The sequence below is a fragment of the Hydra vulgaris genome, chromosome 01, assembly GCF_038396675.1.
Source record: "Hydra vulgaris chromosome 01, alternate assembly HydraT2T_AEP".
Taxonomy (NCBI): Eukaryota; Metazoa; Cnidaria; class Hydrozoa; order Anthoathecata; family Hydridae; genus Hydra; species Hydra vulgaris.
This window is the reverse complement of record NC_088920.1, coordinates 14,910,001-14,980,000: the sequence shown is the minus strand read 5'-3', so window position 1 is coordinate 14,980,000 and position 70,000 is coordinate 14,910,001. Positions and strand designations below refer to the sequence as shown.

Below are 70,000 nucleotides of genomic sequence, written 5' to 3'. Positions count from 1 at the left end.
ATTGTGTGGTAGGCATGGTTTTTGACACAACAGCATCAAATACTGGGGCTAAAACTGCAGGCTGTGTTTCAATCCAAAATTTATTAAACAGGCCACTTCTATGGCTTGCTTGCCGACATCACATAGGAGAGATTATACTAACTCATGAATGGAACAGTTTAAAGATCGAGATTTCAAAAGGACCTAATATCAATCTATTTTTAAGGTAATCTAACATGTTTATTATAACTTTTTATTATTATTATTAAGTACTTAAAATTAAACTAACATCAGTGTTATAAGCAACAATATAATGAATGCATTGTTTGGTTTTTAGATTTAAGAAAATCTAAAAACCAAACAATGCAAGTTTGTTGTATTTTGTTATATTCCATGGTGGCTCAGTGTACCTATATCTTCAGCAGCTACTAGTAACAATTTAAATCTTATTAATTCATTATTAGAGTATAAAGTTATTGATTTTATTATTGCTAATGCTGCTTTGAAAGCTTTCAGCAATCACATGTGGTATCTCACTTAGGAGTTAGCTCCACTGTCTCTATTTAATAACAACTTAGAGGACAAGCAGAGGCAAAAGATTGTAAATAAAATACTATCACTAAATAATTATGTAACATTGAATGAAATAACTTCAAAAAGAAAAGGGTCAGGGTTTGGTAAACCTAAATTTCCAATGGTTCCTAAAATGGCTGTGAATGATTTGACTGATTTTATCGGTGAAGTATTTTTCACCATATTAAATATAAATAGTAGTTTTCTCAGGGAACCGGTTACAAAATGGCATAAAAATGAAGATTTTTTAGCTTCCAAAAATGTGGTTTCTAGTTTGTCTGTTGTAATCGATTCTGCTGAACCCAGAGTAAAGCTTTGTAGTGATTTTGTAGAAACTACTAAAAAAGAAAATAAGTTCCAGAATATTATAGAAGTTGTAGAAAACAACAGAAATATGTTGCCCAACCAAAGAAAATGGCACTTAGAACCAATCAGATGGTACATTAAATTCTGATTGGACTGTTTATTTTTTCAAATTTTCATTTAATAGAGTTACTCTTTTAGGTTGTTACACATTTAAATTTTAATATAACATTAAGTTTTTTGTTAACATTTGAGCTTTTTTTATTTTTAAAGTTTAATGTTAAAAATTTTTGACTTAATAAACATTTAAATATATTTTAATCTCAATTTGTCATAAATTTCAGAATGGGTTTTAACATATATCAGATTAGTCCACCATTTTGCTATTAGACAGCATTTCACCAAAAACAAAGAGACTAACTGAAAATATGTTTGTGCTCTTTTCATTTGTGTAAAATAAATAACCGCCCCTACTCTACTTTCCTTCCTAAATAGCACACCTAATTCTTAAACTCATTTATTCAACTCTCTTTATACCAAAAAGCTTCTGACTTAAACTTTAAATCAAAATAAAGTAAAAAAGATATATTAGGTTGTCCAAGAGATTTGTATGCTTTAAATTGTATAAAAATTGAAAATTTTCAATTTTTGTGCCTCAATAAAGTACTTTGATTGAAATCTGCTACCACTAAACATTGTCCAATTACTCTCAAACTTTTCCTAGCTCTTAGTTACAAGTAACCTCCTCACCAAAAAAAGTCAGGCTTGTTTACTCGAAAATTTAAAAATTGTCTGGCGGCAGGATCACCCTTATGTATGTATATATATATATATATATATATATATATATATAAATGAATTGAAGTTACTAGAAATGAAGAAGAGTGTTGGCTTTTGAGGATGACTTGATTACTGCAATTAGAAAGAGATGATTTGATAAAATCTCAAAATATTTTCCAAATACACCATATAAATCAAGCCTTTGGAAAAAAACCACCATGTCAAACTTTATCAAAAGCTTTAGATATGTCAAAAGCAATAGCCCTAGCATTGCTTAGAAAGATTATTTGAAAATTAAATTAATTAAACAATAATTAAATTTTATTTAAATTAGATAATTAAGATATATTAAGATAATTAGTTGAATGAAGACTCAACTAATTATAAAAAGACAACTGATTGAAGAATAGTTGAAGGGGACAAAATATTCTTTAGAGCCTAAAAATTGGAATTGCAGCTACCACTTTCCGGCAGTAAAGAAAACAAGATTTAGTTGAGCACTTATCAAATAGTTTAGAAGGAACTTAAGAGTGTCCTGGAGAACACTTTTGTAAGACTATGAAAGGAATGTTTTTGGGACTACAACCCGTAGAAGAGTTTAATTAAGAAATAACTTTAGAAATGGAAACCAGAATGATTTGGATGTCTAATCTGATAACAGGGTTAATCTGTTTAAATAATAAATGAGAGATGAAAATCATCAGCCCAAGGACCGTCATAAAGAAAATCACAAAAAGAATCCCATAGGATGATAGGGTGAGTCCGAAGAAGATGTACAAGATTTAGTCAGAACTGAGCACAAGATAGGGTCAGAGTCACAAGACACAAATCAAGAAGTGAAGATTAAGGTTGTCTGGAAAACAAATCACAAAGTTAACTATCTAAGTAAGAGATTGAGAAAATACAGTAGTTATGTGCTTTAGTGCCAGCGGGGTCAGTGGTACTAGAGCCAATTTAGTGTGATGAGCATTAAAGTCACCAATATTAACAATATTAGCAGAGGGGTTAAAAGAAAGGGCATAGTCAATTTGATCAGAAATTAAATCTAAAAGAGTGCAGTCTTGAGAAAAAGGAGAATGATAAAGAACAAAAAGAAAGGTGATAGAATGAAGTAGTGCTAAGTGGAGGCGCATAAAAAAATCGTCAGAGAATTTAAACCTCATTTCTTGACAAATAGGTGAATTTATGTCTATGTATATTCCCAAGCCAAGCATGTGACTATTAGAGTTTTTACAAATCAAAGGATTGATTTGTAAAAGATCTGAAGAAGGTACTGCCAAATTTAGACTAGTCTCACAGTAAGCAAGTCTGGTGATTTTTGCAAGATGTAAAATTCAAATGATGGAAAGTTACTTCAAAGACCACGAATGTTTGTGAAAAATATATTGAAAGCAGTTAATGGTGATGGCTTTTTATGTTTGATATTTTTGATTACATCGGGCATAGTTTAAGTTTTAAAGAAAACTTGACTCATTCATAGAGCACGACACCCCAAGCAATGAGCAACACAGTTGTCTCAGTTCTGCCAAACAACCTAAAATCAAAACTTAGGGCTCCTTATATGACCTCGACAATGCACACCAAAAGCACTAACAGAGTTACCATCCATGCACAACATGGCACTCTGATATTTTACAGCTGTTGATAGAATCAGCATCTCTGAGAGCTGTCACAGAGTTCCAGAAACCTTACTACCAGCTGGCCTTGGAATCATTAAACTGAGTTTTAGAGCTTTACCCTTATTAGGAGATAATAGGAAGAGTTGCATAGTTACTATCAAAGAGGCACAAGCAAAAATTTAAGAGTAGAGTCAAGAAAATCCAGCATTTATCATCCTAAGCAGGAAACAATATAACACAGGTGTACATCTATGCCAGTCTGATGGATAAACAAAGGGTGCAAGGCTGGTCAACAGAATTATTCTGCTTACTTCTAAAGACTTTCCCTAGGAGGCCTTCTACAAGACAATAGAGGTGGATGCAGCTAACATCTGCCCAAGATGAGTAGGTTTATTGAGACACATTTATCTCTTCCAGGGTGATCATGATGATCATGAACCTAAACTGATCTGGAGTAGTTAAAAGAAGTTACCTTCTGTAAGCAGTATTTTGAAATATTGAACAGGATATTTTAGAAATGCATTAAGAAAAACATTACATCTAAAAGAATCTTAGAAATTAAGGTGAGCATAAGTCATTAGTTGGTAACTGAACTCACACTACATCAGAGATTTAGGCAGAACACAAACATACATATAGTAACTTACGGGTGACTAAACACTGCACAAGAGATTTAGACATAACACAAATGTACATTTAGTAACTTACAGGTTAGTGAAAACCGCGCAAGAGGTTCAGACAGAACACAAACATACATATAGGAAGTAAATAAGTTATGATAATATGCGTGACATCATACTGAAATAGCTGCCGGAGGGTTTCAGTACATCCTATAGCCTCCTGCCACAAAAGAGTACTATTAGAGAGTTAGGACTGGGGCAGCAATTTCTGAAAAATTTTAAATTGATTAAATTATATAAAAATAAAATAGAAATCTTACTGATAATTTGTAATAACCCAAAGCAATAAAATAAAGAAAATCTCTGGAATCCATATTTGTAGCGCAAAGAGCTAAATGAAAAATAGACATATAGTTTGAAGAATTGTAAACTAAAGTTCAGATCAATTAAATGGAAACAAATACTATTCTTATCTGTGAACTTAAAATACTTAAAACTTAAATTCTAAAATCTAACTTAGTTTAAAAGTTTAAAAATTAACTTAGCAATTCAAGCTGTGAATTGCTGCCATCTTAATACTTATATTGCTACCATCTTTTTATTAAGTTTTACTACTTTACTACTTCGTATACCATAATAAAACGTTCATGTCTAAATGCCCATTTAAATTTTTTACTTCAGACTTTGATTGCTTTGTTAAAATTCTTTCTGCTTTAGTCAAGTGGGTATTAAAGTAAATATTTGGTATCTTTTCACTGTTTCAAAATTTTGCTTTTAAAACTTGATTTCTAACATAATAATTATCAAGTTCATACAGAACAAAAAAATTTGGTGACAAATTCTTTAATCATAATCTCGAAACTTTTATAACTTGCACATTCTCTAAATTTATAATTTTCATAAATCTTTAATTTATAATTATAATCTTTTATAACTTTTAGTTCCCTTTTTATTGTGTTCTTTTCTTTCATTTTCACTTTTCATGGACCAATTATAATAACATTGTTATACCTTCTAGTTCTCAGTTCTTTCTCTAGCCCTCTCAGTTGTTTCATTTGATACAGCATTAATAATATTAACTCTTTTAAATGGTCTTTTAACTGATTCTGATGACAACAACATTTCATGACCATTTATTAAACATAGAATGCTGTTATTAGCAGTGTTTTCTACTTCTAGTTTTATTATTCTTCCTTATTCTTCCTTCTAGATATTTAATTTTTTGTTCTTTATAATTTAACTTATTTCTAATAGGATTTAACTAATTATTATTCTAATAGAGTTTAACTAATTATTATAATATATTCCAATTGTAATTAATAATGTAAATAAATCTCTCTAATATATCATCTAGTTATTCTTATTTTCTTTATCTTTTGAGGCATGTTACTGTTTTGTTGACTTTTTACTTTTGGTTCAAAAAAATATATCTGTCATTCTTAAACAGTGTGCGTAAATTTCTTTAAACATTTGATATTATTAAATTTTCTCTTTTTTATGATTGCCTCATTTTTTTTATACAATTTTTTAGAATTATAAAGTAATAAGTAAAATAACTTGATTGTTTTTTGTAGATAAAAAACAATTATCTACCTAAAGTTGGTTATTGCTAATCATTGATTGTGGAACATGAAAATATCTCAAGCATTCAAATGGCAATTTTAAGACTGCAATTTATAAACCAATAGGCAATTTATAAAGAAAATTATAAACATTCAAGTTCAGGATCAACAGCAGGTTAAGTTCAGGATCACCATGATTGCCCTGCTACTTTTAAAAATTTAAACCATAACAACCTGCCCCATATCCTGCTGCTCTAAAGGATTCGCTTGTCTAAGCAAATGCTAGGAGAAGTTAAATCAGACTTAATATCCCTGCCTTGGGGTGCTTGGTTGAGTAAAGGCTAGAGATGATACCTTGATAAAAATACTCATCTGAGACAGATGCTAACTGCATCCAGCTGCTATCTTTTTAAACGCCTCCTAGGCAAAGTGTTTAAGGGTTGCAGAAAAATTCTGTTGACCAGCCTCGGACCCCTTCTTCATATATTATGCTTTTGTAGATGTAAACCTGTGTTATATTGTTTCCTGATTAGGAAGATGAACAATGGATTTTCTTGATTCTACTCAAGAACTGTTGCTTGTGTCTCTTGAGTAATAGCTCGGTAATCTAATAAAATTCTAAATTAATAAAATTCTTAGTTATACCTTTTTATACCTGTATAAAATTCTTATTTCATACAGGTATAAAATAGTATATGTTTATAAAATGGAAACCTTAGTTTAATTGTTCTGAGACTGGTTCGTAGTAAGGTTTCCATTAACCTTTTGTAGCAACTTTTTTCTTTATTCTTTTTTTTTCAACAAAACAGCCTAGTTTTTATCTTTGTTTTTAAAATGTTGCATTAAATTAACTTTTTACTAATAATTTAAACTATTATTTTATCAACAATTTAATATCATTAATTTTACTACTTTAATTGTATTAAAATATTTGTTTTTATTTTTAAAAAATTTAATAGTTATTCAATGCTAATATAACCTAATATAACTTTTTCGCTTTAACATTTTTTGCTTTAACAACCCCCTGAACCCTCCTATGATTGAATTAGTTCTTTAATAATTTAAAACTAGATTAAAACAAGATAAAAGTAAAGATTAAAACAAGATAAAAGTACATGAAAACAAGATAAAAAATAATAAACATAAAAAAATCACCACCACCTATTTCAATGTATTTTTTACAAGTATTTGTGGTCTTCATTACTTAAAAAAATAACTTTTTATAAGTTGAATTTTACCCCTTGCAAAATTCATCAGTCTTTTTGCTCTTTTTGAGGCTAATTTGAATTCAGTTCCTTCTTGTTCTCCTTTAGGCGATTCAAACCATGCTATTATCTTGCACTTCTTTTTCTGACATTATCTTCTTCAGACATCATTGCTCTAGTTATTGCAAGAAATTTTAAAAGACTATGACAGAAATGTTGCCTGGACAACAAGCAGTAGATGAATTTAAAAGTGAAATAACTTTAATGATGGAAGCCAGAATAATATCAACATCAAACAATAGATTAACCTGTTTAGTTAAAGAAAAATAGATTAACAAGGCAAATGTGGACATTTTATTCAAGAGATGAAGTTGAAGTTTTTTGCTGTAAATTTGGTGTAGAACATTTGGTTTAAGAACATTTTATGGCAATTATGTGGTTTCTTTTAATTATTAGTTCTTAATTATTTTAATTGTAATTATGTATTAAGAAGTTTTGTAATGTCGATTTTTGTGGGTAGTTTTTTTTTATAAATTTATGTAAAATGTTGTAAAATGTAATAATGAGTGGGATTTAGATTAATAAATATATTTTTTGAAAGAAAAAAAGTTTTGTTTGGAGTATTACTTTTGCAAAAAAATTAAAAAAGTGTTAACTGACTCTAAGCTCCAATATTCTCAATTTACCTTGCATTTTATGTCAGAAAAATATCTTTAATGGCGTCATTAACAAAGGTAATTCTAACCAAGCTGATCTTTTTGCCTCTCTAGGATAAGGCTGAACTATTTTTTACAATGCATGGTTACTGCTTAAACGAACTATCATTACAAGTTTTATTAACCAAAACATTTTGTCGCCTGACTCATTAAGCCCTTTTACTGTAAATACTCTTTCATGTTCAAAAAAAGTTTATTCATTTAGCTAGTTATTTCATCTAATGTATCCTTTTTTTAGCAAACACCTGTGTTTTGTAACTCTTCCATATCTTTTTACTGAATCAAAAAAAAAAGTTTTTGTTTTCTTCTTCTTTAGTTATTTTTTTTTACTTTTAGTTGAACTTGTGTTGAGTTGTTAAATGTGTTGAGTGTTATGTTGAGTAGCTTGCAGTCTTTTTGGGAGATTGAAATGAAAAAATAAAACTACTACTAGCAGAAATCTAATCAATTTTCTGAAAAAACTAGAAATCTAATTCAATTAGATTTTCTTAATTAGATTTGCTTAATTAGATTTCTGCTAGTCTTCATTCTCTGTATTTATTGCTTATATTTCAGAATGTTTTAAAATTTTTCTGATTTTTAGTATATGACAGCAAAAATTAGCTCAGAATTTTTTCTAGACAAAAAACAATTTCAAGCAAAAACTGGGGAAGTCTTCACCTTCAAAGACGTCATTTAAAAAAAGTGTGGTTGAATAAAAAAAGCCTAGATTACACACACAGATTCAGACAAAATGATACAAGATGAAAAAATTTAACTATTAAAAAATTTTGAAAAAAAAAACACCAGCTAAAAGGTTTAAATAAGCATTAAATTGCCATCATAACAAGAAGGCATAACATGCATTAAAATGCCCTCACAACATAAGAGCAATTCCATGTAAAAACATCTAGGGCACAATAAAAAAATAACAATAAGTTATGAATATTGCTTTCATTTTTTCAAAAATTTATGTGTGATTTACAGAAAAATTGAAAATCTTTTTTATCAATATGAAGGAAAATCCTTTTTTTTTTTTTTGCTAATAATAAATTACTTTCCATTATAGATACTACCTGATCAAATTTTTCCATACTTTTCAAAATAAGTTTTAATTTATACAAAATATTTTATATCTTTAAGTTCTGCTTTTTATTATTTTTAAAACCAAAATTTGAAATAAAAAAACCTTGTATATCCTAGTATATAGCAAGAAACATTTAAACATTAAAAAAAACAAAAACAATTTATTTTACTAAAAAAAGTATAAATAGTATATAAACACTGATAAGATAGTACAAACCTTCAAGTAGTTTGATTCCTTTCCAAATATCATCTTTATATTGACTTTTTATTAAACACCAACCATATTGAAATTGTGTTTCCGGACTAACTTTTCCTGAGCGTAATTCAGCATTATAACTATTTTGAAATCTCTTTAAAAATAAAGTTAAGTATGCAATGTAGATGTTCAAAAATAAAGCATAAAACAATAATATATATGAATGAAGTAAATTACCGAAAAATCTTCTTCCTTTATATAGTCGTGAGTGTGAAAGTCAGCCATAATATTTCTAAATACAAAACAAAAACCATAATACCAAATATAATCGTATATAAAAACTGTGTGCTACAGCAAAATTTTCTTATAAACCATTTTTTTGTTGCTATAACTAATTTATAACTAAATCTTAGCTTTTATAATAATTAAAGGGATATTTTTAGTTTATAATAATATTTTAACCCTTTCACGCTGAATTGAAATGCAATAAAATATCTCTCAAAAACTTATTGTGCTTAAAGACATTTATTATGATTTAGTTATTTAGGTATAGTTATTAAGAAATATTACCTTACAAATATTTTTCATTTAAGAAACACTAAAAATAGCTGAAAAAAATTTATGCTTTTGTTTAACATTTCTTACTGCAAAATGGCTTCAATAAAGTAGTAAAGCTCTTTAAACCATCGATGAAGAGGATGATGTTAGAGATTTGTCCTGTAAATCCTTGGAGCATGATGTTAACAAGTTTCAGGAGAATGAAACTGTTAATTCCTCAACAATAGCTCCATCATCAGCTAATTGAACATTATTATCAGAAATAATTTCATCATCACCTGAAGATTATGTCAGTTCAAAATATGACAAATGAATAATCAAGAAAAATAGATACAAATGTAAATAACTAATGACTACAATTTGCTGATAAAAGTGATACTGTTAGTAAAACTGTTTGAAACCATTAAATCCGTCTTTTTGATAAATATTTGTTACAAAAACATGTCACTGAAACAAATAGCTATCATTCTAGAAGTTTACAGTCTTCTTTTATTAAACGTAGAATGAAATTAATATTAGGGCAAACGATATCAAAGTATTTATAGCAATTTGTTTAGTGATATAGCATAATAAAACCTCTCCATACCAGTTACTGAAGAAAAATTGCTTTTTGCTGTTTCATCTTTTAGTAATGTAATATCCTGTAAATATTTTAACTAATTTCAGCTGCCTTTATTTTTGTGATGAGATTGTTGCAATACCAAGTGGTGAAAAAGGTTTCAACAAACTTTTTAAGGTACATGTTAAGCTAGCTGATTTTGCCTTAAATTTAGATACTTATATAAATCAAAAAGAGATTTATAATGGTGAGAGCATGATAACTTTTAGTGAAAAAATAATTGTTTTTTTTTATGCTCAAATTTTTTTATGAGCATATGAACAAGATTTGAAATAAGTTTAAGTAATGGCAGAGTTAACTAGTATATAGATATCTAAATTCTTGATTTAAACTGGGATAGATATTGATGAATTATTGCACTCTGTCAGTTAAACTAACATTTTCTGAATCAAGGAAACAAATTGTGGATTTATCAACTCAACATATCTAAATTGGGAAAGTAGCCCATCAAATTAATTAGTTTTTATTTAAGAAATTATTTAATTTTTACAAAATAACTTAAACTAAATTGTGTTTTTAAAAAAGTTTGAACGAAAAACATGGATTATTTATATCTGCTTATTTATGTAAGAAAAGTGACCCAGATGAAGATAAAATTTTTTTTGCACTTTGTAACAAGTTTATATTTACTTCTAAAACAATATAACTTTTTCTTTGAAAGGTTTTTAAGAATTTATTTAAAAATTACGAAGCTTAGATATGGTAGATGAGTTATCTACCAATATGAAATATTGCTGACGTCATCAGACTAATTTTTACTCTAATTTTTAGAAACCAAATTTTATCTGCTTCCAATTGATATATAATTTTCAAACATTATATAAAAATATATGAGTGTTAACATAATACAGTTTTGCTTTTTTAAAATCCATAAAATAAATTCCAATACGAAAGAGTTAATATAAAATTTTAAGTTCTTTCATTTCTGTCGAAAACGGTAAAATGCTTATTTACATTATTTATTTCATTTCCTCGAGAGAACATATTTACCAAAATATTTTTTTTCTACGATAATTTACAGAATAGTGACGTTAATTGAGCGCTAATTAAGATTTTTAACAAAAATTTGAAAAATTCAAAAGCACTTGAGCGTTTTTATATTTTTCAAATTTTTGTTAAAAACCTATTAAAATAGATAACTTTACAAATTCAAAAGAATTGTTTTGAATTCTTAAAACTATCTATTTTAATATGCGCAATGCGCATATTAAAATAGAAAGTTAAAAAAAGTAAAAAAAAGATTCATTTGCAAAAAGTTAAAAAATAATTTTCACAAAGTTTACATTTTTTTTTAAGTAGCAGTAGTATAGTTCTGGCGCCATAGCAACCACTTTATCTCAAATATCGAGGGATGAAAATTTCCCGGAATTTTCAACGCGGGAAATTTTCCGGAAATTAAAAAAAAAGATTAGTTATTTTATAATTAATGGGTAAAATTTTATGTCTTATTTAGGCAGTTGTTATAGAAAATTTTGTGGTAAAATATTGTGAAGTAAACTATAATATTATATAATAATAAAATATTTGGAAAGCCCCTTTGTAACAATTTTTTTGGTATTTTAATGAGTTTTTTTATTGTAACTATAAGTAGCAACTATAATAATTTGTTTTTCTAAAATTGTTTTATCTTGTTATTTGCTAAGCATATTGAAGTTTATTGCAATAGCAAGCTTTGTTTAAAGTTAAATATATTTTGCACCTCCATCCCTAAGGGGAAGGAGTAGTCGATAAAATGCGAAACACAAACTGTTAAAATGCGAACTTTTTTTCGAACCGTGGTTCTATTGGTTGCTAATGATGTAATGTTTTTTATTTTTCGTTTGCGGTTTTCTTGTCTATTTTTTTATATATTTCAAGCAGAAGCATAAACTATATTTAATTTAAAAGAAATACAACCTAATTTAAAAAAGTATATCAAGTTCCATTAGATTTAATTTAAATAAAAAAATTAATGAGCAAACATTTTTTTTAATATCGTAACTGTAGTAGTCATTAAAATGTTGCAAAAAAGTTCGCATTTTACTGGTTCACAGTTCGTGGTTCGCATTTTACTGACTACCTGGGAAAGGGGTATTTTTCAATGACTATTAAATTTGCCTACAAATTACTAAAAACTGTAAAGTTGTATTTAAAAAGACTTAATTGAATATTTACAATATTTTACAATTTTTTTTTAATTTTATGACGTTATTGATTAATGAAAGGCAAAAGGTATAGAAATATTTTGCTAAATTTGAACTATTTAAAAATAAACTTAGCAAAAAAAAATGAAGAACTAACAATTTCGAAGTCATAAATTCCAACGTTATGTTTAAATAAGTGTTTTTAAGACTTGAGTCTCACTTGCCACAACCTTGCTAAGGCACTTTTGACTTTATAAATCAATAAATTAAAAAACTATGGTGTAAAGGGAAAGCTTCAGGATTATGCGTATTTGCTTGCTTGCTTTTTAGTAATATAGTTTCTTTGTACAAATTCCTTTTTTTCTTTTTTTTTGATTTTTATTAACCAACACAAAAACAAAAAGTTAAAGTAGGACTTCAGGACCGCTGATTTTTATTCTATTAAGTCTTTAGAAAAACGTTTTATATTATATAGTGTTACGTTTTTTGATTTTTGTTGTCTTATATTTACGGTATAGACTAAGGGGCTTGGTGATAAGACCAATTATGTCTTTTTCTTGCCCCTGCTATTTGTATTTATATTATGCTTTACGACTTTAATAAATTTATATAGCAAAAAAATAAAAAAAAAAATAAAAAAAAAAAATGCTATACTTTAAAATGGTTTAAATGTCTACCGAATTTTTTACTGCTAAGTGGGCAATTTTTGTCTATCTCTCTCTTGTCTGTGTGTGTGGGGGGAGAAAGGGGGGGAGGGGGTGTTTTTATATGTGGTGTGTGTGTGGTGTGTGTGTGGTGTGTGTGTGGTGTGTGTATGTATGTATTTATGTGTTTGTATGTGTGTTAAAATAATAATAACTTAATTTGCTCAAAATGATTTTTGTATTTTGTGAATATTTTACATTCTAGTTGAGAGAAGTAAAAGCTAGAAATATGTCTATCACAAGCTCAAAAGACACACTAACACGATAAACATCTACTTTTCGTTGCTCTACAAAAGTAATGACGTAACAATAATTGACGTAAAAGAATCCTTTAAAAACTTGAGAGATTTATTACTTTAAAAAAAAAATGCTTTTTTAAAACAATTTTCAAATTTATAAACTTGATTATAAAAATTTCACTAAAAAACGTGTATTTTTTTGTAATTTTATTGGTGTATTAGTTGAATATTTTTTAGCTAAATTTTCTAATTGAATTCTTTACTATATTTTACTATTATTTTTAAGATCTGTAGAGGCTCTGTGAAAAGATTAGTATTTTGCCATATATCTCTTTTTTGAGCTCCAGTCTGTTTTTTATTTATGTATTTGTAATTAAATTTTATTTTTTCTGAAAGGGAATTGTAACTTATATAAACAGCAAAATAAAATAAGTTATTTTAAAAAATTTTACACAGCATCCGATTTACTCGAATTTCAAATATTATTATCGAATATTTAACTTTAAAAAAATGGACCTGCACACTTTTCCAAAATTTCTTGTAGTGAATGTATTTAAAACTTGAATTTTCGTTCCTGAAAAAGTGTGTAGTAGTTAGTTAGTTGTTACAAGAACGACGCAAATAATCTAGAAAAGTGGAAGAAGAAGAATTATCCCAGAAGACAACTGTTTCTTCTAAAAAAAATTATTAGCCAGCTGCCCATGAACAGCTCTCTAGAATCGGAAATGTGCATACTGTTTGCATAATCAACTAATCTTAAAGTTTTAAAGTTTAAATCTATTTATTCTACTTAGTCTGTTGTTCTCAAAGATGAAGACGAAGATCATATTTGCAATGGCGGATTGTGTAAAGCTCTTAACCATAGATGCGCTTCTCTTTTTTTTTCTCTTTGTGTGTGGTTACAAAGGTGCTCTTTGAAGTCCTTACGCTCTAATCACAGAGCACTGCAGAAGAGCATTTAACAAGGAAGTTCACGCCTCCTTCCTTACCATTTTCGTTTATTGGGCCAGAGCCGGCGTCAAACTTCAGATCTTTAGGTTCTAAAGTTAGAGTCAGAACTCTAACCACAGCACCACGGCTGTATTTAGCATTCTTTAGTGATAGACTGTTCTATACTGTGTAAAAGTTGACTTCAAAGGACTATGCTGCCCTTAAATCACTTTTTGATATAAGGAACCGCTACCCAAAACAAAGACAGACCCTTTTTGTCACCATACAACGCCATGTTTTTTTTTAGCAAAATGATTTGTTATGTGATGGTCCTTGCCAATAATGATGAAAGGAGTGGTAAAAATATTGGTGAAAATAGTGGAGAAAATAATGGTGAAAAAGAAGTGAAGAGAATGTTAGAGAAGTCGGTCAAGTGTAAATTCTTCTAACAGTTTTATATGGGAAACCAAGTCTACCGGTTATTAACAGGTCAACAGAGCTTAATGAACTTTTAGATTCTCAGAACTATGTCCTGTTTCAGGTAGCTGAGGTTTCTGTTGCAGAGGTAAAAACTTTTCTAATTGAATTCAAAATATCAGTCAGACATTTGATATTTTTACAAAACTTTTGAAGCTGCTTGAATGTGTCAATGACTGCACTGAACGGAATATTCGAATGGTTAAGGTTTTTTTTTGAGTCTACAGATCAGGAAACATGAAACTTTTTATTTTGGTCAGCATAAATAATCTTAAAAAAGACTTGACAAAGAAGGAAAATGTATATTCTTATTTATATTCTAATGGGATTTCTTAAAATCCAGGAAAAAAATGGGAAATTTATATTCTTAGGGGAGTTTTTCATATAAGTAATTTTTTTTTTTCAAATAACTCATTTATATCATTGTTTTGGTTCCAATTTTTTTTTCTTTTCTTTTTTCTTGTAAAACCGGTTTCCCCCTATTTCCTTGAAATTAGTTAAGAAAAGTAAAAAAAAAAAAGAGTTGTGCTTAAATCATGGAGATTATATACAATATGAAATGGAAAGGCTTCATATTTTCCATAAGTTCAATTTAAAGATACCGAATTGGTTAGTTGACAATCCTGATGCTAATAATCTAGTAGAAAAATAAAGTAAAGGTTAGGTTAGCTTATCTGATTAAAAATATCTTTAAACGTGTCCAGTTTTTCTTTGGAATGACGTTCAGTGGTTTGATTGATTTCAGCGTTCAGGGATTTGATTATTGTTTCCTTTTATGATGAAATTGTTCTATTCCGAAAAAAATAATTGTTGTTTTATTTCTACATTTGTATAAGCTATATGATTTTAATCTGCATAATAAAAATTTATAGAAAATCAAATTTGTTAAAAATTTATAGGCATTTCTAAATTCTAGCACATATTTGGAATTGGTTTTTTTTTCTTGCACTTGCCTTTGAAAAATGGTCAATCACTCTATCTAAATCAAGTTGGCAAGTTATTTCTTTCTCAATTGATTTAGTAGCCTAAGAGATAAGATGATGTTGTGGCATGCTGCTTCTTAAAAATATTTTTATTAATTTCAGTTTTAATAAACATCATTTTACTGTATTTATCATCATCAGTTAAGTTAAAAAAAATGAAGCATGCTGCATTAATGTAATAAGAAACTACTTAAGACTACTTAAGAATGTGGATTAAAAGCAGTTCAGCAATATGTCTTACAAAACCAATTTCTTTTAATTGATTATAGAAACAAACTTTATATCGAAGCAGTTGAGGTCCAAAACTAGGTGAAATGTCGAAGAGGTATTTTGGTTGTAACACTTCTTATTCTTCTAGAATATCTTTATCAAATTACGCCACGAGATAGGTCTGTGATCAGCATATAAGAAATGTACGAAATTTTGGGAATCTCATGGGCTTGGAAAGGTAAATTATTTATTACAAAAATTATAGTTACATCTACTATACTTTGCAATACTTTGCGTCAATAGTTTACACCATTGTTAAGTTCTTGGTGACTTACAATATCTATTTCTGAACCAGCGTTCCATTGAAAGTAAATCTCGCAAGAAACTTAATGTCGGCTTCATTCTTCGTGTTTTTTAATATTTCTTGTTAAATGCGACCAATCAGATGTTTTTTTAAAAAATCCTGAATTGCAGTTAGATGTATCAAAAAACCAGCATCATTTTCTTCTTTGTTTTTAAACGTCCATTATATTATCCATTATATTTATTGAGGCTATCTAAATCTTTAGGAAAAAGATATTTTACCAACATTTCTTAAAAATTTTTTTGTTTAATGCTTTTTAAATCTTTTTTTTTATAACTGAGCTCCACCTAGTTTTTTTTTGAAATTTTTGAGTTAACTTGCAATAAAAACATACATTCTGTTTATTCTTGATAACTAATTGCTTATCTAATACTTTTAAATTTAGAGTTTTTTTCAGCAAATTTTTAAGCTCAATACGAATTTTGATGTTTGTTTTCAAAATAGTTTTAGGCCAATGCTTGTTGATATCTGTTACAGCTATTTTTTAAATGTAAGAATAAAATATTTCTGCCAAAAATACTATTAATTCTAATCTAGACAGTTATTAATTCAATTCTAATTTAAACATTTAATAAGAGTTGCTTCAAAAAACACAGCATAAAAAAAAATAACAATAAACCAACTATATATATTGTTTACTAATTTTTCTGAACTTTTTTCGTTTATTTGCAATTCTTACGATATTTTAAAAAAACTATCATTGGATATTTTCTTTAATTTGTGCGCTCAGAACATTTGCTCTAACTACTCCACCGTAGCTACGCCTCTGATGATCCTATCATCAGAACCTTTAACAAGTTTTCCACTCTTATAAGTTTTGATTTTAACTTCTATACATGTTTGCTGTTGTAGTCTACAACACAGTTAAGTAATTGCAGTCCATGATCTGGGTGAAGTGCATGTCTCTTGAATTGTTGCCATTGAGTCTTGAAGTTTGCATGAAGAGCTGCAGTGGCTTGTTCACTGTATATTTCAAGACTTTAATGACTCAAAGAGATGAACTGGGCTACGTGAAAGAACACAGTGTGGACCTTTGAAGTGGTTGAGACTGAAAGAACAAGATATGCAGCTTTGAAGTTCTCAATGTATTCTTGAAAATTTTTATCAAGATGGGTTCCAAAACATGCAGTAATTAATTTTAAAACCACTTGCAATAGTATCCCAAAGGTCCATATTATTACCCCTCCAAAGGACTTTTTTGGGTGTTTTTGTTGATGATTCACCCCAAAACTTTCAAACCGTAAATTCCTAATGTTATATATAATAAAAAAGTTGGTTCTTATTATCAGAACTTATAAAAGCGCAAATATATATATATATATATATATATATATATATATATATATATATATATATATATATATATATATATATATATATATATATATATATATATATACAAAGTAAATACAGTAAGACATCTCTTTTTGATAAGGAAAAGAAAATACAACAGTCTTACAATTTAAAAGACAAATACGTGGTTAAATTTAAATATATTTTACCTCGCATATATTACATATTGAATATATTTTACCTCACATATATTAAAGTTTGAATGTAAACCTCGCAAAGTTGCAAAAATTGAAAAAAAAATTTGATTCATTAGTAACATTCTAAATACATTAAAAAAATTCACGCTTAAACTTTTAAACATTTTATCAATTTTTAAATCTGTTGCATTATATGAGAGATTTGCAGTTTTTTGGGTAAAATAGTATCAATAATGTACATACATGATAACGTCATTACCTTAACTTTAATTTGATACATTTTTGTGATTTTTTTGTTCATTAAGAGAAGTGATCCATAGTTTATTGATAATTTTCAATTTTTATTAAAAAGTTGCTTTTTCCAAGCCCCACCTGGGAAAAGCATCTTTGGCCCAGGCCCCACCTAAATTTTCAGGAGTTTTGCTAATGAAGCAAGTGCTAATATAAAGTAAAAACTATAAATAATATAACATAGAAATATAACATAGAAAACCTAAATAATATAACATAGAAATATTAAACCACGTTATGACCACAATATAACTTACATTTTATCATTACGTAAGACTTACGTAATACTTTCGTACAGTTTATTAAACCAAAAAAATATTTTATTTTCATCAAAATTTACAGTACGTGAGTACTCGCTCATCTTTTGCTCTTTTTTGGTATATATAGACAGAAGGTAAAGCAAGATGGTAAATGGAGCAAAGAGGTTTTTTCTAAAACAAATCGACAAAAAAATTTAAAATAAGAAGGAAAGGAAATTGTATACAAAGCTTCTATTTTAAAAAACCAATTAGTTGTTCCATTTATTATTAACGTAATTTTATACGCATTAGCTTTTTTTTATTTTTAAAACGTTATTACGGTTCGGGAAACTGGTTATTAACTTCTCGTGTTTATTTTGCATTACTTTAAGAGAAGTAGTTTTTTTTTAGAAGGAGTTTGTTTTTTTTAATCTAATGAAGTTGAGGGCAGAAAACGCATGTTTACTATTGACATTTTGCATTGTAATGCAGGAGTTGAACTAAAACCAAATTATAAAGTAAAAAAGTTCAGAAGATATTGATATTTCTTACACATTAATGGTATTTTCCACTGGAAATACCCTTAAAGTGCCATAAAATGACATTTTTTTAGTGTAAAATATCCTTTTTAGTTCAACTCCTGTCATTATAAAAAAAGAAAACACTGTGAAAATTTTAATCTAAAAGCTTACGTTGATTTTAAGATATCATGTTTTTAAGTTAAAAAAATCGCTAAATATTTAAAAAGCTGAGAAAAACACAAAAATTAAATTAAATTGACAAAAATACTATGAATTTATTAATATAAGCCTGTAAAATAAGCATGAACCTCTCCACACTAATTCATTTTATGTTGAAATCCATTTCTAGTGGCTTTTTATTTTCTTCAAACATATACGCCTTATGTTGATGATGTTGAACTTTGGTTGATTTCTATGAATGTTTTTTATGCGCTCTTTATAACTTTCAACAAATACATTAAGCATAAACTGTGAAACTGGCAAAGTTTTTATTTTATTGGTTTTAAATCAAAATTCTCATCTTTAATCTTAATAATGCAAAACAAATACTTATTTTAATAACTTGTCTTAATACAAAAATGTTCAGATGTTCAGTGAGCTGTGTCCTCTCTTCTGCCATTAACTATCAACAGAAACTGTACAGGTCATTGTTTCTTCATTTTTCTTTCTCTTTATTATTGCTCCTTCTATGGCTGTTTTAGTCATAAATGCTTTACAAACGTTAGTATATATACCATCAAAGCAATAATAATATTGTTGTAAGCTTTTAAATATAAATAGAAGGTAGAAAAAAACAAAAAAACAAATAATGAAGTAAAAGATTTTATAGCTCTATAAACTCTATAGTCTTCTCAAAATGCTACCATCATTTAATCATTAGTAGCAAAGAAGTTTTCGCCAAAATATTTTGTGATATTTTTTTTGTTTTATATATAAGCAATAAGATTCTTGTGAGTAGCTACTTGCTCAGACTGTGGAATTAGTTAACATTAACATTAATTCCACAGTCTGAGCAAGTACCTACCCCTTTTATTATAAAAATCTTAATAAACTAAAACTATTTCGTAATGTTATAATTATCTTTGTATTCCAGAATTATTTGGTCGAGTTTTATTTTTCCTTGTCAGAGTTCCTTGTTGACAGTAAAGCACTAGATGCTAACGTGTGTAAAATCTTATTTTTTTATGTGTCTGTATTGATTATAAGCAAATTATTTATTTTCAATTCCAGAATGAGTTCTTATTATATTATTTAAATTTCTAAATTAAAACTATATTGTTATTACAAAAGTGATTTAATTACATATGAACAATGGGTGCGTTTGCATGTTTTGCAAAACTTGTACTGAATTAAATTGTGATTTGAAAGTATGACTAATAAATTTAACTTAACATGCAGCTGAACTAATAAATTTAACTTAACATGCAGGCTTATTATTGTCAAAAGCTGGCAATTTATTTTAAGTAAAAGTTACTGAAAAGATGGTTGCTAAGGGCGTTGCTATGCCTGAAAAATTTAAGACATTAAAAAAGGTGCTTAAATCAGTTTTTCTAATAAAAATATTTAAAAAATAACTTTAAAAACGTATTCCTCATTAAATTTTATGTCAAACATGGTAATAATAGTTTTTTTGATTTTTTTTTAATTTCTGTAAAATAAAGGGTATGTACCACCTTAAATCACGTGAAAAATGCAGACAAAAAATTTTGCTTTTTATTATAATCTTTTATACTTGTAAACTAAAAATTCATGCAGCTGATGGATCATTACAAAATGATCACCTTACATGACAATGGATCGGTACAAAAAACATATTGACGAAATATATTAATCCATGACTAACAATTATAAAAAACGTAGAACTTTTAAAACTTACATAAGCTTTCAAAAAAAAAAAAAAAAAGTAGGGCTTATTAAGACTTTATTAATTAAAGCTTATTTAGAGCATCCTAAAATAAAAATTAAAAAAGATATTGAATTTTAAAGATAATTCAATACTTCCTTTAATTTATATTTTATTACCGAAAAATATTTTGCCAAATAATTCTTTTATCTTATAAAATGTAAACTGTAGAGCAGCGGTGGCAAGGTGGTTAGAGTTTCAGCTCAGAACCCAGAGGTCAGAGGTTCGATGCCAGCACTAGCCCAACAAGCTACATTGTTACGGAAGGAGGCGTGATTTTCCTGTTAAATGCTCTCACTGTGCATTGTGATAAGACCGTCAGGACTTCTGGGAGTACCTAAAATAGCTACAAAAAAATAAATAAATAAATAAAAACGTTTTCAAACAAAACAAAAACAACCATTATAAAAGCCACGATTTATCAAAAATGATAATACAAAAATAAAAGTTTAAACTACATTTTAAAATACCTCCTCCCCTCCTCCCCTGCTTTTTTGCAACCTTAAATCTTTGTTGCAACAAATTAACAAGATTGTTGCAAATATAATCTATTTCTTGTTTTTGGCTATTTATGAATAACCAATTATATATAGCAAATTTATGAATAGCAAAAGATACAATGACATAAATAGATTTGATTTGATTTAAATCTGGCGATCGAGCCGACCAGAACACTAAATCAAGTTTATCTTTTTTTTATTTATGCTTTGACTTTACAAGCTGTGTAGGAAGACACCATATCTTGTTAAAACTGTGACCATTTCTTTCAATTAGCCGCATTTTTCTCAGCTCAAGAGACTCTACAGCAGCGGCTATGGATCCGCTCTACTCCAGCACCTGACATCTAGTCATCATGTCCAGATTTTACAAAGGAGAACACAGTAAAATTTTTGTTTTTACAGGTTTGGCGCTGTGTTCTCCTCCTTTAAAGCCGGACGTCTGGCAACGCAACTTACATCATACTTAAGGAAAATTCCAATTCAGCATTACATGACCCTATTACGTATATATTGTTTATGTTTGAGATAAGTTTGTATCCACAAATATATTAGTGCAAAAAACAATAAATACTGTTTATTGTTTTTACTTTTTTTTATAACTATTTAAAATAGTTATAAAAAAGTAATAAAAATTAAAATCTATATCGCAGTTTTATAAGTTATTTAATAAGAGGTATTTAATATCAGTACAATAATATACAAAAATATAAAATTGTTGGTTTGTTCCTTATATAAATGTAACTGCAAAAAACATTGAGAAATCTAAAACGCTTAGTAAGCTGCCACCCAATAAGTGGATAAAACCATTATTATATGGTGTTACACAAGTTAATAAAAGCCACTCTTTTTTTTTTTTTTAATATATTTAATAACTACAATAATGAATAAAAATTTAAAATTGTTAAATTGTTTTTTATAAATGTAACCCAAAATTTTTTTGATACTTCATAATAAATTCAAAGATCGTACTAAAGATCATAATTTAAAAATTCTATTTTTTGAAAGAGTAAATTTATATTAAAGCAATTTATGACTTCTTTTGTTCAGATCAATAATTTATTTAACTAATTAGCTTTTTTTCTTTACCTTATTGTCTATGTGTAGCATACTTATGCTGGATGATCATTTATTCAAATTTATTAAAACAAGCATTTATAGTATTGGTTTGTTTAACTAAGTTATTAGGTGATATATAATCTGGTTTATGTTTTTAACTTCTTTAAAAGTCTTGATTTTCCTTATACAAACAAAGCATATTTTTTTCCAGGAATTTTTCCCAGGAGGAAGCAGAGTTTAATTGATAATGTACTTGACTGACAGTTGTCAGGTTTCTTTTAGCAATCTTTGAATAAATTAAGAGGTGATCCCTGCATGACTTACAGTGTTTCAAGTATACTCAATAGATATTTCTCCTTATTTAATACTTCCAAAGTTTTGTACCGAGTGCTGTATGTATATTTATGACATCTACTTGTAGTTCAATGCCAATAGAATAGGTATTCATGTTTAATTCAATATAAAGTGTTTAATTGAATTCAAATTCTTATTCAGAATTTTATTATTATTGAACCTACTTCTCCTATATAACTTTATTTATAAAATATATCCAACACAAAAATACAATAAGATAAAAATAAATAATATGATGACAATATATTTTTAGATATAATTGAGTTCTAAACTGTAACAAGCTAATTTTTGTCCATATATTGAAAACATTAGTTGCTAATTGTATAACTAACTTGTAAAGACTTGTTGGTTAATAGAAAAGTTCTACACTTTGCTTTATTTTGCATTTTTGGCATTTTTTAGATTTTTTAAAGTTGGAGAGGTTAAATTTTTTTTTTCTTATTTTAAACAAGTTAATATAATGAATGTGATTTTTAAATTCAGTTGCAAATAACACATAAACATTAAAAAATCTGAGACAACATCTTTGTTACATTATGTCATACAAGTATTATATTATATACTATTTTTAAGATAAGATTAAATCCACTATTTTTAAGATAAGACCATTCAGAAAATTGTTCTGGAAAAAATAAGACACTTGTTGAAAGTTAGAAAAAAAGTTATATCTTTAAAGTTATCTGGTAATTTCTAAACTGTTGCTCATGGTAATCTGAAATTTTAATATCTAAAATTAAAGAAGTTCAGTGTCCCACAGGATACTGGTTTAAAATTAGTGTATTGACTCTGGATTACAAGAAAACATATATGCTTAAAAATGTGGAGATTAACTAAGATCTAACTAGCACATTAAAATGTTCTTTAAATCTGAGAAAACTGTATATAAAATTCAGTGGGAAAAGTTGATCATAATCTTAAAAAGAAAAGGGGTGAGAACCAGTGTTAGTTCATTAAGATTGTTGTATTCTTGTTGTACTCAAAAATGCATTTTTGAGTAATAACTACAACAATATTGACGCACTTCGATTTCACGAACTTTCACACACAAATATGCAATAGTGAAATTAAGATAGTGGAGGGTTTTAGTATACACATTGTAAATTATTATTATTTGCATTTTATTTAATTTTTTAAATTATGTTCAGATAATAACAAATATATCATTTTTATTATTTTAAATATATATCTTATTATAAATATCATGGAAACCCACAACACTCTTATTTAAAAACTATTTTAAAAACTTCTAAAAGTTTATTTGTTTTTAAAAAGTAATTTTTGTTTCGTGAAGTTTTGTAATTCTTATAAATAGTTTTCTCTTTGATTTATTTTGAGTTTTCAAATGAACAAGAAATACTTTATTGTGAGTCCAAATGAAGAAGTGAGTTACTTTATTGTTAATTTTTTTTATTGATTAAGTAAGTATAGTTAATATTCAACTTTAATAAAGTATGGAAAATTTACTACAAGCATACATCTTTTTATTTTTAACATTTTGACATCAAATCATCTTCAGAAAATTGTATAATTGCATAAAGTGGCATATTTTTTGCTTTTGTTTGTTATAGATATTATTGCTAATATTTCTTTTATCATTAACAAAATAAATGTTATTATTAATCTTCTAGGTTGCTCTTCACAAAAAAGCTTTTGAAGAAAGTAAGATAAACAGGTTAAAAAAAGTGAGTATTATATTAATTATAGCATATATAAATATATAAATATGTATATATATATATACATATTTATATATTAACTGCCGACCTCAAACACTTTAAGGTTGGCAGTTAGGTCGGCTGACACGAATTGCCAACCCTAATTCCAAGGACTGTATATATATGTATATATATATATATATATATATATATATATATATATATATATATATATATATATAATATATATATATATATATATATATATATATATATATATATATATATATATATATATATATATATATATATATATGATTATAAAGGTTTGAGTGTTTATATGTTAGGTGCGAGAACAAGAGAAACTTGCTTCAACATCACTTTTAAGTCAAACTAAAAACATTAATATAGAATGTGTCCAAGATATATTGAAACATCTTAGGGTAGGTTGTTTTTTAATTTTTAATGTTATTTATATTGTTTTAAACTGGTTTTGATGCAATACTAGAAATTCAAACCTTGTTTTTGATTTTCTTAACTATTGAGATCAGAGATTTTTTCAAGTTCAATCTTTGACTCTTAAATACGTGTTAATGCTATAGAGTTCATATTTTTTTGTGTTTGACATTAATTTTCACTTTTTTATTGTATAACTGAAATACTTTTTATGGTTTCCTGGTTCTCCAATTGATGCTTTCCAACTGACAAGTGTATTTCTGAAAGCACAATTGTAATTTTTACTTCATCTCTTGGATTCAGACAGAAATGGAAACATTTATTTCCTCATCAGTTTTTATATTACTTTTATCCCAAATCTTTGCTTTTTTTTGAATGAAATAAACTTTAAACTAACTGCAGTCTGTACTAACTGTGGAATTTAGAGAACACTTATGCTTGCTGCCCATGCCAATAGGAGAACACCTAGCTTTTTGTCCATGCTAATTGAAAAAATTTAATTCCATAAGTAATTGCTTGTCTAAATTACTGGGTTACAAAAATAGTTATAAAACTAAACTAAAAATTTGAGGGGGAAAAAAAAACAATAGACACAAAACTTGTATTTCAACTGTATCTTGCAGAAGAGCAATTTTTTCAAGATAATCTGTAATAATGCTATTCAAAAAATATGATTGGACATGCTTAAAAATGCATTTGTCAAATTCTGCTTTTATATCAATTAAATGACATTTATCTTCTAACATAATAAAAAATTTCAAGTAAATTTGCATTCAATTGATAGACATTTTACCCAATTATTTGGAGCTTTAAAAACATTGTTACCACTATGTTTAATGTTTCTAAGAGTATTATCAACGAGAGTTGTAGGTAACAATAGCTTTATGAAAATATTTTAAATAATTTTTGTGACATTTGGATACATAGTAACCATTTTCCTAGAGCTGAGTAAAATTAAGATGAAAAATTCAAAGGCTTGTTTGTTCCTTTGTGGATAATTACTTAAAGGAATTTTTAAAAAAAATTTTTTCTTTATTTATGTTAATTAATTTAAAATGTTAATTTTAATAGCTATTTTTTTCAAAATAAAAAAAAAATGACGTAATGACGTAAACAATGACATAATAACCGTAATAATTGTGAAGAAAATTGTTTTTAAAATTCTTAGGGAATAAGACAGAAAAATAGTTTAAAAATTTAAGATAAACATACTGCATGACAGGCAGTTTATTTATCTTAAATTTTTAAAATGATAGTATATTATCAAATATGTATTATCCCCAAAATGATAGTGTATTATCAAATCAGTTTTGATATACTGATTTGATAATACACTATCATTTTGGGGGCTGTCCATTAATTATGTCAACAATTTTTTGCTTATTTTTGTTAAGTTAATTTTTGGTAAGTTTTGTTATTATAAAAAACAACAAAAATTTAGTGATTGTTTAATGATTGCACATATACAGGCTAATACACTGCAATTAAATTATTTATAATTTTATCTATTGATTATTTAATAATTTAAATTATTTTATATTTGTATACAAAATAGATACACAGAAGTAAAAAAAAGCTCAAAGCAGTTAACATCAGCCAATGATTACCAAATGATTACAGCCAATGATTACAAATGCATCAGCTAATTGGTTGATGCATTGGTTAGCCGATGCCAATTGAATCAAAGAATGCTAAAGCCAGTTGAGCTACAAAAAAGAATAGAATTTTCTAAAAAAAAAATCTAGTTTTAGAAACGTTGAAAAAGCTAAAAATGTTAAAAAGCTAAAAGCGTTGAAAATGTTACAGATATTAAAAAAGATGAAAATGAAGAAACGATTTGTCCAGCTTGCGGAAAAGCAGGGCAAATGGATAAAGAATAGATTTAATGCTGACTTTGTAAGAATTGGTGACATGAAGAATGCACTAGTTATGAAAGAACTGGGCTATTTATTTGCAATCATTGTTAGTGCGCACTTTTACGCTCTCATATGCGGACTCTTACCCTCATTATTGGTTAAAAGTGCGCAATTCTAATTTTATATAAAATTTATATTTTCAAGCTTTTCTTTCAATGCAATACTGTTTGTATAATGTCTAAAGTTTTTTTATATATTAAAAATTATTGTATAAAAATTTCAACTGTCTATCATTTTAATTACTCTTTTTATGAGTAAAAACTCATTAGGTGCACACTCTTACCTTCCTTTCCCTTAATAGTTATAAGTGGTTGAAAGTTTTTTGCTATGACTGTGTTGAAAATTATGATTTTTCAAAATTTCTTGCTATGACTGTGTTTTCAAAACAAACTCTAAAATAAAATAAAAACTTCAAAATAAATTTGAGTTAGAAAAAAAGGTTGCTAAATCTATTGACATGCCAGGTACTTGCAAGGACATGCCAGGTACATAAGTATTTTCTTAACCTTAACAATATTTTCCAATAAAATGATAAAGTATTTTGTCCAACTTAAAAGTGTATTTAAACCCTATTTGGTAAAAATAATTAACTGATTACAATAATTGTTAATTACTTAGATTATATGTTAATAAATTAAAATCAACCGTCAATAACAGAAAATAATAGATTAATGTTTTCCTAAATCAGCCAATTATATAGTTGAATATTTATGTACTATGTATTTAATTTTAAATATTTATTTGCAAAAATAAAACTAAAGTTTAACCTTCATAGGCAATTCAACCAAAAAAACACGAAAACCAATTTTTGGTATATATTTTATTTATAGTATATAGGTTGAGTTTAGTATGCATGATTAAACTCAATCTGTATAATTATTATGATAAATTATTATAATTAAACTCAACCTGTATAATTATTACTATAAGTTATTAATTAAAAATTAGACCTGTATAATTATTATAATAACAAATTAAAACTTTACTTAATAAGTTTTGATCATAATTATATGTAACTTTGTTACTTTTAAATGTGGTAGTAGTGAAGAAGGAGACCTTTATAGGTGGGTGACGTGGAGTTTAAACCCATCACATTCTAGAAGTACTTCACTTGGCCAAACAAATGTCAGTCAAAAAATTGCTTTTTTTGACAGAAATTTGTTAATATGTAAATGTGTTTGTCATTCATAGTTTCGAGATATTGTTTCTAAATTTTTTTCTATTTTCAAAAAATACTTAAAGTTTGATAAAAAAGGACTTTTAGTTGTTAATTAAAAATAGTTAATTGTTTAGTTATTTTTTGTACTACATTATTTTTTAAATTTGTTTATACTTTATTTTCGCTTTAATTGCCGTTTTATAAATAGATCGAATTTGAAGGAAAGCAAAAAGAAGATGTCAACTTACTACTAGAACAACTCAATAATAGATTAAAAAGCATTGGTGAAGGGCACAATATTGCTAACAAAGTATTTTTTTTTTTTGCTATTATATTTTGTTTCACATTAAGTAATTAAGTTAAATTGAACTTTTTTATTGTATGTTTAGTTTTAGTTTTAAATTTTTTGATTTATAAATTATAAACTGAATTGAAAAATTTAATATTCAGTTGTTTAAATAAAAAAGTGTTAGTTATATATTACATATTAAAATATCATCTTAGTTAATTAGCTTTTTGAGTTTCAATTAGTTTTAAACCTTTTTGGTTTTTTGTTCAAATCCAACCCCCTCTGAAAGTACTGTGTTGACTTGTTTGAATAACTAAGTGAGATGTTTTGATTTAGTTTATAAGATATGGGATCTTAAAATAAGTATAAAAATATTTAAGGTTTATGACATCTTAGAATATTCTAAGTGTAAGACAATCTTTTAATGAAATTTAAAAACTATTTCTAATTTTTTAAAAAAAGTTTAAAACTAATTTGATTTTAATAAAACTTTTATCGAATACAAACATATTAAACTAAAAGACATTTATATATGGAAATTTTTTTGATTAGGAACAAAAAAAACTAAAAAAGCATAAGTAAATCTTCCGATTACAATTGACAAACTTTGAGAATTTTCAAGTTTATTTTTTATAGTTCAAATATTATAAAGAAAAACTATTAAAAAATTTAATTTAATGAAACTTTAAATGAAATAATTTGATCATAAATTTTCAAAGGAAAACTTAGGCAAAATGAAGGAGTTAACTGTTGCAGAAAGAGCATTAATTACAAAGCGTTACAAAAGAGCTGTTAACAAGGTTGTGTTTTATAATTTTTTTTTACACATTTTTTTTGTTACTTTATAATCATAAAATCACAAAATTATTGAAGTATTGTTATAAATTAATACAACTAGTTCTTTTTTTTTGTTGTTATTTTTAGAGTTAACAATATTTATAAAGGCTTAACAATATTTATTGAAGTTTAACAATATTTATAGAGATGTAACATTATTCAAAAGAGTTTAACAATATCTATAGATTTGCAACAATATTTATAATGGTGTAACAATATTTATAGAGGTGTAACAATATATAGTGGTAACATTTATAGAGGTTTAAAAGGATTTTAAAATGTTTTGAAATAAAAAATGAGGATAATAAGTAAAAGCTTTCAACCAACTCCCAAGTTCCCAGTTTCCAAGCTATTTGATGTTTTAATGTTTCTTTTTATATTAGTGTGAGCATAAAAAAGTTTTAAGTTTTCTTTATAACTGAGTGTTATCTCAATCAACAAAAAGTGCTGTTGTTGCACTTTGATGTGTTTTTCTTTTTGTTGCACCTAGGGGTTTATACTTTTTAGTCTTTTCCATTTGTTGACGACAAATGTACGATTTTATAAATTATGGTTTCTGTTTTTCTTATTGTAAACATTACACTATTGTTAAGTAATTTTGTTTAATGTTTACTATGTTTATATAACTATATATAATTACTATGTTTATATAACTATATATAATGTTTAATCTAAGTTTAATCTGTTCAAAGCACTTTACACTTAGATTAATTACTTTTATTGTATAAACAATATTTAGTTTAAACAGTAGTTAATTAACAGATAAAATTAAAAAAAACATATATATATATATATATATATATATATATATATATATATATATATATATATATATATATATATATATATAAAATTAGTAAAAAACACTTATCTAACTTTTTTCATCAGGAAGAGTTCTTTCTTCTAAGGAAGAAGACTCTTCCTGATGATCCAGCAATGGTGAAACTTAAAGTAGAAGAAAAAAGTTAGATAAGTGTTTTTTACTAATTTATTATTGCTCTGTTCTTTAAGAACATTGAGCACTCTATTTGTAAAATATACTAACATAATTTACATATATATATATATATGTATATATATATATATATATATATACATATATATATATATATATATATATATATATATATATATATATATATATATATATATATATATATATATATATATATATATATATATATATATATATATATATTAGATCTTAGAAGAAAAAACAAAGAAAGAAAATTCAATTGCAGAACAGTCTAAATTAAGGTATAACAGTTAAATAAATATTGTAAAAACAAATAATAGCCAAACTTTAGTAATAACAATTAATAGCCAAATTTTTGCTTGTGATGAAATTTTAGAAAATTTTAGTGTCTGATTCCTTAAGTTTTCAAAGATATCAAAACTCAGCCCCAATCTCTTTTTTGATTGTTTTTTTGCCATTTGTTTATTAAGCTAATTACATAACACAACAAATTTAACTTCTGAAATACTTGTTCAATACTTCTGAAATACTTGCTCAATAGTTTCAAAATTTTGTACCTAACAATATTACTCAAGTACTATATAATGATAATAATACTAAAAATATTATACATAAAAAACCACCTTGATCATCTAGTTGTTTAGTTTATTCTCTGCTTATGGTTTTTGAAGTTTTTACTCTATAGTTTCTTATCTCTTTCAAAAATTGTCTGACCTACTTGGTATTTTCTGTACATAGTAGGAAGCCTGGAACCTAGTTTTTATTACTTTATTTCTGCCTATTTCTTAGTGAAATACTTTCTTTTTTTGTCATAGCTGCTATTCCTATCTAATTTTGAATAGATTTTGTAATGCGAAGTTTTTTGTGAAATTGAGTGTTAAGTTGACACGCAATAGAAAATGAAGTGCAATTGGAAGTAAACTTTGACATAAAATAATTGTCTATTCATAAAAAGATTTGATTGCCAACTCTATGACTTTTCTTCAAATTCTGGTACATATCAGAATGTTGAAAAAAGTAAAAAAATACCTTCATTACCAAATAAAAATTGATATGAACAACAAGTGTAGTTATTGCGCACACAAAATCGAAGATAAATCTGATAATATATTCTTAAGATCAGATGTTCCTAATATAATATTCTGATATAGTAATATACACATAATATTCTTAATTTAATACATTAAATTTTACCACACAAACACACACACACAAAAAAGGTTTCAAAACCTGTATTTGAAATAGTTTGAAATAGGCCTTTACTTTTTTATTTTCTACTTTTATTTAATAACTTGATAAACCCAAAATATTTTAATATTTGTAATTGTTTTAAATCCAGTGTGTGTTCCAAGTAAGGACTAAATTAAAAAAAAAAAAACTGGCAAGATAAAAACTTCCCAAGAATTTTATATTTAATATATAGTATGATATTTAAATATTAGCAAAAAAAATAAAAATCTGAAAATAAAAATTAAAATAAGCAAAAAATTTTTTTTTTTACAGGTTTATATATACAACATAAATAATAACAAGTCTTTAACAAATATTTTCATATATCTACAATTAATTTATGCATAATCTAAAATTAATTTATGCATAATCTAAAACTAATTTATGCATAATCTAAAAGTAATGATTAAAAATCATAAAAGTCTTCAGCATTCAATACAAAAATTTGAAATAAATAATTCTCATATCTCACCAAAAACATTCATTTTATACAAGACTTCACTTGAAAATAATAATCTTTGATATTTTTTGAGATTCTAGAAAGATTTTCATCTTTTTACAACCACTCGGCAAGGAAAACAAAAATATTAATAAATAAAGCATGTAAAAAATAAACATAGTTCTTAAAAGTTTTTGGTTTTTAATTTATCTTTATTTTTGAATTTTGAAAAAGAAGTAACGAAACCAGGTTATAATCTTTTTAGATTTTAAATTCTTATATTTCCAGAAACAAGATTGTTGCTATGGAAGAAAACAGAAAGCAAACAATTCTCTTACTTCCCAAACCTTGTCCTGATCCAATCATTGTATGTTTAATTGTTTGGATACTTGTTTATTTGCATTTATTGTATATTTTCTTCCTCTTGTCATTTTTCTTCCTTTTCTTTTTATTATTATTATTATTATTGTTGTTGTTGTTGTTGTTGTTGTTGTATGTATCACATATCTCCTCTGTATACGAGTGTGTGTGCCAAAAAAAATGCAATGTGAAATAAAATAAATTATCTGAGGAATTTTAATTTATTACTTGTCTTTAGAATTTAAAGCCAGTAAAAGGTTTGTTTATTGTTATTTTTAATGCATTTTGTTTTACAGACTTAGTATACAATAAAAAATAAAAACAACAATAATAAACAATTACAAATTTAATTTTTTTATAGTAAATAGTTCTATTACCAAAAACCAAACTGCTGAATCATTTTCACTGTCTTATCATAATTTGCAATCTACTCTACAGCAAGCACACTACCCAGAAATTTTTGTAGAAAAAGTTTTAGATGAAAATCAGGTGACTTGTCTAATTTATGATAATTATTTTTGATTTAGTGCATTAAATAATAATGGAGTATGATATAAATTTTCTATAATAACTATGTATTCAATATTTACTCATAATTCAAAACATTATATTGGTTGTTCACACCAAAGTTTTAAAAGCTTATCATTTTAATTTTCATGTACCATTTTGAATTTGCAAAAATATTTAAATTTTAGATAAATGCTAAACTTGCTGCAGATGAAGAGGAAATTAACCATAAAGCTCTTCTTGAAGTAATTCTTATTCCTTATAATAACTAAACTCTGTGTGTTGTGAGTGTGTTGTATGTGTGTGTGTGTGTTTATGTAGCATTGTTAGTAGTTAGGTATCTTCCATATTGTTATGGCTCATTAATATGACAATAGTAAAAATGTGTATTAAATGTATATTAGTAAAATAAAAATTGAAATAAAATAAAAATGTATGTTAAATATAAACAAATAAACCTTTGTGAACAATTTATATTTTTTGTTCGCTCTTTAGTTTAGATTGTGAGCTGTAAAGCAAACACCTCGAATTTATAATTTAGTTATAATTTTCTTTTTATTTATAAGTTATAATTTTAAGGTTTTAAAGGTATTTCAAAGGTATAGAAAATATATTCTTTTATAGAGAATTTATAGTGCAAACATGCTGGCCAGTCTTAATAAAAGTTTTTTGATATTTCAAAAGCATTAGTCCTTGCTTCACTACTTTTATATAATGCCTGATAGAATCTTTTTGTTATAAGGGTTAGCGAGTCAAATTAAGGGTTAATAATTTTTGACTACTTTTATATAATGCCAATGAAGTTAAATGACAAGATAATGACAAAAAGATTACCAATAAAGATAACAGTTAATTAATTTATTATTAATTAATTATTTATATAATAAATATTTAATATAATAAATATTTATATAATAAATATTTATATAATAAATATTTAATTAATAAAAAGTTATCATTTCTACATAATGACAAATTAAATGACAAAAGCATATAATTATTGAGCAAACTGATATTTTTTAAACTCAATTTTTATTTTTTGACTGTTTTTACATCTAACGCCAAGGGGGCTATGATTTATTTATTTTAATTTTGTTTAAAAAAATGAGTTGCTTCTAATAGTTATTCAGTCAACCGTTTAACTTCTTAAACACAAGTCTTGGCAAACAAAGCAGCTGCTCTGAGAAACAATTAAAGACAATACCCAATATAAAATAACCATGAAATACCAATAATATGAAAATTTGATTAAGCAAAAAGGTCTAATGCGATCTCTAGATTTAAAAATCCTAAAAAACTTAAAAATCAAAAAATAAAACAAAATCAGGATTTAATCAAAGAGAGTTATGGAGAGCTGAGCTATAAAAAAGAGAGAAATAAGAACAGAATGACAAGAATAGGATGATAAGAATAGCATGATAATAGGATGATAAGAATGATAGCATGGTTAAGAATAAGGTATGATTAAGAATGATGTTTTATTATAGAATTACAAACTGTAGCAGAATTTCAGAAAGAAACTGCCACAGAGTTTTCAGATTTACATCGATGTCAACAATCTCAGTAAATAATGAATGGTTGGAAGTTCTTTTGGATTGCAGCAGCCAGATGAAGTTAACATGAAGTTGCCTAAAATTAGTGTTTCTATTTAGACACCATTCTCAGCTTTTACTTGGCTATCAAATCCAAGAGGTTTTTTCAAGGTAGAGTTCAAGGATATTTTGAGGGAAGGTAAGATAAGAGTTAAAGGGAAGAGGTTAAGTAAAAGACCCTTGTTTAATACTATTGGCCTATAAATGACAAATCACACTCTTTGTACTCTTTGTTTTGGAGAAATTATTTTGATATGCCATACTTTACTACACACTTTTTTATTAAATTTTTAATTATAATTATGTTATATTACATTTATCTACGTTATTTATTTATGTTATGTTACATTTATCATTATAACTATGCTAGTGTTGCAATGCTATTTTTTGCTATGTTATAGTTGCTATAAAAATCTTTATTTCTTGCTTAAAAGTTGTTACAAATCCTGTTATTATTTTTTATAATTAGTTTTTGTTTTCAATATGAATTTCTAATAAATATTTAAAAAATTTTTAGAAGCGTATGAAAGAAAATAATGAGAGATTAGAAAAAGCTGAACTACGACATAAACATGCTCTCCACGAGATTCAGTTAAAACAGGTAATTGTTTAGTTATTAGTTTTTTAGAATTAAAATGCTAGATTCATCTAGTAATTAAAGCGTAAAAGATTTATTTCTGAACTACACCAAGCCAGCCCACTCATACTCCAGAAAACCATGATGGTTTAATACTTATGCATGGATTTATAACTGATTTCTAATTCTAAAAAACTAGCCCAAGCATCTTCCAGAGACAAACATCTTCTTCCATGGTGACAGTAATGGTGTTTTGGAAAATAGTCGTGCTTGATGACCGTTACACTAATCCTTACGGACTAGGCCCAATATTACCTAAAAACTTTGGCATATAAATTCGCTGAATGGTCACACACAAGCAGTGAAAATAATATCTTATGCTACAGATTAGGTTAACCAAGTCATCTGTGGGAGCTTAAATACATACATTTACTTGGGGTTCAGGTATAGATAGCCAATATATTAAGAACTTAGAATAATATACTTAAAATATTATGGCATGAATAGGATTCCTTTTTTTCTCTTTCCTTTCTTGGCTAAAACACTATATTTTAATATGTCAGTACCCTGTTGTACATATAAATAAATGACCGTTGAGTAAGTGCCATTAAATTTTAGAAAATTTTTTTTTGGAATTTTATCCAAATCTTAGAAAATTAGTAAAAGTTCCTAATAAAAATAAATAAATATATATATAAATATAGAATATAAATAAATGATAAATAAATGAATATAAAATGATGTATAGAATATTTTAATATTAAAAATAATTATAGAACCATGATAAAACAACTTTTTTGGGGGAGGGGGAAAAAGTTCTTATTAAAATTATTATTTGGTAAAATCCTTTGCAGCTATGACATCTTCTCCTTTTCATGAAGGAAAGTTCTTTTTTCGATGACATGCCAATATATTTCTCTAGATTGTTAGAATTACTAAGTGCTACTTAGTACAGCTTCTACTAAATAAAGAGTAAAGCTTATTATAAAATAAAATACAATTTTGCTTTTTCAAATAACCTGGCAATAGATTAGTATTAATCAAATTTTGAAAACCATATTTGGCCAAGAATTGCTGTAATTCTTATTCAATTTTGCTCATATGAGTCGCTGACAATAATTACATTTTTTTAATTATCCTATAATTAAGATACAAATCAGAGATAATAAATAAATTTCTAAAAATAATTATTTTTACTTTAACCAGTATTTATTTTTAGAGCGTTTCATCAAATACTCTTAGAAATTAATGATCTCTAAGGCTCTTGTTTTTAGTGATCTCTATATATATATTTTTTCATGGCATGCTGTTAATGCATCTGATTTTTTTCTCAAAAAGATGAGATGCATTAACATGTAAAGCTAATTGCCTCATGCCAAATATTTAGGTCCTTTTTATGGACAAAATATTTGGCATGAGGCAATTGGCTTTCGCTCTAAAACTTGTTTTGATTCTGCCTCACTGTACCTCACATGTCTTATATTTTATTATAGCCTTTTATTTCTAGTCCTTGTCCTCCTAGCATGTATAACATGTATAAGGGTATAAATCATCTTGACAATACAATCTGGGTTGAAATTGTCACCAACACTCTGTTGCAAAAATTATTACCAATGCTCTGTTGCAAAAATGAGGGTTTATCCTCTAAGATCTGAAAGGTGGACTTATCAGAGAATCAAACTAAAATGAAATGTTTGAAAAATTATAATATTTTATTACAATTCTTTATTTATAAAATGAAAGTAATCTAAAAACGAGCAGAAAGGTTAAAGAGAAGAATTTTCTTCCAATCATTTACACCCATTTTAATCTATTTTACTTCATGGTTTTAGTTTCTTAACAGGATGGTAAGACTGAAATTGTAGTTTATCCAAGGGTTGTCTGACTGTATCATTACACTATCATTATTAATAGCATTCCTAATTAACAGTTTTTGAGAAGCATAAATGTTGGATTTTTTTATTTTAATTTTTGGGTGCGTTCTTTACAAAATTTGCTTCGATACTTCAATTCCACTTGAGATTTCTTGTTGCAAATAAGTTGTGTTAGTAACTGTTGCCTACTGTTTGTTTTCCATTATTTTACTTTTTTGAGCATTTTTTCCCTTAACTTATAATTATTAAATAAATCCGAATAAATTTAAAAAATTGTAAATAAAATTAAAAAAAAAGAAGTTAACTAAATATATACTTTAATAAAGTCTGTTTTAAAAGAAGTAAATAAAAAGATATTGATTTAAATTTAAAAACTTATTTAAAATTGAATTAAGTATATATTATCTAAAGTAAATATTTTTTTTAAGAAATTATTTTTACAATTTTTAAGTTTTTTATTGGGAGTATAAAAAATTTTTTATATATACTAGGTTTTTGAATTTTGGGTGTTTAAGGAGTTTAAAATTTAAAAATTAACAAACAACAGCTAATTATGCAAATTATTACAATAATAATTATGCAAATTATTGATGTGTCTACAAATTATTTTGTAGCAAAAAGAAGATCTAATAGGAGAACTGGACCATCTTGAGTTGAAGGAGCAACTTAAAAAGAAAAATATTGCAGTAAATGTATATATTTTGTTTTGAATTCAGTTTTTTATTTTTTTTTATAAATATTCTTAAAAAATTATTTGAACAAATATATAAGGTTTTTAAGTTTTTAAATTTTTAATTTATAGTTTTTTACAAATTTCGTTTTAGAACAAGGTACCACTGTATCAACGGTTACAAGATTCAAAAATGAAACAGATGAGTTTAGAACAGGCTTTTGAAAATGCATACAATCCAACAGCAGGTTTTTTTAAATCTTCTTTTAATTTTAAAAAATTTATGCATTCTCCAAAATTAAAAAAATGATAAATAATAAAAAAATGAAAAAATTAAACAGGGATTTTTAAACATTTTGATTTTATGGTTAAGTTGTTTTTAGGAATACTTATGGAAAGCTCTTTTAAACCATTAAATGAGTTTGACAATTCTTCTGAAGGTAAAAAATTTTTTTTTTATATATTATTAGAATTTTTTAAAAAATTTTCGTTTTTTAGTGATTATGTTTTTTTTTTTTTTTTAGGCACAGATAATAACATGGTTAGTGGTTATTATTATTATTATAGCATATAATATTATTGGGTGACAGGAATAGTGTCGAAAAATGAACTTCAGAATAGTGTTGAAAATATTGAAAAGGCATAATGTTGCAAAAAAAAAGAATAGTGTCACAAATGAGTTTAACAAATAGAGTCGAGAACAAAGAAAGGAATAGTGTTGCAAGTGGTAAAAGGAATAGTGTAGTAAATATTAAAAAGAATAGTTTCGCAAATAGTAAAAACAGAATAGTGTCATAAGTAGTAAAAATTATTTGTATTTTAATAGTTTTTTGAATACTAATTAAATAAATAAGAAAAGGTATTTAAGAAAAGAAATTAAATTAAAATTGGTGATATAAAATTAGATTATTTAGAATATTACACATGAACATGAATATATGTAAATTTTATAATAGCTTATTTAAAATTGAAGGAATTCCTTTAATATACTAATAAAAAATAAATTTTAACAAAAACTGTTTTTTAATTATTTATATTTATCTAAACTTTATTGAAATATTTTATACTAATTATTAAATTCATTTGCGACACTATTCGTTTTTTTTGTTTTTCACACTATTCACTAAACTCTTTTGTGACATTATTCTTTTTTCTATTTTTGACACTATTCATTAAATTCATTTGCGGCACTGTTCATTATTCTATTATCCAACAAATAATAGTGTGGCAATTTGCTACACTATTTCTTTTTAACTTTTTCGACAATCAAATTTGTGACAATTAAAATTTTGCGACAATCAAAATTTTGCATCATTATTCCTGTCACCCATATTATTCATTTGGTTTTGATACTTGGTTATATTTATTTTGCACATCATTTTAAAATAAAAACTCGAGAATTTTTAGAATATATTAATATAATTTATTAGATATATTTATACTTTCTACGAAGAAAAAGCAAAACCAAAAATTAACACAAAAATTTTTTTTATTGTTTTATTATATTCAATGTTTTTTATATATAGTATTTATGGTTATTCTACTTTACAGTCCAAAAATGAATTTCTTGTTCAATTTCTTAAGCTTCAAATATTTCCTCAAAAGATCTTTTTGTTATTTTAAAAACTGACCTTATAAAATGGTTTTTAATTGTTATGAGAAGATCCTTTAACCATACTAAAGTTGCAACAACTTCTTTAGATATTTCATCAATTATTAAGAATAATCAATTCCATCAATTAGTTGTTTTTGTTAAAAATTAGAACACATCAGTGAACCTGACATCTAACAATGCAATAAGCAATCAAATAACATAAGCAATTTGATAGATCAATTACTTAAATAATAAATAATGATAATTAATAAAACAACTGCTTGAACATTTAACTTAATTTTTAGCTTCCCAATCAAAGTGAAAATGAAGTCGAAAAATTGAATGAAGATAGTTTACCAAGTATATTATTGAGTATCTATTTGCTTTTATACAGTTTTTTTTTAAAGTAACATCATATATTCTGTAACAGAAATCATCATAAGAAATAATGAAAATTTATCATTTGTTGAAGCAATATTGTTCTTAAGGGATGTATTTAGTTTTTGCAATTACTTTTGAGCCAATCATTTCCTTTCTTTAATAAAATTTTGAGTATTTGCTCTTAATGTTTTTTATTAGTGATGTTTTAACAAATGACACAAAACTTTTTGTAGAGTTCAAATTCAAAGATTGTTGTTGTTAATTGTTGATGTTGTGGACGTATATCATTTACATATTTTATGACAATTTATGTAAAAATAAATTTATTAAGCATTATCTACATTTTTATGTTGACATGTGCATATGCATACCAGAATATGTTAAACTGGGTAAAGTTAAATGCGGAAGTGGTGTAGTGGTAGTGGTAGAGTGTAGTAGGCTCACCTCATAAGCGAGAAGTTCCGAATTTGATCCCCATTACCTCCCTGGTAGTACCATGCTAAACTTGTTTCCACGCAGCAGCCTTGTTGTCAAGGTTCATGTTTCGGAGTTATAGAGTCGGGAGAGGGTTGTAACTACAATTCAAGTAGCGCCCGATTTGAAGTGACCTTCATGGCCTTGGGGAAATGAATTAGCATAAAAAACTGTTTTTAAAATTAACAAAATCATTACAGTTAAACTAAAAAGTTAATGCATGACCTGTATATTACTTTTATATTAATTTGGTTTGTTTATTCCAGTACCATTAAGTCGTCTTGAAAAGTTGCGTTTGCACATTAAGCAACAAAAAAAAGATCAATTAAAAGGTATAGAAGGTAATTTTGTTTTCAAGTTTTTTTATTTAACTATCAAAAGTTTTTAAAATATTGGTTTTTAAAACCAAAATAAAAACAAAATTCTTAGTTTTCTCTTTTCTATTTAAACTTCTTCATCTTTTTAAAAGATTTAGTTGTGAATAAAGCTCCAAGTTCTGATCAAAATGAATCAAATTTATCAAAAAATGAGTCACAATCATCAAAAACAATTGCAACCCATCAGGCTGATAGTTTACAATCCATGAATATTAGTTCTGCTTGTGAAAGGTAAGAGCCTAATTTTGTTAGCTTGCATTTTTATAAATAGGTTTTAAATGCAAAGAATTGTGTTTTTTAGACTCAAAGTTTTATTTTAAGTTTCCAAAATATGTTTAGACGTTCATGGACATCAGTTGAATTCAATAGTTGTTCTAGACATGCGCCAAGTGTAGGTATTTATAATTTTTAAATTTTTTCTGTAATATTTAAAGAAATCTTTTAAAAGTTTATTAATGTAAAATAATTAATGTTAAGACCAATCTGCATCATCCAGTGAAAGAGGATTATCCAGTGAAAGAACATCATCTAATGAAAAAACGTCATCAAGAGTAGAAGTGTCAAATGAAAAATTAACTTCAGAAAAAATTAATTATACTCAGCATCTTCTCGAACACCAACAGCAGGTTTTGAAGTTTCAAGAGTCTCTCCTAAAAACGCAAATTTTGAATACAGCTTTAACATCTTCTTGTACCAATCATGTTACTACTAGCTCAGATGCCATTACTCAAAAATTAACACAGTCATCTTCTAAGCTAAGTATGTCTTCTGGACACTCAGATAGTTCCTCTCTAAAACAATATTCTTTAAGCAAAATTGACAACCATTTCTCCTCTATTGGACATCACACAACATCACAACAAGCTAGTGAACACAGTGTAATTTTAGAAAAAATGACTTGTGAGGTTCAAATTCAAACTTCGTTTATAGAGGTAGATAATGCAACTCAAACTTCTTTTAATGAGAGAAAAAACAATTTAGAGTATAAAAATTTTAATGAAAGCAGTAAACTTCAAGAAAATACCCAAGACCATATAATACCTAAAGAATGCACTCTAGACTACCCAAAACACACAAAACAAAAGTCATCAGAAATCAAAAATAGTTCAAAGTTAAATAGTGATGTAGTCTCAGAGAAAATTAAAAATAAGAAAATTGCTCTTCGCCAACAGTATCCTGAATTATTCATGAAAAGTTCTACAAATCCAACAGATTCTATAGATCTTACAGATTCTACAGATCGAGTTCGAAACTACAAACAACACATCAAAGATCAACAGGTAAAGCTTAAATTGATTCGTGATTCTAAAAAAGAGAAAAAAGAAACAGAAATGGAAATACCCACGACTGATGAAACTTCAAAAGAAAAAACAGAAATGTCTCTACCGACAACATTTCTTGATACTAATAAAACAAAACAATATAATCTCTCTTTTTCTTTACACAGTAATATTGATAGAACAGATAACAATAAAATTGATATGCATAATATTACAGAAGAGTGTAAACAGTTGTCTCAACAATTAAAACAAACAAATATTACTGATAGTATTAACCACAAAAAATTTATTGATAAATGTTCAGTTAATGAGTTTTTATTGAGACAAACCAATGTTGACCCACTGTTATGGGAGGACCATTTAACCAATACTAAAGTTGGAAGAACTACTTTAGATATTCCATCAACTTCTAATGAAGCTGTTTTTGTAAAAAGTTATAACACATCAGTAAACCTGACATCTAATAACTCTAAGCAATTTGATAGATCACAATTGACAAGCTATCGTTCTATGGAAATGATTAATAAGGAAAATGATAGAGAGTATGATTTTAGTTTAATTGATGATCAGTTGAACAGTTTTGATAGTTGGTTAAAAAAGCATTGTTTTGCAGAAACAAGTCATTCAGTATTGTCTCATTCATCTCCGTCATTATCACCTTCATCATTTCAAAAAGTTGAAGTTGATTATGCGAAAGCTCACATGTTGAATTGCTCAGCCAATATGAGTTTTCAAGATTATTCTCATAATAATACACCAGATTATTTTAAGCGTGTTTCAGAAGATCCTCCATTTTCTCCCATTTATGAAGTAGAAGAAAAAACACCATTTAGAGAAAGTAAGTTGCTTTACATAAATTTTTTCAGTTTTTATGTTCTTCTTGTTAAACATCTGTAATTTTTTCAATTGTTTAAAACAATACAGTTGATTTAATTAACTTCACAACAGTGAAGTTTTTTATTTAGTATTGATATGTTTAGTTGTTTCTACTTAGGGATCGTCCATAAATTAAGCAACGCGATATTTCGTGAATAAACAAAACAAAAAATATCGGAAGTTTTCCCTCGCTGAGTCTTAAATTAAATAAAAAACTAAAATAGTTTGTTAAGTTTAAATATATATATATATATATATATATATATATATATATATATATATATATATATATTCATATATATATATATATATATATATATATATATATATATATATATATATATATATATATATATATATATATACATATAATAATTATATATATATATATATATATATATTTAATTTATAAATATATATATATTTTTTAATTTATATATATATTTGTATATATATATATATATATATATATATATATATATATAAATATATATATATATATATATATATATATAAATATATATATATATATATATATATATATATATATATATATATATATATATATATATATGTCTATATATATATATATATATATATATATATATATATATATATATATATATATATATATATATATATATATTGGACCATAGTGATCTATCATAGTATCAAAGTTGATATTATAGTTGCTAAGGATAATGCCCTTAGCAACAATAATATTAAAAAATTTAAAAGTTTCTAATTCAAAATATATTTAAAAATATATGCATAAAAACATACACAAAAAATAAAAATAATAATATAAAAAATCCACTTAGCTGTGTTTTATGTATTTATTTATCAACATTAACAACAAAAAATGTTATTAAAACAAATTTTGCTTTTTTAAAATTTAAAACCAAATTGGTAAAATGCTCACATTTTAGAATTTTTAAGCAAACAATAATGGTTGAATAAGGAAAAGAAAAATAATCAATTTTTCTGAAAGTAAAAACAAGTATTTGAATGCTTCTCAATTTGTTGAGGCAATAGACTAATCTGGTCTACATCTAGCAGACAATCTATATATGCTCATTGTATATCCATATATTTTCTATATTGCATTTTCATATATTGCGCACATCATGTTCACAGGTAAATATTGCCTTCATCATGTACACATTAGGTAAATAGTGAGACTTTAGAAAATCATTGGATTAAAAATTTTTTTTTAGAGAATTTTACATCACCAAGTTCATCATCAATTGGATCACTTCAAGAGCAATTCTTATCAGGTCCAAGCAGAACCAGTCAAAGTAGTCCTTCTCATACAGTGCATGATTTATCTGAAAAACATACATACAAAGAACCAAATTATGCTGACATAGGTACAAAACTGTTATCATTGAAAAATGATTTCAATCAACTTGAATATAAAGGTGATTTTATTCAGCTCCCTGCATATAAAGATGGTTTAAATCAAGGATGCGTGAATAAAGATAATTTTCATCAACCAATTTTTAATGAAGATAATTTTAATCAGCTCGCTGTTGTTCAAGATGATTATGATCAGCAATCTGTATATAAAGATAACTTTAATCAACAAACTGTGATTCAAGAGAATTACTACCAACAATCTGTTAGCAAAGATGATTTCATTCAACATTCTGTAAGTAAGAACTTACACAACTCCTATATAAATTTGAAAAAAATTAGTTCACAAATCAAAGACAATGAATCTATCGGTGAGTTTTACCCTTTGCAGCCAGTTCAACAGAGCTCTCTGTCTTATGTTGAAAATCAAGCATTGCAGTTATCAACAAATACTACTGATGTTGTTCAATTAAACTCTGACAAAATAATTAACTTTGAATGCAATGAAGTATTAGCTAGCACTCAACAAAAAGTGAGTACATTAAAAGCACATGACCCTGTTTTTATAAAGTTAGGTCAACCTATTGAGACAACAGATGGTTTCGAAAGGTTCTTACAGCCAGCTGTTATCAAAAACAGTAATGAAGGTTCAGAAACTTTTGAACTTCCACAAGTTAAAAAAGTGCTTACTAATGATAATTCTTCATTTTCTTCTAACGGTTCTCCATTGTTTTTACCAGTATCTTGTTCATATCAAAAGGATCTTAAATACTCAATAAACAATAGTGTTTCTACTTCAGTTGGTGACTCATCGTATGATGCAACACTGATATCAAAAAAAGGAACCTCCTCTGACTCTCCTCAGATTATCCAAAAAATCTCAGGATTTCAAACAAACATATTCAATGATCATAAAGAAATGAACGGAAAAGAGTTAAGTACTAAAGAAGATAAATTTCATCGTCTATCTCCACACAGTTCTTTCAAATATAATACTTTTACAACATTTGGACATGAAAGCCAGCAGGAGTCTTTTACAACATTTGGACATGACAGCCATCTTGAATCTTCTGAAAATAACAATGAGCATGCTTCATTTGCACATGAAAATCAGCAATGTTTATTTTATGACAATCATCCAGATTCATTTTTGAATCCAAGTTTAACATTCTATGAATTGACCAATCAAAATCACCAAAACGAATTGTCCAATCAAAAGGTCTACGAAACCAGTACTAGTTTACAACTTAATGAATTTAAGAATCAACCAATCAAATCAACAAATAACGTTTTAGAAACACAGGTCCAAAATAACGGATCAGTTGATTTAACAACGGACCTTGTTCCTGAAAATATTTATTCTTTTTCTTTAAAACATTTTGGTGAATGGAATAAAAAAGTTACTGAACTAGTCAACTACAAACAGTCAAATAATAATTCTCAACAGAATAATAAAGAAAGTGAAACAGAATCAAATCACCAATATGCATTAAAAAGTATTATGCCATATTTTGAAGATATCACGATGGATTTTACTGCACGCAAAATTAGTGGTTCAAGTTTCTCACGAGCGTCAATCAATGTAGAACAAGATAGTTTTATACCCCTTCCTCAACAAACTCGGAAGGGAGTTATTTCTGACTCTGTGCAAAATGTTTGTCTGACTAAAGAGCCTTTAAATGATGACAAATTTGTCAAAAACGCCTCACAGGATTACGTTAAAGGTTTGTTTAAATTTTAGTTTTAAAAAGTATAATTAAAACCAGCAGTAATAATGCAATGTGTCACCTTTTTGTTTTTTACTCTATGAAACTTTAACTGTACTTAACATTATCAAATCTCATTCATTTACTGTTTCTTTTTTTTTTTTCTAAATGTCAAATTTTTTTCTTTTAATTTTATAGACTACTCCCATCAAAATATTAATGTTGAAAGAACTACAGATAACAAAAGTTTACATTTAAATGAAAGTCGACTTGAAATAAGCAATACAAATGATGTAAGATTTTTTTTATTTGTTGTGTTGGTTTAGTATTATTTGTGGATCATTCAAAATCATGTTTCTATCACAAAAAAAAAGGGGGATTTTAAAATAAATGTTATTCTTCAAATAAAAGGTTTAAATTAGCCACTTGGATTGTTACCAAATTGTTTGCATTAGTACCAAATTGTTTGCATTGGTACCAATTTGTTTGCATTGGCAACCAACTTGTTAGGATTGGTACTAACTTGTTAACATTGGTACCAACTTGTTTGCAGCGTAGCAACATGTAGTAATTTTAAATTTTAATTTAGTTTACCACTGAACTCAGTGTCCTCTCAGATCTTGATCTTTCCATGATATCTGGATCAGTTGATTGGTCTTCTCTTGCACCATTTCATGAGTCTGGCTCATCAAGTCAAGAATCCTTAGAAAATATTTTAAACTATCAGTCAATCTCTCAAGTTGATTTGCAAGAAAAAAACCACAGCTTACAAGGACCTAATCAAGAATCTGAAGAAGTAGCCTTGACGGATGAATCATTATACCACCAAAATTTTATTCAAAATAGTAAAAAACCAGATGTACTATTCTACAATCAAGAAAAATTAGTGATAAATAAACACACATACCATCAAGAGCAGAGTATGAAAGAAAGTAATAAATTTAAAGACATTTTACAAACATCAATTAAAGAAAATAAGTTAAAATCAAATTCAGATAAACTAAAAAAAGCTGAACAATCAACTCAAATTAAGCTTGATAGTGGTAAGTGAAAGTTATTTATTTTATGTTTTAGTGTTTATAATTAAATTGTAAAGTGTATAAAGTGTTACATTTACCTTAGGTTACATAGTATTTCTTGTTTTTTTGTGGAACACTTTATGTTAAATTGCGCAATATTAATTAATGCATTTTATGAAAAAAATAATAAATTTTTTTAAAACGTAAAATAATAAAAGCTTTCAACATTTAATCTTTTTATTTTTTAAATCAATTGTTAAAGAATTATTTCTTAGAAATTCAATATTTTAGATGTTGTTAAAGAAAAATTATTTGAAAGTAAAAAAAGAACAAAGAGGTAAATATTTTATTTATAAATTTAATAATATTAATACTATTTAAATATTGTTCATAGGTCTTTTATTGTCAAGCCTCATTATAACTTTAATATATAGAAGTATCTATAAGTTGTATTTTTGGCCAATTGTCTGATCACAATGAAATAAGCTACATGTTTTTTTTTTTATATAAGCATTACACTTTTAAGCATACCTAAGCTTTTAGATTTCAGTAAAAAATAAACATAGATAAACATGTTGTTTCGCCTTGATAAGTCATTTAAATAGTTAACATTTTTTTAAATTAAAATTGTTTCTTTAATTTAAATCATTGAAATCAACAAAAGAAAAATATGTTTATGTTTATACAAAACATGTTTATGAATTGCAATGCAACAACTTCATGAATTTATTGGAGTCAATGCATAGCAAAACCTAGAATTCTTTTATATTAGACCAGAGTGTAAAGATTCAAAGAATGTCTATAAAAATAATTCTTCGAAAAGAAGCCTTTTGTAGTGTTATATCTCTCTCTCTCTCATTCCTTCTCTGTAGCCTCTTACTGGGCAGTTTATTTCATACTATATTTAAATTTTGTATTTCATTGTTTGACAAACTCTTTTTTATTTAGATTTATTAATGAAATAAACTTAATAATAAACAAAATTTACTAAAAAATATATATATACAAAAATAAATATATAAAAAGCAAATTCTTATTTCAATATTGTATCTTAACAAAGAAAAGTAAAATTCTTTAAAAGTCTTTAAAAGACTTAAAAAATTTAATTTTTAAAGAATCAAGGTTTTCATTATAGAAAAAATTTAATTTGTTTTAATTATTAAAAATATTAAGTAAAAATTATCTTAAAATCGATAAAAAAAAATGTAAAAAACTTTTACAAATTTTCTAATTAAAATGACAAATAAAAAGCACAAATTAAAATAAATTTAATTTAGTTATTTTTTTTTAATTTAATAATGATGTCAAAGTAGCTGAAAATTAGAAATGATTTTTCTTAAGTTTATACGAACAACTCCCTGAAGTAAAACAACAAAACGCTCTTAAAGAAAAAAATGAATTATTGAAACGAAACAGAGCAAAGATGAAAGAATATCATGAGGTATGTTGTCATATGTTAAAAGATTATTTAATAATTCAAAAAATATTTAAGAGTTATAAAATAATTCAAGTTTACAGAAATTTTGCACAAAAAACACCACATTTTTTTTTTTTTTTTGTTCAGTAGTATTTAACAAAAGCAATCTAACTATTAACAAACTAAAACATAATGGTATTAGTAACAATGGTAATGGTAACCATGGTACCATGTAAATATGGGTAGTGGTAACCATGGTACCATATCCCATTACTAGCATGTTACCGTGGAACATAAAGTAAAAATAAAATATTTTCACTTCATTTTTTACTTTAAAATTAAAGCTTCTATCAGAAGAATATCAATTTAGCAGGTTTATCAAATTAACTAGGTCTGGCAATATTCTTTGAACCAGATGATAATGCACGATTGTTTTGGTATTGCATCATAAAATCCAATACCAAACTAAAAACAATTTGTTATATCAAATTATATGAAAAGTTGTAACCATAATGAAAATGATTTAGCAAAAGTTATTTTATGTTTGAAAAAAGATGAATCTTTCAAAAAAAAAAGAGGATATTTTTCTAGCTATATATTCGAAAAAAAATTGGGATATTTTTGTAAAATAATTAATGAGATAAAGAAGTGAAAAGTGTTTTATGAAAAGTGAAAAAAAAAAATTTATTTTCAACAAGTTTCAGTTAAGTTTGTAAGGAAAATAAGATAATTTAAATCCAGCAGGAATGTGAAGTCATTGTCTGGGTCCATAAATTCCTAATTAAAAAAAAAGATAAAATCAGCCTAAAATCTTTCTTAACTAATAACTATATGTTTGTAAACATTGCATAATTTTGTTTTGTGGTTTGATGTAACTTATAGTAACAAAGTAACTGGCAAACCCTCTGACATATGTAAAATTTTCTATTGATTTATATATTTTAAAGGGTATGGCACCCAGAATATATTTGTAGATTATTTGCAAATTATTTAATTTTTATTTTATTTATTTCAAAATTACCATAAAGTCCATAAAAATACAAGTGTACATTTAATAACCCATGTCCTAAAATGTTTATATTGAAGAATACAAAAACAAGTTTTTGTACATATTGTTGTGTAAATGTAATCTAAACCAATGAATAAGAGCTACATCAGGCTCTATGTTGACACAGGTAAGCTGCACAAAGCAGCTAGTCAAGAAAGCTATGATAAAAATGTTTTAAAGAAATTTACAGAAGGTGAGTCAACTGCTTCCCGTGAAAGAGCGCTCCAGTGTTTTGTTACTCTATTTGTAAAAAAGTTTTCTCGTTCAATGCAACCTTTGATAAATTGAGGCAAAAGTCGCCGATTGTGTCCATGGAGATTATAATTAGTTGTTGAATTTATTAGGGTTTGAGGGAAATGAAAGTTGACTTCATCAATCTGGTGAGTAAATTTGAACTGTTGGATTAGGTCACCTCTTTTTCTGCGATCCTCAAGTGATGTTAGTTTTAGCATTTGTATTCTTTTTTCATATGGTAGATGTTTTATCTCAGATATTGTTTTCGTTACACGCCTTTGGACTTTCTCTATCTTCGCAATATCTTTTTTAGGTGAGGAGACCAAACCTTTACTGCAAAATCTAGACATGGACGAATGTATTAGGTTACATAAAACTAGTCTGCGACTAACCATTATAATGCTTGTTGTAATGCTCTGTACAAGGCCTTTGGCGTACTCTGCTAACAATATGCCAAAAATGTCTAACTTCAAATCTCTATAAATGCAAAACGCCAAGAACAAGCTCATTTTCAAAATGTTTTGTAAAACGTCAGTTTATAATTTGCAATTAGTAGATATTTTTATTTTTTATTAGGTAATTAATCTCAAAGACCAATTAAATAATTAAACTTTTTTTTAATTTAACTGATTTGCTAAAATCGGGATGTTCTTGATGGGCTTCTACGTTTCATAAGCAAGATTAGTATTCATGTTATTCCTTATCTTGATGACCAAAAAAACAGATCTGCTTTTATGAATATTATGTCGTACTTAAGCTATCTATAGATTTAATTAAGTTGCTTTTACTTTGACTAAATTATTGTGAGATTATCAACGATTATCAGATTCTCATCGGGAAAAATAATCATTTAACATAAGCACACTGTTTGAAAACAGGAAATATTTTTAATTGAATTCGTATTATTTTGTATTATTAAGTTAAAATAATCTGAAGTTAATTCATTTTATGATTACTGAATTTATTTTTAAAAACACGAATAACATTCAGTACAATGTTTCTATGGAAATAATGCCAGTTGTAATTTTTATATATGTAATTTTTTATGTGTGTTTATTTTTCATTCTGTAATTTTATATTAGTTATTTTTACTTTTAGAAGCTTCAGAAGACTATTAAAAAGCGTATCAAAAAATGATAAATAAGTCGGCTAACTGGGAACTGTGTCTTTTAAAATTATTTTTTTAGATTATTATAATTGTAAATTATTTAAGAATTAAATTGTATTTATTTTATAATTGTTTTCTTTTTTTCATCTCTTTATTGGCTGTCGAAAATAAATTGTATCTTTTACGTAGTTAAAATAAATTGACAGTAAGTAATCAATAAATGTTGCGTATTTATTAACTTTTAATTGACTTAAAAAGAGGTTTAGATAGTGGCTAAAAAAGATTTTCTTTCGTCTATAAAAATCAATGATTCAATGATATATATATATATATATATATATATATAAATATATATATATATATTTAAATATATATATATATAGATATATTTATATGTATATAAATATATATATTAATATATATATATATATATATATATATATATATATGTATAATTGAACCGAAATTAGATATCTAGTATATATAATAGAACATATGTAACAATTAATTGATAACTAATAGTTCCTCATACTTATCACAAACAGTCAAAGAAATAGAATAGGGGGAATTGATAACCAAGGCAAAAAGATATGTATATATATATCTTTTTAAACAGCTTTAAAAAAATTTTTTAAAGCTTTTTAAAAAATTTTTTTAAAAGCTTTAAAAATTTTTTTCACTTTTAGAAAGTATTTTTCATAAATACTTTCTTAAAGTTTTTTAAATGCGAATATGCCGTTTTTTCTCATGTACTCTTCAAATGTTATCTATGCGCCTAAAAAAATTTTTTAATGAGCCTATAAAAATTTTTGATCAGGTAAATTTTACAAAACTTGAAAATAGTGAAAATTGAAATTTATATAACAAACAAAAGTATAAAAAAAACTAAAAAATCATTAAGTCACTAACATTTTAAAAAGTTAAAATAAATCATATATTTATTACGTTAGAAAAACTAACACTAAAAGTACTCAGGGCCAACGATATGGGTTTCAAAGTGGAGGGGCACAATCGTCAATTTCTAAAAAAATTCTTTATCTTGAAATTTCTGAAAAAAGTTGTGGGGGGGGGGGGGTATTATCTTGTAACCCCCATCCCCCGGTGTCTTCGACGCTGGTACTAAAACATTTTACCAACTGATGAAAAAAGCAAATTAAAAATCAAAAACAAAAATCTCTAAAATACTTGAGTCGTTTTTTAAAAAAATAAGGCAACTTGAAATAGTAGAGTAATTAAATTTTCTTAAAATTTCAGGGATTTTTTCAAATGATCTCATAAGAAAAACCTGAAAATATGCGAACCAAAATTCAAAGCGGTTCAAAATTTACTGCATTTTAAATTTTCACAAAAGTTTTCTAGTTTTCGATGTAGCAACTTCATGCAGTTGAAAAAGTTGTTTGAAATGAGAGGAAGTGTTGATTTTTATAAAGGAATATTATATTAAGTTTTATACATTAAGTTTTTTAAATATCTGCAACACTCTTTTTCCCGTTACCCAAAACTACCCAAGAGGCGTTCAATAACTCAAATTTTGTATTTTTGAACACCAAGTCTCTAGGCTTTTGAACACCAAGTCTCTAGGCTAAGTCTCAAGGCTTATATATGTGTGTTATAAGTTTTAAAAAAAAAAAAATCTTTGTTTTATTTACTGTAAATACAGTCAAACTTATTTATAACTCAATATTAGTCTGAAAATCATGTCTCAAACCCTCACTTGCTTTAAAAAAGGTAAAATTTATTCTAACTTTGAGAAGCAAAGGATCAATGTGCCAACGAGCTATTGACTAATAGTTTTTTGAAATTGGTTTATACACCTATATACTTTCAATAAATTAAAAGACTTTAATGGGTGGTTTTGCCTAAATAGAGATATCTTTAATTTAAAATAACTTTTAACAGAAAAAAAGAAACTGCTGTTAGAATCGGTAGCTATTTAATAAATCAAATTTTTCAATTTTGTTTAAACTCTGTTAGTTGTTTAAAACTTTAAATTTGTTTCTTTGTGAAACCTGAATTCAAATTATCTTTCTTATTTTAGCTATAAAAAAGTAGATTAAAGTATTTAATACTTTTAAAAAATAAAAATAAATACCCTAATTTTTTTATTAGTGTTCATATTATTCTAATATTTATAATACCATTTCTACAATATATTTTTAATATTATGTATAATTTAACATTACTCATATATAATGTAATGGTCCTCTATTTTTTATGATGCAATTCATGAAAAATCCCACATAGTGGTTCTATTGATCTTATATTTTATTGACTTATAATTCAGCATCTAAGTTGTGGAAAGCGTAAGAACATTTTTGGACATTTACGTTCTATAAATTTACAAATTTTCTTAATTAATTACTATCAAAATGCCTAATAATTATATATAATATAATTATCAGCAAGCTTCGCTGAGTTTCTGTTATTTATATTGAAAAAGTGGTATTTTTTTTTCTTGCATGTTTTATAGTGTTGAAGAACTTAAATAAATAAAATTAATGATTATTTTCCTAAGGTTCAAAATTTTATGATTATTTTCTTAAGGTTCATGCGGGAACATTTAAGTTAACGAGTTAACATAAGTGTTTGCTGATGGTTTTACCAAAAAACATGAAATTGAGTTGCGAATACATGTAGAACTAAGTAATGAACAAGTTATATGTGTTTTTCTCAAACAGACGTATTTCAAATACTAGTATGTACCAAAGCAATGCCTACATCTATGCCATAAAGTTCCTCCAACAAATAAGGAAAGAGACAAACAAAAAGATCTCCGAATAGCAACAAGAGACCAGTATGCAAATATTATTTAATGTTTTCCTGGTTATTTTTTAGTATCTGGTCAGCTATGCAGGACTCACGAAGACAGCATGTATCTAAATCACGACCGAATAGAGAATGATCCTTCTTACACACTTGATTTAGTGTCTCCAGAAAGCTCTTTTTCTTCCGAATATATTAATGAATTCTTAGTAACAAGCGCTCCAGATATAAACCCTGTGAAATAGCATATTAGAAAAACACATATCAATAAGGCATCAACTTCTACAATCAACTACCATAAAAGAAAGTTCAATGAAGCTGTAGATAACTTCAAAAAAATCTATTCTGAAAAAGTAGCACCAGAACAAGGAGGTCAATTTTTGGAGATTATGAAAGACTCAACGCAACCATTATCAGTTATTCCAGATGATTTGATACTGCTACATGAAATTTATCATAACACTCAAATATTCAGCCAAAAAGTACTTATTTTTATCCGCAATACCACCACTACAAAATTATTTAAAAGAATATCTCTTGAAAACTTTTAAATGTAACAAGTAAGACTATTTAAATGAACATAATTAATTGATTAACTGTTTTTTTATTCTCGAAAAAAATAGTTAACTTTTTCGGTACACAATGGATTTGGCCAGAAAGCAAAGAAAGGAAACAGGAGCACTAACATTTAAACAAAACAAGAAGTTAACTCGTCAAAAAATGAATATGGACCTAGATGGGAAGAGCAAGTTTGCAAAAAACTTCCTAAGTTACATCTTTACATCAGGACTTATTCAAGATATAGCCTATGGAACAAGCAAAATTACTTTAACCGATGAACATCAAAAGGTACATTATTTACATACAACTTATTTTTCTAGAATGCCAAGTTTAGGTATTTGACATTAAATATAATGTGTTTGATGATTTCTGATGCCGTTTACATATCGATCATATTGTATGTTATGACGCACAGCTTCTTATGTTTTGTTTTCAAGAACGAGTCTTTAAAATATTAATAAAGCATTCTAAATATTGATTTAATTTATTTCAAATATTTACTTTCATTCTGTAGGTACTCCCTAAAGCTGTTCTAACATTGGCAAAGTGGCAAACCATATACTCGTATTAAAACTATTGTAAATCAATAAACCAATCTGTTATATCAGATTCGTTGTTCTGGAAAATTCTTAAATCAATTAAACCAAGCCAACAGCATTCACTAGCAGGCCTTAATGATACAACATATGAAGGCATAAATGTGTTTATTTCTCTAATGAAATGTGTTGCCATTGCGTCTACAGATGCAAACACAATAAAAGATATAAAAAAACGTTTAGAAAAAGCAAAGCGATATTTAAAAACTACGCATGATTTACATTGCATAAAAAAGTCAAGTATTACTTCACACTGTATTAGCTATGCTTTGTATAATTCTAAAGATAATGACTTTAAAACAATCACTTGCTCTTCCCATCCAGAAAAATGTCATAACTGCACGCTACTCGCTGAATGTCTAGAGATGATTAAAAAATTAATACAGAATCTACCCGAAAATGAAGAGATTGATCATGTAGTTAACCAGTTTACTCAAGATGTTTGCCCAAGTGTGAAACAGATTTACAAAAAAAGTGATAATGCCGGTGAAAATATAACTATTTCTAAAAAAGAAAAGCCTTGCAATTTAATTGCATATTAGGTGAAGGGGGTATTAATTTAGCTTCTTATAATGTATGATGATATGGTTTTTTATCCACATCTAGAATTTATGAATCTTTCTCTGTTTTTTTATTTTAGGGTGCTATTCAGCTAACTCAGTTGTCGAAATGTTGTTTTATATTTGCAAGGTGAAAGGCGTACAACTTTTAAGATATGATTATAATGAGCCACAAAAAGGTAAAGACCAATGTGATCGCAAAAGTGCTGTTGCTGAGAGATACATTAATGCATATATCAACGCTAGAAATAGTTTTACACCAGCCCAGGATATTAGGAAAGGAATTTTGTTTTTTGAAGGTTCAAAAAATTCAAAAATATTAGTGGTTAAAATTGACAAGTTAAATTCAGTTAATGGTAGCAAAATAACTAATCTCAGTTCAATCCATTTAATTTCATATGACGATACTTGAATGACTCTATGGCAATACTTTAATTGTGGTAAAGGTAAAAGAGTTCTGTTTTTAGGATTATAATTTATTTCTGGTTTAACAGAGATAGAATATTTTGATGGTGGAGAATATTTTAGAGCAAATAGAAATCAAAAGAAACAAAAAGATAGGTGTCTTAACGCTTGTGTTTACTGCAGTGAGCCGTCATGTCTTTTGTTTTTTGATACTGAAGCTGACCTTCGAAACTATCAAAATGAAAATGCCCACAGCACCCAAGACATACACACATCAATGGATTCAATTTTATTACATTATCCTGATTTGCTTTTTTGTTCGTCTAACTCCAAGTCTCTTAAAAGAATTGATGCCAAAGCAATAGTTATTGAAAGTAGATTTAAATTTGAAAAATTGATGCAACAGGATAGACTATACGTATACCTATACGTATGTATAAAAGATTTAAAACCCAGAAAAAAGATTTCTCATATGAAGAGTTCAAAGCTGGAGAAGTAACAGGAGATAAAATAACACCAGAAAAAGTTCTCTTCAAAATAAGGACATTGAAAGATAAAAAAGGTGTCAAATCATTTGTTCCTACTCAATACCTTAGTCGACAGCGAATTATCTCTTCATTTAGCAGAATTTGCAAAAAATACTTGCAAGGTTTGCTTAGAAAACCTGAACAAGTCGAAGCTATTGAGGACTTTACAGAAGAATTAGAAGAAAACATATTTGCAAATGACACTGAAAATGTAGTTAACGAGATTTTGGCCAATGTTGAGAAACTAAATAATGTAAACGTTGGGCAATTTGTTCTTGTTGCAAGGAGTTTTGAAAATCAAACAAATCACTCTGTTGGCCAGACAACAACAATACTAGATGATGATGTGCTTATCAACCTCATGGTTATATTGGTTTTATTGGCCATACCCCAAAGAAGAATTTATTGAAGACAGGTGTAACATCCACAAGATATTAAACATTCCTGAGCTAGGACTTATGGAGCATTTTGTTTTTAGCATAGACAACATGGAAGTGATAAGCAAATGCTATAGAGAATAAACTAATATTTTTTATTATAGATTCATTTGTAGATTTCATAGTGTTTTTATAGTTGTTTTTTTACTGTCAAAAGTCTTTTTGAATTAAAGGTATTTTCAGTTCAGCAAAACCATTTATTGAAGTTTTTTAATTTATTAAAAAAAATTGGTGTATAAACCATTTTCAAAAAACTGTAATTCAATAGCTTGTTTGCACATCTTTTGCTTCTCATTTTCTCAGTTTTAAATAAGTTCGACTATATTTGCAGTAAAAAAAAAGTTTTTCTTTCTTAAAAATTTATAATATACTAATATAAGCCTTGATTAACCAAAGAATTAGTGCTCGATATAGAGTGTTGCAGATATTTTAAAAACTTAATTTTTTTCCTTAATGTATAAAACTTGATATAACATTCGTTTATAAAAAACCAACACTTCAAAAAATAACACTTCTCATTTTAGACAACTTTCTTAACTGCATGAAGTTGCTACATCGAAAAATGGAAAACTTTGGAAAACGACTTCAAACGTTTTTCAAACGAAGTCAACGTTTTATGAAAATTCAAGTCTTTATGAAAATTCAACGTTTATGAAAATTCAAGTCAACGTTTTATGAAAATTCAACTTTTGAACCGCTTTAATTTCTTTAAAACTTTCAGGTTTTTCTTGTGAGATAATTTGAAGAAGTCCCTGAAATTTTCAAGAAAATCCAATAACTCAACTTTTCAAGTCTCTGATTTTGCCTCAACGACTCTTAAATAATCTAAATAGTTAAAATACTAAAAATACGAAAACAATTCTATGCTAAAAGTTGCAATTTAAAAATGAAATCACAGTTAAAGCTAAAAGCTATTAAAATAAACAATAAACGTGAACTTAAAGAAGTTGCTAGGGAAACAAACAAGTTCGTTTTACAATTTGGATCAAATTTAGCCAAAAAAAATCCAATGACAAGTTTAGTTAATGTTTTTACTTTATGTCTTTTCTAAATAAACTTTAAAGAATGTATGATTAAAAGTTAACTTCTTCTAATATTTGCCTAGAAAAGCAAATTTTACAAAGTAGCAGGACAAGAGGCAGGTTGTCATGGATTATATGTCAAGAGTTACAATAAAATAGTAGGTCGCGTGGTATAAACGGTAATATTGTAATCGGCTTATATTATTTCCTTTAGGTCTTCACTTGTTCAACTAAGCAAGAATTATTTCCTGAAGTAGCTAGAGTTATCCTAAAATTCAATAAATTTTCCAATTTCAGTCATTATCACCCAATTTTTGGATTTTCCTATTTTTTCAAAAAAAAAAAAAAGTTTCAAAAATCGAGGTTTGTTTTAATAATAGAATTTAAAGTTTATCAATCTATAAATAAAGTATTATACGTTATATATAAATTCTGCTGAGCATAAAATACTTCAAATCAAGTATTTCATGATTCATTTGAAAGATTACAGCACACACTAGATATATCAGGTAGATTGATTAAAAGCCTTTTAATATTTTTGTTCTTGAAATTTTTTATGAAAAATTAGAACAATATAAAGTCATCGGGAATATGGTATTGTTAATAAAAAGTTTTTTAATCAATCGCACACAATTTATGGATGAATTGATTAAAATTGATCTAATAACTTAAATACATCTTAATCATCCAATTTATTAAATATAAATTGTGGAATGCTGCAAGGGCCTTAACTTTTCTTGATTTATCTTGTCTTGGTATTTAACTTTTCTTGATTTAATTTAATGACTATAAAGCTTCAGATTAATGGCGATGACATATGATTTAACAAAATGAACACAAGACTTATTAACAATACTAACATCAATTCTTTTCTACCAAGCTTCAATTTAAAAAATACATATATAACTCTTAAAAATACATATATAACTCTTAAAAATGTCTCTTCTCTAGATAGATAAAACTGAATAAAAGTTGCGAAGTTTTAAGGCATTTTGAACAAAATCTGGTTATAATCACATTGAAAAAATCTAAGCAAGAATACCTTTTAAATAAATTTTATAGAAACACTTTAATTATAAAACTCCATACATTAACAATATATATATATATATATATATATATATATATATATATCTATATATATATATATATATATATATATATATATATATATATATGTATATATATATATTTATATATATATATATATATATATATATATATATATATATATATATATATATATATATATATATATATATATATATATATATATATATATATATATATATATATATATATATATATATATATACTTCAATGCACGACTTATTATTATTATATATTATTATTTTTCAACAAAAGCGTACCTCTTCATCGTCGACAGAAGCGCTTTGCACGACTTATAAACATAAACTTTTTATACTTACGCAAAGCCTCTTTTGCTCAAGTATAAGTCAAGTTTGCTCGGCAGTTTTAAAATATTATAGCGTCTGTATAATATTTTGTTGACTACGACATATTTTTGCGGTATCATAAAATAAAAATGTTTATAGCGAAAAAACCCGGACCGAAGATTCTTTTTTGAAAAAAATCTTAAAATCACAATCGCTTGTCCAAATTTGAATAAGATTTTAAAAAATACTTTTTTAGGTAAAATGAACATCGTAGTTTAATATTATGTACTGTTTTGATCGTTTGTTGACAATTTTTCCTAATTATAAGCTCTTTCTTGGTAGGAGTTATAGTATTTTTTATTAAAATTAATAGAAATATTGTATTTTGATAACTATATATAGTTAATATACGCCAGAACCGATTAGAACTAGGATCTATAGTAAATTAAGGTACTTTTTCAAAAGATTTTAACTAGACTCATGTTAACGTCGATAAGCGAAAGTGATCTATAGACTCCAAAATGGTGTTCTTTAGATTCACTATTAAAGGTAGTAAAAAGGTTTTGAAAATTATATAAAAAAAAGACAAGTTTCTTCAAATATTAAACCTGAACCAAAAAAAATTATAACATCTAAAAACAATTATATAAGCCTGAAGCAAATATATAACATCTAAAAAAAATTAGATAAACCCGAAGCAAAAAAAAAATTATAACATATAAAGCTTTTGTTTGGACATAATCCGCTTATAAAATCATAATTTCAATTAAAAGAATATGCATCGATATGTTTAATGAAATAATTTAAAGAAATGTATTCCAATGCAGTTGTTGCTGTTTACTTTAAAAAGTAAGGCAATAACTCCATTTAGTGTAGCTATAAAGTCCTGTTTTTATAGCTGTTACTCACTGAGTGAAAAAAGAAAAAATCATCAATGAAATAAAAATTTTAAGCCACAATAACAGTGATATCTTTTTTCAATATTCAAACTTCCTTGATAAATAATCTCCGATATTGTCTAGTTTTTTTCTTTAATTAGTATTCCTAGAATTTTTACATGTTTTGAATTTTATATAAAACCAGAAGAATTATTAGTTGATTTAAAATGTTTTCGCGACGAGATTTTTTTCTTTGATTTCGATTTTTAAAAAAGGAAAAAAAATAATCATTGTTGATAGAACTTGTTTTTTTCTTATTTGGACTAATTGCTATTTTAAACCAACACAATAAATTTTCCTTGAATCTTTAAGAACAGAAAGTTTAACTATATTCATACCAATAAAAACATCTTAAAACTCCGTCAGCCAATCATATTACAAAATACTGGATGAAATGACTATTTCAAAATTAATACCAAATCTTTAAACGCATAACTCATAAGTAAATTATAGATTTATATTTATTATTAGATGCATATTTGCATGTTTAATGTTAATCTTACAAAATTATAACCACACGAGCGTACCAAAGATTTTTTTCTGGTATTCACTTATTGATATTAAAACTATCCATGCCGCATCTACTATTTATAAATCTAAATATACGCAAAATTTATGCCATCTATACCCATAGGAACCGTATATAAACACGTAAAATTTGAACAATAACAATTTTACCCAGTCCACTACAGGCATTATTAATATGGTGTCGCACTTGCCTTTGCGTTTTATTATTACGTTATATATATATATAATATATATATATATATAATATATATCTATATATATATATATCTATATATATACATATATATATATATATATATATATATATATATATATATATATATATATATATATATTATATATATATATATAATATATATATAATATATATATATGTATATATATATATATATACAATATATATAATATATATATATATAATATATATATATAATATATATATATATATATATATATATATATATATATATATATATATATATATAAATATATATAAATATATATATACTATAATATAACCAATATTTTTTATTGAAAATTTTTTTTGCTTTATTTCACTATAATGTAGCTAAAAAAAACAAACGAAATAAGGTCGACTGATGTAACTTGATAATTATATACACGAATCAATTTTTATTCAACTTTTTTCCTTTTCCTTTATTCTTTATACCAGGTTGAATTTTATTTTGATTATTCGAAGATTTATTCTTATTTCTATTCTTGACGTTTGCGGACTCATAGTAGTGTTTTCCAGTCTTCATTTTGTTTGTCGTCATGCGAGGTTCTTTCTAAAATAACAGAGAGAAAAAGCCTACAACTATAACGATTAATCCAAGTATAAATGCCGTTAGTCGTCTGATTAAATAACTTTTAATAAGAAACACAATAAAAAGGTTACCGTAAGTACCACAACATAAAATCATTAAGAAGTTTTAAAAGTATAAATTGCTCTTTTTTGTAAAGTGGTGTTTTTTAGAGTGAATTAGAGTCAGAAAAGAAAAGAAAATCTTTAATACTTAAATGTTTCTTAGGAAAAGACTAAGATAAAATGCTCCCTTATTTAACTTGTGAAACCTAGTTCATTTATCAGTGCAATATATGGAGTAAAGGAGTTCACAAGTCAATGATTTGTTTTACTAAAATATTGACTTAAAAATCAATGTTTTATACTTGATTGCAGAAGCAGAATTATTACTAAGAGTTTAGTTTTAAAAATTTGAATTGGTGATACAAGTTGTACTGAATTACATGTTGCTATGGTTTCAAATATGGTTTCCTACCAGCAGGTCGCTCAAAGCAATCCTGATCTTGACCTGATCTTATGTAGATTTATCTAACTTGTATGGATATAACTACATGAAACTTTATTACACAAACAATAATCATAAGTTGTTACCTTTTTTCTTTTAGTCTCTTCTGGTTCTTTGATGTTGACTTTCTTTCTTTTATTATTCTTGCTTTTACTTGTTTGTTCTAAAATCACATAAAGTAAAACCTCAAACATGAAATAAGGTTTTGCCATGATATACTTGTAAATGGACCCTATATTAGTAATTGAACCAGACTCCTGATGAATGAGTGGGAAAGGACATAATCTTAATACTTAAATGTGATTCTATGCATCACACTCATAAAAAAGTAAACATTTAAAAAAATCTATTTAAAACAGCTTTTTTTTAATCTTCGAAAAATAGTGTTAAAAAATATTAGGTAATAAATATATGATATATTTTTTACTACAAACTATATCTTGAATATCTTTTAGATAAAAAAAACTCAATTTATATCGACCTATATAAATATATATAAATAAAAAAAAATAAGAATAATTAAATTTTTTTTAATTTAACTTATAAATATTTATTTTTAAATAATTTTAATAAATAAATCATTTTAAAACTTTATGTACATACATGTATTATATATAATATTAATACATATGTGGCATATCTAGAGTATTGCATATTAGGCAGCTGAAAAATAACTCACATCACATCAACAACATAATTTTATGACATAATTAGCAGAGGCAAGAATATTTTATCATTTCTATGATATGATGGTGAAACCTTTAAGTTAAAAACTTTGTGCCAGCCTGATGCCAACCAAAAAAAGTTTTTAATAGGAACATAGTTTTTATAATTGTGTGTGTGCGTGTTTGTTACTAGATATATTTATTAACTAAACCAAAACTGGTAGTGTTAAGAACACAAGATTTTGAATTATAAAATAATAAAAATTTGCATTGTATGCAAAAAAAGCAATAACATAATAATGTTAAAAGGTGCTTCAACCTAACCAACTAATCTACAAATAAAAAAATGACCTGCAGTTTTTAAAAGCTCATAAAAGATAAAATAGGAAACAGAAATACTAAACAAAATATTCTCACAAAAAAGTAATAACAATATACCTTTATCATCATTTGATAATGCTTCAACACATAAAATAGAATTATTTGATGTGATTTGATACTTAAAACCTGAAATTAAAAAAAAAAAATGAAACTAAAATAAAAACATTGAATATGTACATATTAAAACAAACAAAATACATTTGATTTGAACAAAATACATTTGATTTTAAATTTTAAAATTTCTCATAATTTTACACAAAATTTTAAATTTAATTTTCAACTTTATTAACTTGCATACTACAAGTTTACAAAATAGTTGAAACCTTGTTCCTGAAGTTCATCTAAATGATGTTCGATATCATTTTCATGTGAAATTGTTTTTGATTCTGGTTGAGCAATATTTTCATGTGTGGCTGATGAAGTTATTTGTGGTTCAACACAATTTTCATTTAAGTCCTTTTCTAAGTCCTTTTCTACAGCAGTTTCTGTAGTTACATTTTCTAAAGCGGTATTTGTTTTATCACACTGTTCAGAAGTTTGTTTTTTATCACATGGTTCACTTTTTTGGTCTTCACCAACTTCTGTTTCAGGAGGTGGAACAAAATAAGGTAACCTACCCCTTTGATAATCAGTTAAAATCATTTTAGCTACAGTATTAATGTCTGGTTCTCCACCCTGAAAAATAAAATATAGAGTATATATGCAACAAAGTATACATGGAAGCAAAAGAAATTTTTTTAAAAATTAAACCTTCAATAGTCGACCAGACTTTCTACAAAGAGCTTCCAAAAATCCTTCTGCAGACTCCCATTCATCTATTTGGTAAGTCTTTTGTATATACTTTTTTTTAACTCTGTGCAGAACCTCTGAAATATGATCAGATGCATCTTTAAGATTTTCTACTCGTACGACTCCTTTAAGAACTATATCTGTTTCTGAATCATCAGATGGATAGACCACACCAGGACAATCAATCAAATAAATCCTACGCATTAACGTGACATATTGCCAAACCTGAATGAATCAAAATACTTTAAAAAATGAAAAAAAAAAAAAAATTTGGTAAAATGTTTTAGCAAAAATTACCTTTGTTTCACCAGGAACAGGAGCAGCTTTACAAACTTTTTTCTTTTTTAATGTATTGATTATAGAAGATTTTCCAACATTTGGATAACCAATAAAACCAACACTAAAGGAAAATATTAGGAGGAAATCAATATAATAGGATGACCAATGATATCAATACATAAAACATTAGAATAATTGCAAATTCAATACATCAATAAATAACTTTTTTAAATTCCTATTTTATTTGAAATCAATTTTTTTACCATTGATTTTAACATAACTTAAAAATGTTTCAGCCAGTTCAAGCTTCAGTTTTCTAATCTCATATTTCATAATAAATTGTGTACTGATTTGAAAAACTCACAAAACTTTTAATGTAAAATTTAAAGAAGAAACATTTTGCATAAACATGATGTTAATTTTGAAAAATTCAAACAAAACTTTAAAACAGTAATATACATAGTAAACAGTAAACATAAATTTTAGGACTTTTGGATCTGTGGAATCTGGAACCTATGGATCTGTGGAAATAACCGACAGAAAGTTATTTGAAAAATTGGTTAACAATTTTTCAAATAACTCTTTGTTTTTGCAATAAATTTATATTACAGTGCTCAAAGTGAAATGGGATGAGGCAAGATCTCACCATATTTTATAAAGTATAAATCATTCTGCTACAATTTATATTATTCCTAATATATCAATTATAAAAGAGAATGAATGGACAAATGCATAGTTTTTTTAAATAGTGACCACCATCCTGTTTTTTTTATTTTATTAAATAACAGGATGATTTTACATAGTTAAAAATATATACATATATGACTACATATAATTTGAAGTTCATTTATTGAAGTCCTACTTCAGGCACTGATTAATTTCCAGAATGTCTTAATTTATTCTACAAATGCATTCTACAAATTGGGGTTACAATTACTTTACAAGCATTTTCATCAAACTAGCCAATCACAACAACCCAGTTGATTACAAAATATATATTCTGAATTTAGGAAAAAGAAAACTCCATATCAAGAAATAACCTATAAAGAAATAATTTATTGTTTAGAAATTAGAAGATCAACAAAATTATACCTAATATTTTTCTTATCTTGATGTAACTATAATAAAGAAATTATTCAGATCACTTCATGTAATAAATCATAAACTTCATGTAATAAATCATAAACTTCATGTAATAAATCATAAACTTCATGTAATAAATCATAAACTTTACATAATAAAACTTCATAAACTTCACGTAATAAAATGTACTTTAAGAAAACCTAAAACAGAACTATTTTTACCTTTCCAAATTGACGCAACAGCTGAATTAAAGCTCCTTTACCAAATGGATTGTTAACACTTGCATGAAATGCCAGGGTTGGATATTCTGTTGACAACAATGCAACCCACTTTCTCTATATAAAATTACTAAACTTTAATACGTCGTAATTTTTTTAACATCTGTATTTTTAATATAAAGGTGTTTAACTAAAAAAATACTGGTTGGATAGAGTTTTGTAAATACTGTAATACTGGTACATACAGTAAATACTAGGTAAATACTACTAGGTAAATACTAGGTAAATACAGTAAATACTGGTAACTAAAAAAAATACTGGTTGGATAGAGTTTTGATTAGTATAAAATACTTTAAATAGAAAAAAAAAAAAGATATAAAAAAAAGTTATTATTTATTTATCCAACTCTCTCTCAACGTCTCTAACACAAAAACTATAGCGCAAAGAAAATAGTTTACTCTTGAGAATTTGTCAAAAAAAATCGTCATTTGACAAATTCTCAAGAATAAACTATTTTCTTTTTTTTTAATTTTTTTAATTTTTTTTGAATTAAAATTGAAGCTTGGTTTATGAATTTCTATTAAATCAAAGTTGTTTTTTTTTGAGACAAAACCCTTTTAAGTAGGAGAATTTTCAACTTTCTCCTGTAACTAAGGGAGTGAACTTCCAACTTTCTCCTGTCTAAGGGAGTTACAAAACAAACATAACTTAAAACATACCGTCACCCATGTTGGAACAAGATCACATTTATTTAGGATAAAAATTAAATGTTTATGTTTTTTTTCGTTCTTTAAAAATGTTTCAATATGTTTAGAACGAGTCCCATTTGGATCTCTAGCATCAAGAACCTAAAATAATAAAAAATATAGACACAAAAGCAATTTCTAGCTTTTAGATCTTAAACAATGAAAGGTAACAAAAAATCTGTTGCACCTACTATTAAAACCATAAAAAATATTGAGATAAAAATATTAAGTGAGATAAAATTAAGTGAGATAAAATTATTAACTGAGATAAACTTTATATAAAATTAAATAAAAATACTGAGATAAATTAGGCAAGATAAAATTAAGTGAGATTATAATATTTAGTAAGGTTAAATTATCAAATAAAATTATTTTAAAAAATCAAATTAAATTATTAAATAAAAGTATTGAATTCAAGTACATATATTGGGTGAAATCTTTTGTTATAAAGGTATAAATTAGGTATAAATTCCATGCATTTAGGTACAGAAACAATAACAATTTACAAAATAAAAAAGCATATACCTGTATAACAACATCTGAAGAATCAATAACCTGAAATTAAAAAAAATTAATTATAAAAAATAAATAATAGAAAAGCAACACAATATGTATTGCTAGATAAAGAATATGATCTAACCCTTCCTGACAAACTATAGAGATGAGAGGCATGAAATAATTTATTATTAGGAAATAATTTGACATTTTTAAGAAGAATTGGTTTATAAAAATCTATTTTATGATCAAAAAAATAAAAATTAATTAAATATTCAACTATTAAGTTAACAAAAAGCAATTTAAAAACCAATAACTTAGTTAATAATCTAAACATATAATAATCAAAACATGTAGTTATAAATCATGATATGATATAATGGTAGCAACATACACTATAACAATAAACTTTATACAGAGAGCTGCCATCTACCTTTTTAAAACAAATACCTAGAAAACTTTAAAGTAAACACACAATAACAAAGTGTGGAAACGCAAAATTCAAAACAGTTTTATGAATTTTATTGAAATTTAAAAGTTTTCATTGTTTTTCTAAAAGTGCTTTAAATACTAAAATTTTCTAGAAGTTGCCACCCAGCATGAAACAAATCTTAGAAGTGTGATAACAAGTAATCACACTTCACTTTTATTTGTATAGCATAATGTATAAACTGACGTTTGTTGTTACACTTAATTTATTGCATTTATTTCACAACTTTTATATTTAGTTAAAATAACAAGTATAAAAAAAGCTATAACAAGTTAAAAAGTCTTGTAATATTTCTCAGTAAAACTTTGTTCACTATTTTAATCAAAAACCTATTAGATTAAAAGTAAAGAATTGTTTAAAAATTAGCAGTGGCCTTGTCTCTTTGACAACCATGAATCTGACTTAATCTCTTTAATAACCATGAATATTTTTAATGCATTGACAGTCTTAATTATTGTTTAATTTTTATAACTATAAATTATACAATAAACTGTATATTGTACCTTATAAAGTTCATTCCAAATCCGTTTTGACTGACCTTTAGAAAACATCCGATCTCTTATTTCATTCTTTTCTTCAAAGCTATTTACATTTATTAGATCTGAATCTTTTTCAGATGTGTATTTTTCTAAAAATAAATAAAATACTTAGATAAAAGTATGCTGAGATCAAAAACAATTTCAGAAGATTTCAATATGGATAATTCAAAAATATCAAGACAATATAGAACATGAAACAAAAAGTAACACTTCAAGCCTTCTAAGAAAAGTTGTGCATTTATTATGACCCTGAATAAAATACTTTGTTTTAACAACTTGGCCATGGCTCTTTGCAAATTTTGAAAATTAGAGAATTTTAAATATGTGATTAATAAACAAATGTAAACTTAAGCTAAAATGATAACAAACAGACCATTAACTGAAAAGAGGAAAAAAAAAAACTAAAAAAAACCCCAAAACTAAACTAAAAAAATGAAAATCTTAAAAGGATCCCAAACCTCCGAGACAAGTTGTGTTCATATTAAAGAGAATAATAAAAAAAAATTTTTGACTAAATTTTTTTAATTAAAACAAAAGAATAAATGCATACAAAAAATAACTAAATTTTTTATTTTTTTTGTCGAAGTCCGGCTTCTCTGTTTTGTTAAAGGCAAAAAAGTCAGCATACTATACACCGCAATCTAAAGACTTGATAATTTATTCAAATGTGTTTTATTCCAAAGAGTTTTAGTACATGGCATCATTGATTTTTTTGTTTTTGTAAAAGATCAATATGTAAACAAACAAAAAAATCGATGACGACATGTACTAAAACTCTTAGGAATAAAACGGGCTTGAATAAATTATCAAGTCTGTAGATTGCGGCGTATATTATGCTGATTTTTTTGCCTTCAACAAAACGAAGAACGCCAGCTTCGAATAAAATAAAAAATTTAGTCGCGGCTGATAAATCTAACAATAAATCAACCTAAGCCTTAAACTAACATAGCATGAATAACAATAATTGGAGGCTTTTAAATTAAATTAGTTAGGTTTGAATATGATTTTATTTTTTCTTATTTATCTTATATATATATATATATATATATATATATATATATATATATATATATATATATATATATATATATATATATATATATATATATATATATATATATATATATATTTAAACAACTTTAAAAAGTATTCTACACAATAGAGTGCTCAATGTTCTTAAAAGAACAGAGCAATTATATATTAGTAGAAAATCACTTAATAAAATTTTTTCCATTTTACACTGTGTTTCATCAACAAAGATTCATCAGAAAATTTTCTGATGAATCTTTGTTGATGAAATAAAATCATAAAAATAAAAATAATTTTACAAATCAGTGACCCAAGTAGAAGATTTAATACATACAGAAACGACAGAAGTAATGGAAAAATAGGTTGTGGTATAGCTTTATATATATAATTAAAAAGAGTGACTCGTGAAATAAACTTATGTGAATTTAAAACAAGTTTGAGATGCTGTTACTTAGTTATTTAGCAACCAACTAAAATTTGCAATAAAAAAAACTAAAATATTTTTTGGTTGTTAAGAGTACTAAAAATTTAAAAAGTTTATAAATATTTATAAATTTATAAATATTTATGATTTGAAATAAGTCTTTACAATTGCAAGTTTCCTTTGTCAATGAGAAAGTTTTGTTGATGGAAATTATTCTCTATTATGGAAATAGAAGACTTAAATTGCCTTATTATTGTCAAATGGTCACGTACAACTTATTAAAAGCAGTGATGATTTAATAAAGTATAAAATTCATGATTTAGTTGATGACTCATACATGTGTATGTTCCTTCGTCATGCATATGTAAGTTCCTACCTTACAATCTGAGAAAGTAGTCAATACTTAGACTTGATTTTATTTTTGAAGAAAATTCTATTTTAGGCAATTAAGTAGAGTCTTTTAAATTAAACCAAAATACATCTTTGATACAGGAGATCATGATTTAATGTCAAAAATTAATAAAATCTTAATAAGACCATTTTAGACACAGATTTGAGAATAAAATTTTCAAATGATCTTAAGTAGAAACAACAGATTATAACATAAGCAAATTTATTCTTAGAGCTATACTTAATATTGTAAAAACTTAAACCAAATCAAAAACTTTGGCGCACCACCACAAAAATTTATTTAAAAAGCTATTATACAAAGTATTAGTGTGACCATATATATAGTAGTGAGACCACAGATATTGAATATGCTGCTCCTATTTGATCTTAAAACTGAAATGGAGGTAATCATATTTGGGAAAAAATACACATCAAATCAATTTAAAAAGTTCTAAAAAACTTTTCATAGATTGTTTCAAAATTAATTTCACAACTTTGGAGAAGAAAAAACTAAGGAGGGAGATGTTCCACAATCAGAGAACACAAGTTTAGATAATGCAGGAAGATTATTTGTAATCAAATTAGACATGACTTCTTAACAAATATAATTGCTGTGAGGATCAAAATTCTCTAAATATTAACTAAAAAGTTTTGAACATGAACTTTGTTACAATTAAATATAATGCTTTATAACCCAAACTTAGGTTGTACGCTAAATCAGTATCAAACCTTAGGTTGCATACACAACACAATTGTGTTTAATAGTAAAAAAAAAAAAAAAAAAAAAAATATTTTTTGTATTTATTAAAAAATTTTCATAACTTCTTAAGTAAATAAAAAGGAAGTTTATTCTTGAAAACAAATTTGAAGAATAATATACTTAAAGTTCAAATACAGAATTTAAAATATATAAAAAGACTATAATAAGTAAAACTATAAAAAAAAATCAAAGAAAAAGAAAAATAAAAGACCTTGAGATTCTTCTGCAAGAGCAACCAAGCCCTATAAAAAATTTACACATACATACATACAAACATACATAAATACATACATACATACATACATACATAATTAATAAATTAATTTTTTAAAAATTAGGTAACTTATAACATTTAAATTATGTAAAGCGAAAAAAAAACTTTAAAGTATGAAAAAAAAAAAAAATTAAATTTTTAAAAAATGCTTATAAATTTAAACTAAGAAATTTGTTTATTATTTTAAAATTAAATTACAAGTTTTATACTCACTAATATTTTATATGCATACTATACATAGTCTCACATATCATATTCTGGTGTTTAATTTATAAGCATATTCATTCTCTTCCAAGTCAATAATAATCAATGAAAAAATAATACTTTTATATAGTTTGTCAAAAATTTTCAGGTGAAACCATTAATGTTGACTGCATTGTCGAGAACAGTCTATACATTTATGATTGGGTAAGATCTGACAATCTAACAGACTATTTGATTAGCTTAATGTTGTTTTCTAAGAGTTAATTTTTTTAAAATATAGACATTAATACTACCTCAAGGTCACCAGCAACAATAACAGGACGCTTTCTTTGAGCTTTAGGACCAAACGTATTATCGAAAGAATCAGTATCTAACAAATGTACTCTAGCAGTCTGTTTAAAGTAGAAAAAAAATATTAATAAATAAAAAATCAAACTGAAAAAATTTAAAAAAAATAAAAACTCTCTGGTACTTTTTTACGGTCATCCAAGAGAGATAAAGGAAGCTGAGTCTTTTTCATAATAACCTAAAAAAACCAAACAAATTATGTAAAAAACTTTTAGAGTGTGAAGAAATCATTTTTAAATTTGTTATTAAATTGAAC

At 25.9% G+C, this 70,000-nt stretch overlaps 4 protein-coding genes across 8 annotated transcripts in view; 2 read left to right on the top strand and 2 right to left on the bottom strand.

Annotated features, from left to right (window-relative positions):
- The window catches only part of LOC100200342 (mitochondrial fission 1 protein), a 12,568-nt gene extending 1,778 nt beyond the window's left edge, over positions 1-10,790 (bottom strand). The window contains exons 1-3 of the mRNA XM_065787472.1: positions 8,856-10,790; positions 8,640-8,772; positions 4,195-4,265 (exon numbers count right to left, since the gene is read on the bottom strand). Of these exons, the coding sequence (XP_065643544.1) occupies positions 4,195-4,265; positions 8,640-8,772; positions 8,856-8,903 (252 nt within the window). The 5' untranslated portion in view covers positions 8,904-10,790. The remainder of the gene's footprint in view (positions 1-4,194; positions 4,266-8,639; positions 8,773-8,855) is intronic.
- LOC136075135 (uncharacterized) overlaps positions 1-13,158 on the top strand; it is a 14,953-nt gene extending 1,795 nt beyond the window's left edge. For 2 of the 3 annotated variants that reach the window (XM_065787469.1, XM_065787470.1), the window contains exons 3-4: positions 1-205; positions 6,750-7,198. The exon at positions 1-205 is cut by the window's left edge and continues 111 nt beyond it. In XM_065787469.1, the coding sequence (XP_065643541.1) occupies positions 1-205; positions 6,750-6,849 (305 nt within the window). In that variant the 3' untranslated portion in view covers positions 6,850-7,198. Of the gene's footprint in view, positions 206-6,749; positions 7,199-12,827 lie in introns of those variants that run through there. The other variant, XM_065787471.1, reaches the window with a different exon arrangement.
- An 18,453-nt stretch (positions 13,159-31,611) lies between these two features.
- LOC100208035 (uncharacterized) lies at positions 31,612-49,807 on the top strand. Of its 3 annotated transcripts, none has more exons than XM_065787467.1 (19): positions 31,612-31,753; positions 31,858-31,985; positions 32,192-32,248; positions 34,113-34,196; positions 36,661-36,732; positions 36,871-36,964; positions 37,100-37,156; positions 37,241-37,257; positions 38,616-38,670; positions 39,432-39,506; positions 39,635-39,773; positions 39,882-39,937; positions 40,020-41,660; positions 42,916-44,778; positions 44,959-45,053; positions 45,350-45,803; positions 46,071-46,116; positions 47,121-47,220; positions 49,577-49,807. In XM_065787467.1, exons 4-19 carry the CDS (start codon positions 34,119-34,121, stop codon positions 49,613-49,615), a joined length of 4,881 nt encoding a protein of 1,626 aa, XP_065643539.1. In that variant the 5' UTR covers positions 31,612-31,753; positions 31,858-31,985; positions 32,192-32,248; positions 34,113-34,118; the 3' UTR covers positions 49,616-49,807. The 3 variants fall into 3 exon arrangements, with proteins under 3 accessions (XP_065643539.1, XP_065643540.1, XP_065643538.1); XM_065787468.1 differs by having other exon boundaries at positions 36,661-36,738; positions 39,432-39,497; XM_065787466.1 differs by having other exon boundaries at positions 36,661-36,738.
- Positions 49,808-59,907: 10,100 nt separating this feature from the next.
- The window catches only part of LOC100211559 (uncharacterized), a 14,969-nt gene continuing 4,876 nt past the window's right edge, over positions 59,908-70,000 (bottom strand). Inside the window, exons 5-18 of the mRNA XM_065787465.1 lie at positions 69,869-69,922; positions 69,690-69,788; positions 69,130-69,160; positions 66,280-66,404; positions 65,317-65,346; positions 64,765-64,893; positions 64,049-64,162; positions 63,837-63,862; positions 62,763-62,865; positions 62,427-62,690; positions 62,000-62,351; positions 61,734-61,802; positions 60,717-60,793; positions 59,908-60,108 (exon numbers count right to left, since the gene is read on the bottom strand). Coding sequence (XP_065643537.1) covers positions 59,947-60,108; positions 60,717-60,793; positions 61,734-61,802; positions 62,000-62,351; positions 62,427-62,690; positions 62,763-62,865; positions 63,837-63,862; positions 64,049-64,162; positions 64,765-64,893; positions 65,317-65,346; positions 66,280-66,404; positions 69,130-69,160; positions 69,690-69,788; positions 69,869-69,922 — 1,635 coding nt within the window. The 3' untranslated portion in view covers positions 59,908-59,946. The remainder of the gene's footprint in view (positions 60,109-60,716; positions 60,794-61,733; positions 61,803-61,999; positions 62,352-62,426; positions 62,691-62,762; positions 62,866-63,836; positions 63,863-64,048; positions 64,163-64,764; positions 64,894-65,316; positions 65,347-66,279; positions 66,405-69,129; positions 69,161-69,689; positions 69,789-69,868; positions 69,923-70,000) is intronic.

Excerpts from the sequence above, each read along its gene's own strand:
- LOC100208035 (XM_065787466.1), top strand. The coding sequence starts at position 34,119 with ATGAAAGAAAATAATGAGAGATTAGAAAAAGCTGAACTACGACATAAA. Across the intron at positions 36,965-37,099 it reads TGCATACAATCCAACAGCAG|GAATACTTATGGAAAGCTCT; the intron begins GTTTTTTTAAAT and ends AGTTGTTTTTAG. Across the intron at positions 41,661-42,915 it reads AAAAACACCATTTAGAGAAA|AGAATTTTACATCACCAAGT; the intron begins GTAAGTTGCTTT and ends ATTTTTTTTTAG.